Source organism: Bidens hawaiensis, unplaced genomic scaffold (assembly GCF_021521415.1).
Source record: "Bidens hawaiensis isolate Kalapana, Puna unplaced genomic scaffold, B.hawaiensis_p1.1 tig00047667_1, whole genome shotgun sequence".
NCBI lineage: Eukaryota > Viridiplantae > Streptophyta > Magnoliopsida > Asterales > Asteraceae > Bidens > Bidens hawaiensis.
Window position 1 is genome coordinate 45,820 of NW_027498533.1, and position 72,089 is coordinate 117,908.

A 72,089-nucleotide genomic window follows, 5' to 3' on the forward strand; every position below is an offset into this window, starting at 1 on the left:
AAGGAATGATGCCTGCGGGCTTCCAGCTTAAATAAGTGGCTTGTCACCAGAATAAAGAAACGTGCTTTGTAAATTAGGGTTTAACCCTATAAAACTTATGTTTGTATAAAAAGGGATTAAATTCCCGGTTTATCATAATAATAATCATGGTGTTTTTATAAATCTGATCATTTTTCCTAACTACGGTTCTGATAAAACATTCCGCTGCAAAATAATTTAATAAACACCGATACCACCAATCAATGTTCACGGCTTCCCTCCCGGGGTATAGGGGTCGGGGGCTGTGACATGTGGCATATGGGTTCTTACTATATCTCCTATCTCTTTGGGTAACCCAGATATGAAGTGAACAACTCTGTTGTATTCTTAGTCATCTAGACGCGGAGTTGATTGATAATATTCAAGAAACTTGTTATTGTATGCCATAAGATTAGTATCATCTATCATGTGGTTTAGAAACTTTATTTGATTATGATTAATTTCCGGTATGGGGAAAACTGTTGTAACACAAGTTCTTTGAATGCTTTACATTTCATTTGATACAAGGTTTCGCTGCCCTTTCTCATGATTAGAGTGTTCCACTATTCTAGAGCTTCATCTTTGAGTTTCTGAGATGCGTACTGAATCTTTCAGTACATTGACTAATGATGACGATGGATTCGATCTCCTCAAGCCATCGTAAAGTTGGTATAACACCTTGGTTGCTATGAAATTCTTTTGGTTCATAGGTTTTGAAATCCTTAAAACTACAACCTTGAGTTACTAAATGGTTCTTGAGCGTATTATTGAATAGACTATCAGTATTGAGATTATAAATGCTTTTATCATGATGTGAACCTTGCTCGTTGGAAGTCCTAAGTAATTTCTTCTAGTAAACTTTCTTCAAGTATGCTGGGGCCACTGTTTATTGAACCTTGCTCGATCCACCAGTATACTTGGTTTTAGCTTAGCTAAGTCAAGAGTTTGCTCTGAAACAAACCTTGCTCGACTTGAAGAACAACCTTGCTTGATGAAGTGTAGTTTGCTCGAACTAACACTTAGAAGACTTCAAAAAGATAACTTGCTCAGAAAGCAAAATACCTTGCTTGAATAAGTTTATGCTTGCTCGAAAGTCTAAGTTTGCTCAGTTTCCATACTTAACTATTTTCTGAGAAGGTTGAGAAGATTCCAATCCTCTTTTAGTCATTTTCTTATCCCGAAAATCCAACAGATGTTATAACTCATTTAAGGGGTTTCACAAATAAATGAAATGTTATAACCCATTTAAAAGCTATAAGGGTTTGTGGAGACCCATGACCCGCTTATTTTTTTTACTATAAAATTATTTCATAATTATAAATAATATCTTTTTTTAAAAAACAAAATCAGATAAAATTTTTTAGTATATCCCTATTCTATAGGATTTTCATATCAAATCTTTGATGATATTAATTTGAATTTAATGAGATGTTATAACTCGTTTAAGGGATATCTAGGTTTGGTGTGACCCATACCCGTGAATTCGGGTAAAATGTATGAGAAACCACCATTTACAAATAAAGTAATATGGTGGCTTGAGAGAAAATAGGAAAGTTTCGTTTATATATTTTTAAGATATACTAGTTTTAGTCCCCTGTATTACGTGGTTCTTTTACATTATTCATTTCTAATATTTAAATATTTTTTTGGATTTTAAATTTATTTATTGTAAGGAAGTTAATAATGTAACTATGTCTGTCCAGAATATATCACTCAATCACTCACTATCATTGTCGTAACCCACAAGTTTAAGTGTTGACAAGAAGGTTAACGGCTTGCTATTTAGGGTAAGAACAATAGGGTATTAATGGCGGAAACACTAACACACTAAATGTTGCTTAAACGACACAAAAGGTAACAAACATACACTGTAACTCAAAATATTTCCATTTAATAATAAGTCAGACACAAACGAAAATCGACTAGGGTTTCAGAATGGAATGTTTGGATTTTATGGCAGTCAGTTGTCAAAATCACAATCAGGTGTAAGGTCAGGTGTCGTGTCGTGTCTAAGGCATGCCCTAAATTATTCCATTTATAGGCCTGCTCTGACACCTGACATTCCTTCTAGAATCCCTAATGATAGTGACATTAAATATTCAAACGAAATACAAAAGACTCTAAACAAGCTTTGCAACTTTTGTCTTCTTCGAGCATACCTGGTAACCATAAACTATGCTGGTAAACAGTTCTCTAAGCAAACTTTACTTAGGATATTTTCCTCAGAAAATAGCCATCTACCAGACTTCAATCTCCTTGACTATATCAAACTTTGCTTGATATAGACCTACGAGCAAACATGTTCTTCAGAGATCCATTCAACTCTTTGTTAACTTTAACTTATTGAACAAACCAAAGTCTGTTGGTAACACTACAGCTTGTGCTTGTAGCACTGTAGCTTGTGTCACACCCCAACCTACGGCGGAAATGCTATACGTGAACTGATTGTCATAGCTCTGATGGTTACTATCATGCATTATTAAAAGTTTTGATATCTATTATATAAATTTCCAAATAACAAACATCCATAGAAAATCCAAATAAACAAAGTACATATATCAATTAATGACAATATGTCCCATTAAGTTTTCTTCTAGCATAAATCCTTAAGTGATCTTTTACTTCAGTTACTTCACATCAAATGATAACCTGCATATGCGTTGAAAATAAAATGGTTTTTTCAACACAAGGTTGAGTGAGCAACACATCAGGGTAGATGTTCATATAGAAAATAAGTATTTGCAACAAGTCATATGAGAATAGCAAATTAACCAAACGAGCAAGTATAACTGAGATGTCGAGAAGCACAAAGCTATAACGACTGGCGTATGATCATACTAGACTGAGATTATGTTCGACCTCTCCGAATGCGGAAGCATATAAAGCAAGTAAGCACATAAACAAGTAAGGTATAAGTTGTTAACACATAAGACAAAGTTACAGTTTATGAGTATAAGTATATATATAAGAAATATAATTTACGCATATGTCCCCAAAACGTGAGAAAACGAGTACAAAATAGGGGAATGTGGTACTCACCTCAATAGACGAACAAGAGTGAATAGATAACAATAAGAATGGTGAAAGCGGATCACGCGAACGTTAAAGCCTAAAAGAAACGAGAGTAACTGATATGCTTAAGTAAAGATTAATATTGATTACAACAACTCGATAATATAATATAAAATAAAATAATATACTATTATGCATAAAGACTTATTATAAAAATAATTAATTAAATTTATAAAAGTCTATCTTAATAAAATTTACTTGTAGTTTTATTTACTTGTTATATATATATATATATATATATATATATATATATATATATATATATATACTAGTAGGTGCCCGCACGATGCGGCGGCGGTGACAATTAACAATGTACTACTTGTTTTTTGTTCGCCGGTATCGATTCGATTATTTCATATATGTAGTCATAGAAAAAAGATCCACGCATAGCCGCAACGATGCAAGCTTCGGTATCATATTAAAAACTTGGATTACTATCTTAAAAACTTGTGAGGTTGTTTGTATAACTTAGTGACAGATGATTAAAATTGAACCAAATAAGAATTTGGTTTGGGTTTCTCAATTCCAAAGAGCTTTAATTTTATGTTTAATTCCTAATTGTTATCCTTAATTAACAGTTATTTTGTTTCGTGCAGCCATGCATGGTTATGCATTGCATATGTGGAACATAAATTAATAATTTGTTTAAAAACACCATTCAGAATTCTGATTAAATGCTACAGCATGTAATTTCATATCTTGTGCAACTCAGTTACGTGGTCTTTCTTTGACTTAGTAGTCAATCATCATAAGAGCATTCAACTCGACATGTAGCCAAAGACAACAGAAAAGATAGGAAATAGATATGCCATGCACATAAATGAAGTTATATAATTTCACACATACCTAAAAAATAATTAATTCCAATCAGCATCTAATCAAAATATAAAAGTCACTTATTTGACAATGAAATCACTTAGGCCATACAATTTGACTTTATTGGTCAATGCGATACGACCCAAAACCTATACATCGCTCACAAACAAGACAAAGAGAATGATATGAACAAGGTAAAACAACTAAGTGACTAAATAAGTCGCTAGGCTCTCTCTTTACTACATAGGCTCTGGCTCAAATACGGAGCTCAACTTTTACCATGGTTCGCGCATTAATTAGAGAGCAAACGGGTCAACCGCTCTCTTTCAAATTTCCAGTTGTAGCCCATCCATAACTGGGTGCTAGTTTCTGCTTTAGCCCGTCCATTAGATCAGTTCACTTCCAGCTTTTATCCACCTGTAGCATGCCTAAACATAAGAGAAACCCAATCTTACATACTGACAAAAAATAAACTAATATTAAAACCTTAAACATATAACCACAAATATGTTTGTATATAGAATTGAACCAAAGGTATAATTTAGAATATTACATATTTAATCACCATTAATTGCTTTTAAGGTTCGATTCGATTTTGGTTGTTTCGTTTCAATTCAGTTCAATATATTCGGTTTTCGGATTCAATTCGGTTCCAGTTTTTAATTTCATTTCGATTTAGTTTTGATTTTTCCGGTTTTTTGTTTCGCTTCAGTTAATTACATTTGGTTAATTACAGTTTTTGATTTATGTTTATTTAGTTTTCGGTTCGGTTGTTTCATTTCAGTTCGATTTCAACGTATTTAGTTTTTAAATTCGGTTCGTTTCAAGTTTTAGTTTCTTTTCTGTTCAGTTTCGATTTTTTTTTTGTTTTTTGTTTCGCTTAGGTTAAAGGTTTTCTGTTTTTTATTTTTGGTTTTCAGTTCGATATTTTCAGTTGTCAGTTTTCTGGATTTGGAATTATTTTATGGTTCAGTCTCTTTTAGTTTCGGTTTCAGTTACCATCTTCTAGTTTCATTTTAGTTCGTTTTAGTTTATTGGGTTTTTGGTTTTGGTTTTGTCGTGTCAGTTCAGTTTCAATATATTCGGTTTTATATTCGTTTTCAAGTTTTAATTACGTTTTGACATAGTTTTGATTTTTTCGGTTTTTTTTCGCTTCGGTGAAATGTTTTTAATTTGTTATTTCTGTTTTTTTTGTTTTCGGTTCAGTTGTTTCTGTTCTTTTTTTTTGGTTTCAGTTCAGTTTTTCGGGTTTTTTTTATTTCTGGTTTTTTGGATTTCTGTTTGGTTTCGATTGTTTCGTTTCAGTTTGGTTTCAATATATTCGGTTTTTGGATCCGGTTCGGTTTCAAGTTTTAACTCAGTTTCGATTTTTTCGAGTTTTTGTTTCGCTTCAGTTAAAGGTTTTCAGTTTTTGATTTATGTTTTCTTTGGGTTTTCTCGGTTCGATATTTTCAGTTAGTTTTTTACAATTTGGTTTTAACCTTTCATTTAAGAAATGCATGACTTTTTAAAATAAGTCAAAAGATAATGTATATAAGATCATGTTATGTAATGCTTACCATGATTGTGATCGGTGTTCTTCACCATTGTCTGCAACTTAACCTTGTACCATATCTAGAGTGCCATGATAAATAATTAATTAAATTAAAGATTCAAGTTTCATTCAACATTAAAATAAAGAAGTGACCAAACTCACTGTATTCGGATGAAGCAAATGAATACGGATTTATAGAATGAATTTTGTGAAAGAAACACAGTACGGTTATATGAATACCTCCCATTAACAAGTATTAATCTTATAAGGAACTTGGAACGCTACAAATGAAACAAAACTGTAAGCTTATGATAACGGGTCTAAAATCTGAGTTGATTAATTTATATAAAAGTTGTTCTGAACGGATGCATGTAGATGTAATTGGTTTAAATCTTTTATTACATTAATTAGTTGGTGAACGCCTTTAGTAGTCAATTCAACCTACCGTAAAAAACTTGTCCAAATAATGAGTATTTTCTTTTAAAAACCATCACTGTAAAAAACTAACAGGTTCCACAGTGTCGGCTCAACCTACTACAACCGAAACCATTAGTAGTCAGTTTCAGTTTGAATTTCAAACCAATATGTAAGGCCCCGTTACCGGTAGCCCTACTCTGGTGTTGGATTTACTCATAAACGCAGTTCTAAATATCAGAGTTAATTAAACATTCGCGGAACATAAAAACTTTCATAAAACATTTCATAACAATCCAAAACTTGTCTTAAACAAACAACTTGTCTTTCAAAAACTAAGTAATTAAAACATAACACGTCTTGAGTCTTCCGATGCCAGCCTCTTGTTCAATGCCATGTGTCCCCTCAAGCGAGTTGCCATATTCTACTCACCTGCGTGCATACTAAAAGTCAGCTACGCTGAGTGAGTTCTAGTTAATCACGTATCGTATAATACATACACTTACCTTCAATCATGCATCCGAAGATACATAATAATTAATTTACTATTTTACCTTCATTACATAATCTCATACATACATTCATACTTTATTACGTTCATACTATATAATTACTGTCCATTCTATCTCAGATATTATTAGTGTAACACCCCGACCAAAGGCGGATTATACATCGGGGTGCCACATATTGCTTCATTACTCGCGACACTATTGGTGTCAATATTTATTTATACACATTTTATCGCGCACGCGCAGCGGGGAAAATAAAGAACATAAATCAAACATAAATCACTATATTATAAATTATAACATTCAAACAACATTAACTTGTCTTGATACATTTTAATTCTAGGTCCAAAAGTGAAAACGTCCTACGTGTCCACAAGCTCCAAAACAGCTACTGCAAACTTGAACATGTGTTAAAATAAACGTCAAACACTTGCGTGTTGGTGAGAAATCAAGTTTAATAGATAATCATAGATAATCACAGTAAATCTGCGCGCAACACGTGTATGTCTAGAGTTTAACAAGGGTGTAATCAGATTGTGATCAAGCCTAAGATAGTTCATAGATCATAGTTCAATCCATGCTCCCAATTGAGCATAAAAACGAGAAAACATCTGTGCAAGTGTAAACAAAGAAAACCGTAAACGATAGGTCTCCCGTGTTCAACTAATGGTACCAACGGAACTGCGGAATAGGCCGAACAAAGCGGTTAATGATACACACATGCAAATAAACAGCCAAGTAAACGTCCTCAACACATGGGATACTGCGCGACTAAAGTTCATAAACAAGTTTAAGACTCAAGTTTTGTATGAACACATGAACATCCCAAAGCATTTAAAATAAAAAGGGATTAGATACGAGATAACTCACATGATAAACGATGCGGTGATAGATAAAGCAAGAACCAACTTTAAACAAGCACAAGTTAACCTATAAATAAGATTATTGTTTTAATGATTTGTTTTAAGTCTTGATTATAAGTTAGCATAATTAATAAGTAAATTATAATATATATTACCGGAAAAGCAGGAAGAACAAGGAGGAAGACGGAGGCAGAGAGGAAGACGGCAGAGAGAGCAAGGAGCAAGAGAACAGGAGAGATTAAGTGTTTTGTGTGTGATGTGTTATGAAATATTATTATTATTTATAGAAAAACCCTAGGAGACATAATCCCTAGAAAAGGGAAAAAGATCTCAAAAAGCAAAAGATTCCAAAAGCAAAAGATATCAAAAGATATGGCAGCTGCAGGGGGCAAGATAAAGCTGACAGGGAACAGTAACAGGCATGGCGGGTCAGATAAAGGTACTGGTCAAGCATGGCAAAAGCAGATCTCAAAAGATAATGTCAGTCACTTTTTCTACCAACCAATGGGGGTTGGTACGCATGCTGCGCCGAAAGTAACTATTCAGACATTAGATAGGTTAGGTCAACAGCACAGAAGATAAGACAACACAAAAGCATACAGGCTGGAATAAACAGAAGATACAAGGGTTAAGCGCGGGAAGGCTGAGTGCGCGAGCGCGAAGGCTGGCACAACAATCCTTAGCGCACTGCGGGAAGAATCACAAATCCTTAGCGTGCTGCGTGAAGAACAAGAATTCTAAGCGCATCGCGGGAAGAACATACATTCTTAGCGCATTGCGGGAAGAACATGCATTCTTAGCGCGCTGCGAGAAGAGTTCTCTTCACGCATCGCAGGAACAAGATGTCTTCACGCAGGCTTCCATGTAAGGAGTCTGGCGCGTGGAGCTGCAGACATCCTTAGGCGGGAAGAACCAAAGGACAAGCAAAGAGAAGAGGGAAACAAGGCGTAAGGGCGGGACGGCGACAAGAGGGAAAAGAAGGCGGAAAGAGAGAAGGAAGAGGGAGGGGACGGCGGAAAGAAAGAGAGAGAAAGAGGCGGGAAGGAAATATATATTATTATTAAAAATAAAATATAAGTATAAATATTAAATAATAAAAGAGAGATCGGGTCAGAGAAACGGGTACCTGGGTCGGGTCGGATCGGGGCAGATGTCACAGTCTCCCCTACTTTAAGAAATTTCGTCCCGAAATTTATCTCGAAGTAGGTTGCGCAGAGAACAGGTGCGGGTACTTGATCTTCATTTGATCTTCCCTTTCCCATGTAAACTCGGCTCCGCGCTTGGACTCCCAGCGAACTTTCACGATAGGGATACGACTGCGCTTGGTTTGCTTAACCTCGCGATCCATAATCTCAACAGGCTTCTCAATGAAATGCATGGATTCATCAACTTGAACTTCATCAAGTGGAATGTGAAGGTTCTCGTCAGCTAAACACTTCTTGAGATTGGAAACATGGAACGTTGGATGCACATTACTGAGCGCGAGCGGCAGGTCAAGTCTGTAGGCAACTTTTCCCACACGCGCGAGAATCTTGAATGGACCAACATAACGAGGAGCAAGCTTACCCTTCTTCCCAAAGCGGACAACACCTTTCCAAGGCGACACTTTGAGGAGAACAAGATCACCAACTTGAAATTCGAGAGGCTTTCGCCTACGATCTGCGTAACTCTTCTGTCGGCTTCTGGCAGTCAGCAAATGATCACGGATCTTGGCGATTTTATCGGTTGTCTCTTGAACAAGTTCGGGTCCTGTGATTTGAGTTTCACCCACTTCGCTCCAACAAATCGGGGAGCGGCATTTACGACCGTAAAGTGCTTCAAATGGGGCCATACCGATACTGGAATGATAGCTGTTGTTATAAGAAAACTCGATCAAAGGCAGGTGTGAATCCCAATTACCTCCAAAATCAAGAACACAAGATCGGAGCATATCCTCAAGAGTTTGAATAGTTCGCTCAGACTGACCGTCAGTCTGAGGATGATATGCCGTACTCATGTCCAAGCGAGTTCCTAGCGCAGATTGGAGAGATTTCCAAAAGCGAGATATAAAACGGCCATCGCGATCGGATATGATGCTCAAAGGAGTACCATGGCGGCAGACAATTTCCTTGACATAAAGCTGCGCGAGATGCTCAACATGGTAGGTTTCACGAATGGGCAGAAAATGAGCAGACTTGGTCAAACGATCCACTATTACCCAAATGCTATCATGTTTGCTTGCTGTCAAAGGTAACTTGGTAATAAAGTCCATTGCTATACCTTCCCACTTCCACGTAGGAATTTCTGGTTGTTCGAGCAAACCAGATGGGCGTTGGTGTTCAGCTTTAACTTTAGAACAAGTCAGGCACTTAGCTACGAACACAGCAATATACTTTTTCATGCCAGGCCACCAATAAGTAATGCGCAAATCCTTGTACATCTTATCAGCGCCAGGATGAATAGAATATCGAGATTTGTGCGCTTCACTCAGGATATCAGCGCGAAGATTCTCATCAAAGGGAATCCAGATGCGATTGAGATAGCAGAGAATTCCACTCAGATTAGGGACAAAGAGTGCTTCCGCGCCACACGCTAACTCGGCGCGAAGGTTACCATTACTGATGGATGCGCGCTGCGCGTCACGAATACGCGATTCAAGGTTGCTTTGAATCGGCGCGAAGTGAAGCTGGGTGCGCGGCAAGATACAGTTAAGTTGGCAGGGTTTTCGGCTGAGCGCATCGGCTACCACATTAGCCTTACCAGGATGATACCGGATCTCACAATCGTAATCGCTGATGAGTTCGTTCCATCGGCGTTGCCTCATGTTAAGTTCCTTTTGATCAAAGATATGCTGAAGGCTTTTATGGTCAGTGTAGAGGATACACTTAGTACCATAAAGGTAGTGTCTCCAGATCTTCAAGGCAAAAACAACTGCACCAAGCTCGAGGTCGTGAGTTGTATAATTCTTTTCATGAACCTTGAGTTGCCTTGATGCGTAAGCGATAACCTTGCCTCGTTGCATAAGAACACAACCGAGACCTTGGTTGGATGCATCGCAATACACGACAAAATCATCATTACCCTCAGGTAGCGCAAGAACAGGAGCTTCACACAACAAACGCTTGAGCGTCAGAAAGGCTTCTTCTTGCTTCGAGCCCCAAATATATGGTTTACCTTTGTGCGTAAGAGCTGTTAAAGGCAAAGCGATCTTTGAGAAGTTCGAAATGAAACGCCGGTAATAACCAGCTAAGCCCAGAAAGGAACGGATCTCAGAAGGAGAGGATGGCGTAATCCAGTTCTTGATTGCTTCAATCTTGGATGGGTCGACATGAATACCCATCTTGTTTACAACATGACCAAGAAACTGTACTTCATCAGACCAAAATTCACACTTGGAAAGCTTAGCATAGAGTTGCTCGGCTCTAAGCTTTTGCAATACCAATCGGAGATGTTGCTCATGCTCGGCCTTGGTCTTAGAATACACCAGAACATCATCGATAAACACGATCACGAATTTATCCAAGAAAGGCCTACACACCCGATTCATAAGATCCATGAAAACGGCGGGTGCGTTGGTTAAACCGAAGGACATGACCAAGAATTCAAAATGGCCATAACGAGTTCGAAAAGCAGTCTTCGGAACATCTTCATCGCGGATGCGCAACTGGTGATAGCCAGAGCGGAGATCAATCTTCGAGAAACAAGAGGCACCTTGGAGTTGATCAAAGAGGTCGTCAATACGCGGTAAGGGATACCGGTTTTTAATGGTGAGTTTGTTCAACTCGCGGTAATCAATGCACATGCGAAACGATCCATCTTTCTTTTTAACGAACAACACCGGAGCACCCCAGGGCGAAGAGCTAGGGCGAATGAATCCTTTAGCAGTCAACTCTTGAAGTTGGCTGGCCAATTCTTGCATCTCAGCGGGTGCAAGACGGTAAGGAGATTTAGCAACGGGGGAAGCACCAGGGACAAGATCAACACGAAACTCGACTTCACGAGCGGGAGGGATACCAGGAAGATCATCAGGAAAAACTTCAGGAAAATCACGCACAACAGGGATATCGCGAAGCTTCTTTCCTTCATCGGGTTTAACCACATGGGCTAGAAATGCAATACACTTCTTCCGCATGAGTCTTTGGGCTTCGGCGCAAGACATAAGTTTAAGACCACTGGAGGGTTTTTCGCCGTAAATATGAAGATCACCATTTTCTCGAGGTATGCGAATCATCTTCTTGGCGCAAATAACTTCGGCGCGATTCTTCGAGAGCCAGTCCATACCAATGATAACATCAAAGCTTCCAAGAGGCATAGGGATGAGGTCGATCAGAAAATCGTTTTCGTTAAGGTTAAGCGTGCAATCTTTAATTACCGAGTTTATTAAAACAGTTTCGCCATTAGCCAATTCAACTGAAAAATCTTCTTTTAAGTTATCGCGCGGTCGCGCAAGCTTCCGCTCAAAGGCGCGAGAGATAAAACTTCTATCGGCGCCAGTATCAAAAAGCATAGATGCATAAAATCCGTTAAGCAAAAATGTACCATTAACTACGTCGTTATTCGCTTGCGCTTGGTGCGCGGTTATGTTAAAAGCTCGGCCACGCGTCACTGGGTTCGAAATTTGGTTCACCGGATTCGCTTGAGTAATCTGAACTTGTAGCCTTGGGCACGCGTTCCGGAAATGACTTGGATCACCGCAGTTAAAGCACGATCTGGGTCGTGGGTTTTGGTAAGTTGGCTGTGGGTTCTGCGGGTAGGCTGGTGGTGTTGGCGCAATCGGATTGGAGGGAGGGGTTCTACAGTACTCAACGGAGTGACCTACGCGGCCACATCGGTTACATTGTCGACACGGGACTTGAGGTGGGTGATGAAGTCTACAGGTTGGGCAAAAGGGTTGGTTTCCTGTGTAAGGTTTCTTAGTTGGCGGGGCAGGAAGTGCTGGATTGGTTAAGGCATAGTTGTGGACTACAGGAGGTGCTGGGTAGGTTGACAGTGGGTTAGGCGCGTAAACTGGTTGATAAATTGGTTGCTGGACAATGGGCGGGTTGGTAAGCGCATAGGCTTGTCTGCGCCTACGTTTCTGGTTATGGTTTGAGGGTTCTGGTTTGGTTTCTGTTGGTTCAGGGACAGTCTTGGGTTTGGTCTTCTCAGTTCCCCGCAGGAACAGGGTTCCTGCTCTGACATGGTTGTCGCTGAGCACAGCGGCCAATTCGATGGCGTCAGAGAGGGTTACTGGGTTTCTGGCCCATACAGAATCTTGAATTTCCATGGGGAGACCCCCAAGGAATTTCTCGATGGCTCGGCGGGAAGGGGTAACAAGGTGAGGGACCAGTAAGCTTAGCTCGTGGAAGCGCGTCGCGTACTCGCGCGCTTCACCGCTGTATTGCTTCAAGTTCCAGAATTCTTCCTCCAGGCGCTTAACTTCGTTGGGAGGGCAGAATTCTCGCGTAAGAATTTCCTTGAATTCCTCCCATGTCATGCTAGAAGCAGCCTCTGCGCCACGCGCATGAGCTACTCCATTCCACCATGTAAGCGCTCTGGATTCCAGGACACTGGAAGCATATAGGGTTCGTCTTTCTGAGGGGCATTGGGTATGGAGGAAAGTGTTTTCAATCTTCTCAAGCCATTGGAGCATCACGGTGGCTCCTTCAAGACCTGTGAACTTCGGAGGGTTACCCGCATTAAAGGACTTAATGTTATAACTGGAGGTATTAGCATTGTTTTGGCTCAAAGCTTGGGCTATTGCGGCGGCCATTTCCTGGGAACGTTGCTGTCTACGCATGCGCGAGGCTTCTCTTCTCTGAAATCGGCGAGATAGCGGAGGCATTCTATAAAAGTTTTAAATTTTAGTTAATATCTTGGTTTTAGCGCAAAGTTTTAATCTTATAAAGCTTGGTTTCGCAGAGTTAGATACTATCAAAAGTTAAAGTAAAATAAATGACTTTAAATGCAGACTTAATAAGGGTAACAAATTCGAATCAAGAACCGACAATTCACGTATCACCGTGACTTTCCGAGTTCTCAATTTAAAATAGCTAGTAAACGAGTATTGGAGATTGACGATTCATGTATCACCATGACTTTCCAATCTTCAATATAAAATATACAAGAAAATGAGTATTGGAGGTTGACAATTCATGTATCACCATGACTTTTCAAGTCTCAAACCTCAGAACATAATCGTAAATGGAAATTGAAAATCAACTATTCATGTATCACCATGACTTTTCGGATTTTCAAATTCAACAAACGAATATGTAAGTAAAATCAATAAAAATCGAAATTCAACAAAAATCGAAATATCGCGAAATAAAACATAAAATCATATACTGCGCAAGCGCGAGCATATTCATAAATAACGAGTAATTAACAATAAGCGCGCAAACATGAGATTTCTCTCATGCGCGAGAAGGGACTCTTAGGTATTCTAGGTCGTTACGTCTAACCACCTATCCTAAAGTCAACGAGCTCTGATACCAATCTGTAACACCCCGACCAAAGGCGGATTATACATCGGGGCGCCACATATTGCTTCATTACTCGCGACACTATTGGTGTCAATATTTATTTATACACATTTTATCGCGCACGCGCAGCGGGGAAAATAAAGAACATAAATCAAACATAAATCACTATATTATAAATTATAACATTCAAACAACATTAACTTGTCTTGATACATTTTAATTCTAGGTCCAAAAGTGAAAACGTCCTACGTGTCCACAAGCTCCAAAACAGCTACTGCAAACCTGAACATGTGTTAAAATAAACGTCAAACACTTGCGTGTTGGTGAGAAATCAAGTTTAATAGATAATCATAGATAATCACAGTAAATCTGCGCGCAACACGTGTATGTCTAGAGTTTAACAAGGGTGTAATCAGATTGTGATCAAGCCTAAGATAGTTCATAGATCATAGTTCAATCCATGCTCCCAATTGAGCATAAAAACGAGAAAACATCTGTGCAAGTGTAAACAAAGAAAACCGTAAACGATAGGTCTCCCGTGTTCAACTAATGGTACCAACGGAACTGCGGAATAGGCCGAACAAAGCGGTTAATGATACACACATGCAAATAAACAGCCAAGTAAACGTCCTCAACACATGGGATACTGCGCGACTAAAGTTCATAAACAAGTTTAAGACTCAAGTTTTGTATGAACACATGAACATCCCAAAGCATTTAAAATAAAAAGGGATTAGATACGAGATAACTCACATGATAAACGATGCGGTGATAGATAAAGCAAGAACCAACTTTAAACAAGCACAAGTTAACCTATAAATAAGATTATTGTTTTAATGATTTGTTTTAAGTCTTGATTATAAGTTAGCATAATTAATAAGTAAATTATAATATATATTACCGGAAAAGCAGGAAGAACAAGGAGGAAGACGGAGGCAGAGAGGAAGACGGCAGAGAGAGCAAGGAGCAAGAGAACAGGAGAGATTAAGTGTTTTGTGTGTGATGTGTTATGAAATATTATTATTATTTATAGAAAAACCCTAGGAGACATAATCCCTAGAAAAGGGAAAAAGATCTCAAAAAGCAAAAGATTCCAAAAGCAAAAGATATCAAAAGATATGGCAGCTGCAGGGGGCAAGATAAAGCTGACAGGGAACAGTAACAGGCATGGCGGGTCAGATAAAGGTACTGGTCAAGCATGGCAAAAGCAGATCTCAAAAGATAATGTCAGTCACTTTTTCTACCAACCAATGGGGGTTGGTACGCATGCTGCGCCGAAAGTAACTATTCAGACATTAGATAGGTTAGGTCAACAGCACAGAAGATAAGACAACACAAAAGCATACAGGCTGGAATAAACAGAAGATACAAGGGTTAAGCGCGGGAAGGCTGAGTGCGCGAGCGCGAAGGCTGGCACAACAATCCTTAGCGCACTGCGGGAAGAATCACAAATCCTTAGCGTGCTGCGTGAAGAACAAGAATTCTAAGCGCATCGCGGGAAGAACATACATTCTTAGCGCATTGCGGGAAGAACATGCATTCTTAGCGCGCTGCGAGAAGAGTTCTCTTCACGCATCGCAGGAACAAGATGTCTTCACGCAGGCTTCCATGTAAGGAGTCTGGCGCGTGGAGCTGCAGACATCCTTAGGCGGGAAGAACCAAAGGACAAGCAAAGAGAAGAGGGAAACAAGGCGTAAGGGCGGGACGGCGACAAGAGGGAAAAGAAGGCGGAAAGAGAGAAGGAAGAGGGAGGGGACGGCGGAAAGAAAGAGAGAGAAAGAGGCGGGAAGGAAATATATATTATTATTAAAAATAAAATATAAGTATAAATATTAAATAATAAAAGAGAGATCGGGTCAGAGAAACGGGTACCTGGGTCGGGTCGGATCGGGGCAGATGTCACAATTAGGGTCTGGTCCCTTTTTCCTTTGTCTATCTCAGATATTTTAGGGTCTGATCCCTTTCTTGTCTATCTCAGATATTATTAGAGTCTGGTCCCTTCTATCTCAGATATTATTAGGGTCTGGTCCCTCTTTCTTCATCTTCGTACATACCGCCTTTACATACCCATAACATGCGCTTTAATTATTCATACATACTCACATATTGTACATATATCTATCATACACATTCATCTATCATAAACATACTTCCCTTGTTAGCATGTGCAGTATCCGAAGATCGTTCACATACCGACAAGCTTTCGTTCACATATAAGATATACATACATAACATATAAACCATATAAGGCATACACTTACCAGCTAAGGTAAGTATATTAACTATCACATCGAGTATGCACACAGCCCCGAAAACATAACAAGGAAATGGGGCTAGAAACTCACCTGAATCCTGTTACGCTCTCCATTAATCGTTATTCCCTTCTTGAGCTGTGCACGGCTTACTGTATAATATTTACATGTATCAATTAACTAATACTACTCATATCGTATTTCTATCTTTATATAACCCACAACGAACGGGGGTCCCGGGGCAGCGCCCCTGGAAGCGGGGTCTAGGGGCGGCAGCCCCTAGCAGGGTCCAAGGGGCAGAGCCCCTGGCTGGGGTCGAGCTGTCTTAGCACATTTTCCATTTGGAGTTTAAGTTATTATTTTATTCACCTACTCATTCGTTAGCCCGATTCGTTACCTTAAAATGCATGTTAAGCGAACTTAACTTAAGCGAACTTATATACAAGCGAAGTTATATACAAGCGAACTAATATGAGGCGAACTTAATTGTAGGCGAAATTCATGTCTGGGGAACTTAGTCCTGGCGAACTTGAAGTTTGGTGAAATTAAGTTGGCGAACTTGTGGCAGCGAAGTTAATCCACAAACGAACTTATGCCCAGCGAACTTATCGTTAGCGAACTTATTCTTTAACGAACTTATCCAGCTGCGAACTTGATCAACGGTGAAGTTGATCACTTGCTTGCAAGCGATCTTAAGCTTGCAGGCGAAGTTGTTCAGTTGCAGCTACGGTTCATCCCGAACCCTCTATAATCATCTCAGTTTTATCGTTTAATTCTTGGTTATGATTTTAACCAACCCGCGATCATTCCTTTGGTTATTTTTAATAAGATTCGGCCCGAAAACGCATAAAGGTTGGACCTTTAAGCTAAAACGTTCCAAACTAGATCTTAGGGTTTTCTTTTAATCGAACCGCACAGGTTTATGGTTTCATTAGGTTCGTTTTATCATCAAGTTTACAACTTTACGTTTCATTTACACCCGATCTAATCCCGTTTTAAGTTTCAAGGCTAAACGTTTATAAAAACGTAAACTTTAAAGGTCAAGAACATACATTTTGAGTTCGTTTGGATCTCGTTTAACTTGGTTATGACTCTAGATCTTGTATATAGCTTGTGTAATAACGATCTAATCCCAACTAACGTTCGTTTAGACTCGGATCTCGCTCTCTCTCTCTCGGCGGCCGTATGTGGTGTAGTGTATGTGTGTGTTTTTGAGTGTATAGAGATTAGGATGGAAAGAATGAGGATTTAGGGTTTTAGGATGGTTTAAGAGGGTATTTATACCTTTTGAAGCCCATGGACCTAAAGCCCATTACCATTTAACCCACCTTAATTAATCTAAGTCCATGATCCGTTATTTACTCTATATTAATTAATTAACAACGCGAAATCACTAAACGTAACTTTCCATATTTAACATTATAATATTTAGGATGTTACACAATGCTTTAATAAACGGCCTATTTTGACACAAACAAACCCAAGACATTTTTAAATCTGCATGTTTTGACAAGAACCAAACCACTACCTTCTTAAAACGGCTCATAATTTTGACCCAAACCAAACCGATTCCGTTTGAACCTAGAAACTCAAATTTTAAAAGCTTTCTTAAAAAAAACTTGAACCTCGCTCAACATCGGTTTGTTCACAAACCAAGCCAGCTTGTTCAACTCTTTTCAGCAAGGATTTTATTAAGGAAATTAAACTAAACAAAAAAGAGAAACACACAACACATGTTCGTTGTGTGTTTACAAAACAAAGAACACGAACAATCAAGTTTTTTACCAAACAAACAATCATTTTCAAAACAAACAAACACGAACAAGAAAAACCCTCATTCGTTAAGAAAACTCCTTTAGTTTAAATCCATATCTGCAAATTCAGCAGGAAAAAGGAAAAAAAATAAAGAAGCACAAGTTTAACTTCCAACTAATACTTCATATCATTAACTGAGAATGAACAAATAAAAGCAATAATCATAGCTAAACCCTCATCCACAAAGGGTTGTAATATTGATGTCAATGAAACACATCATGCAACTTCAAGGAAACATTTGAGATTGCTTATTATTACTCAAAAAATGTTTTAATAATAATAATAATAATAATAATAATAATAATAATAATTCATATAGAGTCTAAACTTAATATTCAAATTACATGTGTTTAATGCATTACAACCTATGCGATAATGACCAACGTTCAAACGGGTATTCCGATATAGTCTTATGTGGGTCGGTTTATACTCCATATCATGGGTCAGGTAAAACCATTTTAAGTTTTTATATATTTTTTTAATTTTCATTCAAATTGTAATTTATATAAAAAAACCCATAAAGAAGGAAACGAATAAAGGCGCTGGTATTTGACCGGACCAGTCGCAATCCAAATTTATGGATTTTTCCAGTAACAAAGACCGGTCTATGTGATGTAATTCGAACTATTACGGGTGGGTTATGTTGTGGACGTATAGAAAAGCCATCTCGTATTAGACCAGACCAACCCCAACCCAAATCTATGTATCTTTCTAGAGATGAAAACCAGCCTACATAATTTGTATTCGAGTCATTACATGTTTGGTTTTGTTGAGTCCACAAGAAATCCCGAATACTACTCACTCATAATCTTGACCAGCTACCCAACCAGACCCAACCATCTTGCAAATTATATGTTTAATAAATAAAAAGAATTCAACAAATAATGACACATAAATGTGATTATGTGGTGGGCCCCTTCATAGTTTTTGGATATCTATATTGCTCATAAACTCAAAAATAAATTATAACACATACCTCGATACGCTATAAACCAGTTGTTATAGGGGCATGTACTTCTTTGCAATTATTGAAATTGGACACGTTGAGAGGTCATCTTACTTAAAATATGCTTCCTGTTACAAATTATGTTCAGAATCACCAATCAATAAGCATGAACTGCAGGATCTTAATTAACATGACATAAAGAAGTATCAAAACAGATATTAATAGCACATTAAATGTGCAACTTAACTAAAGCTCATTAGTAAAATTAGCAAAGACAATTCCAATTAGGGATGAGATCGGGACCATACCGGTACCGACTGGCCCCGGTCCCGAAAATCACGACTTGTTGGTACCGGTCTTGAAGGTAAAAATTCGGGAAATACCGGTCCCGTATCGGTACCGGTCCCATACCGGTACCGAAACTCCAAACTTTGGTACCGATTCGGTACCGACGGTACCAAATAGGTACCGGTACCATTACCGATTTTGTTCATCCCTAATTCCAATTATTGGTAAATTTAAACAAGCATATCACACGCGAGAGAGGAAACCCCACTGATGCCAATTCTGCACGTTTCTTAACACCAATTATGCAGTCTTTTAGCATTATTCAGTTCCTGCACAATTTTGACAGCAATCAGGTAAGCTTAAACAACATTTTTAATTTTTTATTAGTTGTGATTGATCTAACTAAGCAAATTCCATATTGGTTTCTAAACATTCACTCCAACAAATTTGATAATGTCTTACACGATATCTTATTGGTGCCAATACCAACCTCCAAGGAAACCAAGAAGACCACCAATGAAAGGGATTATGATTGCAATAGAAGTAATTATAGCTAAAAACATTGCAATATATGAATAACTAAGAATCTGATAAACAATGTTGTAAATAACCATGGTCGGTGAAACATTATTCAAGCCCAACATATATGCAGGGGTCGTGCTGGTCACCTATGGAAGAAATTGATGGGAGTTACACCCAAATACTGTAAATTGAAATATTTTTTAAGTGAATTATTAAGATAATAATTAACACTTGGAAAATTCAAATAAGACACTTAAATTATTAGAACATGTTATTTCAAAACATAACCTTTCATTTCACATCAAAACACAAATGAGGCTTCTGCATCTTGGATTTTTGTTGGTTGAGTGCATCTTGAAAGCCGAGCGGTATTGTAAATGAAAACTAAAAACATTGAATATAATATATAGACTTGTAGCCGTCGAGTTGTTATCATACACCACCTTCGCTGCCTCTGTTTATCAGATCCACCTCCGATTAACCTACAAAAACCACTACAATCACACACCACCAGAGCCATCGCCTAAGATTCTTCGTCTTCGCTTCTATAGAATTAGGGTTTGTTGAGATCGTGGAACGGGTGCTGTGGTGGTTGTAATAGTTTGATAAGGGAGATGCTTTGATTAGGGTTTCGGAAGAATGAGACACAATATACATTGTTCTGAATTTTGAAATTTGAATCTCCCCCGTTCAAGTCCCGCTCGTTTATAACTCTTTTATGACTTTAAGCTTTGATGAGTTGTATATCATGCATAAAGAGTAGTACAACTCTTAAAATTAAGAGTTTTTGGTGAAATTACCATATCGTCCTTCCTATATGTATATTAATATAGTGTATATATATGTGTGTGTGTGTATACGTATATACCTTTAAACATATACGAGAACGAAATCGATAGTTAAACGGTATTTACAAAGTTGATTCTTATTAAAATAATCTTTATTAATTATTGTTATTATTATTATAAATATTAAACAAATAAAAAATGACAAAACAAATAAAATTCAACAAAAAATGAGTGCAGGGGGTTCGAACCCGCGACCCCTGCCCCCAAGGTCTTGTCTATTAACCAGCAGACCATATACGAGATGGGTTAGGAACCAGTTTCAAAAATACAAATACAAATACAACAGCCGATCCAATTGGTTTACTACATAAACCCTAGAACTCAGATTTGATTCAATCGAGTATAATTAATCAAAACGAGTTTAGGGCTATAGATCTGCTTGTTATCGCGATTCAAACCATGTATACATTTACCTTGGACAACGATCGGAGGTGGGTGAATTGAATCAAAACAGGGCCGGCGTTTAAGGTGTAAGAACGAATTATAAATGCGTAAACTGATTCAATTAAATAAGGGCAAAAGGTCGGCCATCAAGTAAGAAACAAATCTGTACATTTAATTGTGATATTATGAACGTTCTCGTGATTGACAAGTTAATACGAGTGTCAGTTAGTTAAAGATGGAAAATGGATCACAATTGATATATTTAGCGTGTTTAATGAGTCCGTTAAGGCCGAAAATGATAATATTAGACGATTTACAATATCAATTACAAAATAACAACGATAATTATGGTCCAAGATAGCCAAATTGTGAATTCAGGTACATGAAATAGAAATCGGATACGGGTGTGGGTAAGGATATCCAAATTGGTCATATGGGTTTGAAAGATATTTACAGTTTAAGTCCCTGGTGTTTGGGGATGGGTACAAGGAACAGGTTAAAGTTTATATTTCGAGTTAAAAGTGCCAAAACCATAAAGATATAATTATAAATAATAAAATTTAATAATAATAAATTACTAATTAATCAATTTAAACGAAAGGAAAATAACCCGAACGTCGAACCTAGTTGGGTATTTAATAAATTCGAAAGTCCGAGTTGTTACAGTCTCCCCTACTTTAGGTAATTTCGTTCCGAAATTAAGGAATACTATAATAACACCATTAAATAAAAATACAAAATACAGAACTTTAGATAGTTGAATTAACACTCCAAATGAAAGTCCGATAAGGGCACTTATATATAGGATGTACCAGCGGCGTATCCATCATGCCTTTATCATCTTTGCATTCGTACCGTTATCTCAACTACTTACAGTTCTAAATTATGACACACAATTATTCTGATCATGATTTCCATGCGAGGACTTTGGTGATTACGTATGCATCCATAATTACTTAGATCGTCGGATGGTCCACATGACTCGTCCCATTGTGTGGGTTACTAAACGTTTAAGTAAAACACGATTTTTAAAGGAACAAAGTTTTTAGGTAGTTTTAAATTAGGAAACATCAATGTATAAAATGATTCCAAAAGTTGCAGTGGGACTTTATTAAGACATCGCAAAAATATAAGTATTTGAAGAAGTCATCACTTATGAAGGTAAATAAATAAGATAGAGTAAACTTTAAAAAACAATCTATTGAACCAAGAAGGAACTTTATTCATTAGATAGATTATAAAAGATAAATAGTTCAAATGAGAAATAATCCAAGGCTGTAAAGCGGCGTTACAATAATAAAGAAAAAGACAAATTAATCAAGATGGATAAAGAGAACGGAAAAAGTCTTCACGGTCGTTGAGTAGCTTAATTGACTTGACTTGAAGCACCATGAGGAGTTGCAAGAGTAGGAGAAGTTGAGGTAGATTGGTTTGGAACAACTTGAATAGGTTGAGCTTGCATAACAGGGACTTGAGTAGAGTAGGCTTGGTACACTTGAGCTTGGGGGTGCGGATCTTGATAGTATTGGGTTAGGCAAGGTTGACTTGGATTGATGGAAGGGGCTTACAGGACATGAGGTGGTTGAGTTTGAACTTGGTGAGCATGGGTCAAGTGGTAAGGTGTAGTAAGCTTGGGCTTTATGGGCATAGATAAGTTGAGGGCATGTATTACGAAGGTGGTTTGGGTAACCACAATGATAGCAAGCTCGGGTATTAGGAGTACCGAGTTGGGTACGTGAGGTGGTTTGTGCATCAGGCTGGATACGACAAGTGTTAGCAAGGCGGCCATAAAGGTTGCATTGGGTGCATAGTCGGCACGGGGTTTGGGGAGAGTGATGAAAGTTACACTTGGCGCAAAGGGGATGAGGACCAAGGTAAGTCTTTTTGTTCGGGGCAGTTTGGTTTTGGTTAGGAGGAGGTTGGTTATTGGGTTGATTAACGGCATAGGCTTTACGCTTGTTGTGGTGGTTGTTGTTGCGGTTATTGTTGTAGGAAGGCATAATCTCAGCTTCAGCATCAGTAGAGGACTCGGTCTTAGTCTTGTCGGGAGTAGGCTGGGAATCCTTGCGAGACAAGGTTCCGTCCCTAACATGACTATCGGTGAGAGAGGCAGCTAGGTCCATCGCCTCACCAATGGTTAACGGGTCACGCCTCATCACGGCATCACGAAAGATGATCGAAAGACCGCAAATGTACTTCTGAATACCGCGAGTCTCGGGCGTTACCAAATGGGGCACAATACGGCTATGCTCGCGAAACCGGTTAGAGTAGGCGGAGTTATCCCCACCAATCTGCTTAAGTTCCCAGAATTCAGCCTCAAATCTCTGCAGTTCGTGTTCCGGGCAAAATTCCTTCTTCATTGCCTCCTTAAGTTCCTCCCAATGCATAGACACGACCAAATCAAACCCCTAGTCGTTCCTCAAGGCATTCCACCAGATGACAGCTCGACTCTCAAAATGGCTAGAAGTAAACTTGGTCCGTTTGGCATCCGGACATTCAAAGTGGATGAAGATGTTTTCCATTTCCTCGAATCATTGAAGCAAAGCGGTGGCATTTTCCTCACCATGGAAGGATGGAGGTTTGGTGCTCAAAAAGTTACAGAAGTCATGGTTATTTAGTGCGGCCGAGGTGGCTGAACCATTGGAGTTAAGGCTCGGATTTGAGTGATAATCATGGGCATTGCAGCTGCAAATTCCTTTGTGATTCTAGCAGCCAAGCGGCGATCGCGTGAACCAGATGAACGTTGGTGACGGCGGTGATTTCTTAGAGACGGCATTCTATAGGGATAAAAAATGAGGATTTATAAGATGAAGCGTAAATTAAGGAAATCATAAATTTAGTAAAATGTTTAATTATGTGGAAATAATAATGTTGTCTTAAGAAGTAAGGGGATTTGCACCACGAAGATTAAATGTAAAAGATTATAAGATGAGGGGGGTACATAGCGTAAATATATATTAAGTGATGTAGTCAATAAGATTAATGTTTGATGACTACATGAGAAGTTAAGTCAATTTAAAATTTAGATTATTAAGTTTACAATAAACTAACGAAATATAAATTGTGGATGTTGGCCTCCCATGAGCTTTCCATGGAAATTTGAATGGCCCAACAAACTAACGAAAAACAACTGAGTTGGACAGCCCATGAGTGTTACATGGCAATTTGATTGTCCCAACTAATTAACGAATTAACAATGCAATGAAGTATGTCGGCCCAATGAGCGTTACACGGCGTTTTAACCGACCAAACTAAATAACGAACTATCAAAATAAATATGGGTTGTCGGAGTATCTTGTGAATCACCACGTCTGATTACTCCAAAAAAATATGAAAACAAGTTAAGAAATGGATAGTTGGAGTGCCCATTGGTTCCATGGATTTTTCACCCAACTAACCATTTTAAATAACGGAACACAATAATCGAAAAAACCGAGTTTCGCCACGAACCACCGTGAATTCGGTTTAAAAATGTTATTGGCATGCAACCACTAATGTAGTCACGGTTCACAGCTTAGGGTGTCGGTCATATGGCATTTATGGGTCTCGCTCGGGTCCGTAGGGTTTAGTAATGTGGTCAGGCTATCACCCAGGTAAGGAATATCGTCTTACCTTTGGTTATTGGAACCTTTTTGCCAGTGCCCAACTCACAGTTTATCTCCCCTTTTTATTTGTGATAGGGACATGCCACATAACCTAACCCTAAGGTGAACGAGTGAAAACAACAGTTGGGAATTCTTAAGGAATTTCACGTAATTAACAGCAATCTAATTTTCGAAAAGTTTTCTTTGAATGTTGAGGCATAGCCTCGGAGTTTGTGTGTGTGGGCATAACAATACAATAGATAATAAATAAACAATTTAATTTGAACACATAAATGTAAACAGATAGACACGTATAGGGCTCCTAAACATGTGTCTAAGGCAATTTCTAACGACCTATCTTCAACCTGGCTCTGATACCAATCTGTCACACCCCAACCTATGGCGGAAATGCCGGGGCATGAATTGATTGTCACAGCTCTCAAGGTTACTATCATGCATTATTAAAAGTTTCGATATCTATTAAATAAAGTTCCAAATAACAAACATCCATACAAAATCCAAATAAACGAAGTACATATATCAATCAATAACAATATTTCCATTAAGTTTTCTTCTAGCATATATCCTTAAGTGATCTTGTACTTCAGTTACTTTACATCAAACGATAACCTGCATATGCATTGAAAATAGAGTGGTTTTGTCAACACAAGGTTGAGTGAGCAACACACCGGTTTAAATGTTCATATAGAAAATAAGTATTTGCAACAAGTCATATGAGAATAACAAATTAATCAAATGAGCAAGTATAACTGAGATGTCGAGAAGCACAAAGTTATAACGACTGGCGTATGATCATACTAGACTGAGATTATGTTCGACCTCTCCGAATGCGGAAGCATATAAAGAAAGTAAGCACATAAACAAGTAAGTTATAAGTTGTTAACACATAAGACAAAGTTGCAGTCTTTGAGTATAAGTATGTATAAGAAATATAATTTACGCATATGTCCCTAAAACGTGAGAAAACGAGTAAAAATAGGGGAATGTGGTACTCACCTCAATAGACGAACAAAAGTGAATAGATAACAATAAGAATGGCAAAAGCGGATCACGTGAGCGTTAAAGCCTAAAAGAAACGAGAGTAACGGATATGCTTAAGTAAAGATTAATATTGATTACAACAACTCGATAATATAATATAAAATAAAATAATATGCTATTATACATAAAGACTTATTATAAAAATAATTAACTAAATTTATAATAATCTATCTTAATAAAATTTACTTGTAGTTTTATTTACTTGATATATATATACATATATATTTATTAAAACATTTGTTTCTAAGTATACTTTATATATATATAAGTCTACACCTGTAAACATATACGACAACGAAATCGAGAGTTAAACGGTATTTACAAAGTTGGTTCTTATTAAAATAATCTTTATTAATTATTGTTATTATTATTATAAAGATTAAACAAATAAAAAATTACAAAAAAATATATAAAATTCAACAAAAAACGGGGTGCAGGGGATTTGAACCCGCGACACCTGCACACAAGGTCATATGTATTAACCAGCAGACCATATACGAGATGCGTTAGGAACCAGTTTCAAAAAATACAAATACAACAGCCGATCCAATTGGTTTACTACATAAACCCTAGAACTCAGATTTGATCCAATCGGGTATAATTAATCAAAACGAGTTTAGGGCTTTAGATCTGATTGTTATCGCGATTCAAACCATGTATACAATTACCTTGGACAACGATTGGAGGTGGGTGAATTGAATCAAAACAGGGCCGGCGTTTAAGGTGTAAGAACGAATTATAAACGCGTAAACTGATTCAATTAAATAAGGGCAAAAGGTCGGCCATCAAGTAAGGAACAAATCTGCACATTTAATTGTGATATTATGAACGATCTTGTGATTGATAGGTTAATACGAGTGTCAGTTAGTTAAAGACGGAAAACGGATCACAATTGATATAGTTAGCTTGTTTAATGAGTTCGTTAAGGCCGAAAATGATAATATTAGACGATTTACAAGATCAATTACAAAATAACAACAATAATTATGGTCCAAGATAGCCAAATTGTGAATTTGGATACAAAAAATAGAAAACGGATACGGGTCTGGGTAAGGATATCCAAATTGGTGATATGGGTTATGTTGGGTCAAGAAACTGACCTAAGGGGGAGATTGTTGAGTTAAAGATTTGACCAAAATGAAGTAAATGGAAGATTGGAATCTTCTCAACCTCCTCAGAATTCGCTAAGTATGGATCTGGGTACACCTTAGACTTCCGAGCAAGCTTTTACTTAGACGGGTACGATATTTTGTCTATCGGGCAAGGTTTACTTCAAGTAGTCTTCTTTAATAGATATCCGAGCAAGGTTTGCAAATTAGTGCATTGCCGGGCAAGGTTCACTAGTTTATGTAAATACGAGCAAGGTTCACTTTATCAAGCAAGTCTGTTCTTCATAGTCAAATAAGGTCTCTTCCAAGTAAGCTTTTGGCTAACCAAGTCCATGAGGCCAAGTGATTGGAAGACCAGGCAAGGTATTCTTTAATAATTATGGTCCGAGCAAGCTTGATGTATAAATGGAATATCTCTAAGTAACATCGGGCAAGGTTCAACTCAAGCAAGGAACAGTACTGCCGAGTACACTTTGCTAATAAGTTATTGTATAGCAAGGAGTTGAATGGACTATCGAAGAACAAGGTTGCTCGTAAGGGTTTGTCGGGCAAAGTCTGGCAAAGTCAAGAAGACTGAAGTCTACCCGGTGAGTATTTTACTTGGTAAAATACTCTTCAAGTAAAGTCTACCCGGAAACTGATCCCGAGCACACTTGTATGTTACCAAGTCTAAGGCAGGAAGAGCACATAGTATACTCGGAGAAGTTTACTTATCCAGAGCCTACCCGGAAGACTTGTTTTACACTTAGAATATTTTCTGATTATGTAATTTGAATATTTATGTATGTTTGGGGTTTCTAGAAGGAATGACAGCTGTCCTAGGTTGGCATGCCTATAAATAGAATGTTTTAGGTCACGCCGCCTACAGAAGAGGAGATGCCTAAGAACATACACACACACAACACACAGAAGAGGAGAGGCCTAAGAACAGACACACACACAACACACGGAAAAAGGAATTTATTAAGAGAGAATATTGTGTGTGACGGTTGTCTTAGTACGGATAAACCTTCAAGAAACCCTAAATCGATTATCTACTATGTATGATTGATATTATATAAATGGAAATCTTTTGAGTGAATCTTGTTTGTGTTATCTATCATTGAATACTTATTAAGCAACCGTATGTTTGTTATTGATTCCGCCTTTAACAAACGGATATCTTTCTAAATATAGCAACTCGTCATTAACTCCCTTGTCAACACATCAATCTGTGTGAGTTATGACATGATTAAGTAAGATCCAGCTGAAATCGAGGGACCTGACAAGTGGTATCAGAGCTGATTACTGCTATTTTAGAAAGATTGTTGCTGATTGGAGATTTGAAGAATAATGACGTAAGCAGACCACTGTTCGATTGATTTTTGACGTCAGCAGCTCTGTTCTTCATTTTTCTTCCAGATCTACAATCATTTGGTGTTTTCTCTTCCTTGTTTTATTTAAAGTTTTAATCTTTATATTTATATCTTGTTCTTATCGAATCAGACACCTCAGATATGAACAATCGAGTCTCAGATCTGAATATTTTTGAAACTCTGTTTTTATTAAGAAATTACTTTTATTTTCACAAAAATGTCTAGTTACGAGGAACAAGAGGTGTCTACTAACAAGATTCCTATATTGTATGGACAGGAAAATTTCACAAAATGAAAGGTTTTGTTTGAAGCAGTTGTTTGCTACAATGATGTTGATATATGGAACTCCATCAAGAATGGTCCACAAGGAGAAGTTGCAGAAGGTGCAAATGCAGCTGCAACTGCTGCTGTAAGAGAAAGAATGAGAAAGGTTGATGACAAGGCTTTAGCTATGTTGAAGCTAGGTCTGTCTTGGGAAATACTCACCAAGGTTGCACATCATCCCAATTCCAAGGCAATGTATGATGCAATACTTGAAATGTTTGACGGAAATGTTGAACTCAAGAACATCAAGAAGCAGTGATTGAAGCAGCAGTTAGAAAGATTCAAGTATAAAGAAGGAGAAAGGTTGAAATCAATTCTAGAGAGGTTTCTGGGAATTGTGAATGAGCTCAGAACCACAGACTATGTCATGACTGATTTTGATCTCAACACCAAGCTGCTGAACTCTATGCCAAAGGAATGGTATACTGCCTGCAAGTTCATTCTTACAAAGCACAACTTCAATGAGCTAAAAGTAGATGATGTAGTGTGTTTTCTTCAAGCTGCAGAAATAGAGATGATAGAAAATGAAAAGATTAAGGAGGAAAGACCCTGCTTCAATGTTTCAAATGCATTGATTAAACCTATGGGTAATTTGACTACCAAGAATCACCAGCAGATTCCTATCATTGAAGAACCTGTTGAACTCAATTCTGATACTCCAAAATCATTTGTTGGTGTTAGCACAAGTATTCAAGGAAATCAGCAAAGATTCAATGTGCAGCTGATTGATGACACTGATTCTGCCTCTATGGCAAGTGGGAATGTTCCTCAAACTGGTGGTGGACATGGTCAAAGCAGTGATACACAGGCTTTGTTTTCAATGTTCACTGAGTCATATAATGCATTTTTTGCAAAGAGTTTAATCCACACAAGTGTAGTGCAAGATGATCTTGAGCAGATAGATGCTGATGATTAGGAAGACATGGATTTGAAGTGGCAAGCTGCCATGTTAGCATTGAGAAGTAAGAGGTTGTGTAATAGAACTGGTAGATCTCTGGTTTCTGGTCCTAATGAAAGGATTGGATTTGACAAGTCAAATGCAATCTGCTACAATTGCCAACAGCCAGGACATTTTGCAAGAGAATGCAACCTGCCAAGGAACTATCAGATGAATCAATTCCAGAATCAACAACCAAGAGGTCAGCAGCAATACCAACAAAATCAGCAAAGAAATAACAACCAAAACTTCAACAACAACTTCAATCCCAACAACAACTTCAATCCCAACAACAACTACAATCCAAACTTCAACAACTTTCAACCTCAAATGAATAATCTTAATCAAAGTATGCAACAGAATCAAGGTTTTCAAATGAACAACAATCAAAACCTTCAAGCAGTTAAAAATGTTCCAAACAACACTGTTCCAGTGAACCAAAATCAACCAAGAAATCAAGGAAATGTGGCAGTGACTACACAACATGAAGGTAACTTTGATTGGAGCAATCATGAAGAAGACATTGCAGATGATATCAAGAGGGCAAATGTAGCATTCATGGCCATAATAGAGAAAGAAACTGGATCAACTTCTCAGGTACACTCTGCTCCTACTATTGATTTAAATGAACTTATCAATGATTTGAAAACGAAGGTAGGCAAGCTAGAAAGTGAGTGTTTTAAGAAACAAAGTATCATCAATGCATATGAAGCTAGTGAACTGATAAGTGAAAAAAAGATGAAAAGTTTGGAAGATGACTGCATGAACAGTTACAGAGCTTAGAAAAGATTTACAATTGAGATTGATGGGTTGAAGAAAATGATTATAGAAGAAAAGGTACTGAACACAAAACTGCAAACTGAAAATGAATTCTTGAAGAACTTGGTATCCACTGGAAACATCTGTGGAAATTTGAATCAAGTCAAGAAAGAAGACAAATACAAAGCAGTACCACCACCATTCAACAACAACTTTATGCCAAAAGTTGATAAAGAGAAAAGAAATGCATATCTACAACAATTCAAAGATGTCTTTCAAGATAAAGAAGAACTTGTGGATTTGTATAAGAATGTTGAGGTGAGTGAAGAAGGAGAGTTTGTTGTGAAGAAAGAACTGAAAGAAGAAAAGTCAATTGGAGTTCAAGTCTATGAAGATGACCTTGAGTCAATTTACTTAAATCAAGATGACTTGAGTGATTTAAGTGATCAAATTACTGAGGAGGAAATTAAAGCTGCTGAAAGAGGAAGAAGATTCAAGAAACCAGAATCCATTGACAAACTTCCAAAGTATCCACCTGTCACATCAAGAATGAAGAAACAAAATGAAATAACCAAGAAAGGACATGTGTCGTTTGATATCTGTGAAGGATCAAAACCAAGTTATAATGCAGTGAGACCTCCAAGCAAAGCTCTATTGGAAAGAATTAAACAGAATAAAAAATTGAAAGAAGTTGAAACAGTTGCATGTGAAAATTTTATTCCTGTTTACCCTATTTTCTCAAGTGTTGAAGACTTTGACATTGGAGAAGTAGAAACAATGGAGGAATATGAAAAGAGGAAATCAAGATAAAGGGAAAGCATAGAGGAAGAACCCTTAAGTATAAGAGAAATTGTTTTTGTTAAAGGGAAAGTGGAAAGAAGTGACATAAGGATAGCTGAATTTGTTCCCTTCTCAATTGATTTTGACTGTTTAAAAACTAAAAAGACAATTGGAATTGATTCACCAAGACCAAATGAAAGGTTCAAGAAACCCAAAGAACATGAAGTATTCAAAGGAAAGGTTTGGTGCAAGAAGTGTGATGAATATGGTCATCATACAGACTCCTGTAATGAAAGACTTAAATTCAAGCCTTTTCATGTCCCAGATGAAACAAAATATGGACAAGACTTTGTGGCCTATAAAATGAAGTATGAAAAATATATGGGTATGGGAAAGGATTGTGCAGAGGAAGTTCTGGAAAAAGAGAGACAAAGGCATTCACTAAAAGTCAAGAAACATGTGATCAAACATGTTAACAAGGTTAAATCTCCAGTGAAGCATGTGGAAACTGTTAAGAAGGACTCTCATCCATTGAGAACAATCCCAAAAAGGGATAATCAGTCTGTCAAATCTGATAGTTCTCAAAGATCATCAAGCAGTGAGAATACAAAAAGACATGTGGTATCTAAAAGGAAACCAACAGAACTCACTGGCGATGAGAATTTTCTGTTAAAGTATGGATATGAACCACAAGGTTTTCTTTGGAAACCTAAGCCTGAGATTAAGGTTGAGATAGTTGCTAATGTAAGAGACTACTCTGAAAAGAAGGACTATGTGATAAAAGAGTGTGACACTGACTCAGCTGAGTACCAGAACTCAACATCACTAGTTAAAACACCAAGAGAGTGTGGTTATGAAACAGACAATTCAGACAATCTAGAAATCACTCATGAAGATCCGGAACCAACTACACTCACTTCCCAATCTGTGTCTGAAACTAAATCTGATGAGCTGCAAGTTGATAAGGCTTGCACTTCATCACTTAACTAATCAAACTTTCTTTGTATGTGCAGGAACAGTCCACTCCTCTGATTGATATATGGTACATGGATAGTGGATGTTCTAGGCACATGACATGTGACAAGAGATCTCTTGTCAATTATGAAGAAAAGTATGAAGGTCCGGTAGCTTTTGGGAGTGATGAGAATGGTGGAAAGATTGTTGGAAAAGGAATCTTAACAAATGGAAAAGTCTCATTTGATAATGTATTTCATGTTGAAGGTCTTCAGTACAATCTGCTGAGTATATCACAAATGTGTGATAAGGGATACAAAGTCAGTTTTGATGATTCACACTGTTTCATTCAAAAACCTGAGTTTGTGATTCCATCTGAAATGATTATGATGATGGCACCAAGAAATGGTAACTTGTATGAATTGAATATGAAAGAAGCGATTTCAAGAGGAGGTGCATGTTCTGTTTCCAAAGCCACTGAAAATGAGTCAAAATTGTGGCATAGGAAACTGTGTCATGTGAACTTGAAGAACATGAACAGACTTGTTAAAGGTGAGCATGTCATAGGCTTACCCACAAGAGAATTCAAGTTGGAAGATCACTGTAGTTCATGCCAAAAAGGAAAACAACACAAATCTACTCATAAGCCAAAGCTCATCAACTCAATTGATCAAGTACTTGAATTACTTCACATGGATCTTTTTGGTCCTATAAGTGTACCAAGTTTAGGGAAGAAAATATATTGTCTTGTGATCATTGATGACTATTCAAGATACACTTGGGTTTATTTCCTAAGTACCAAGGATGAGACTGCAGAGTTGATTAAAGGTTGTGTAACAATGATTGAGAACAAGTTGAATAAGAAAGTCAAGATGATGAGAAGTGACAATGGCACTGAGTTCAAGAATGGAGTTATGCAAGAATTCTGTGTAGAAAAGGGTATACTACAACAATTCTCAGCTACTAGAGCTCCTGAACAAAATGGTGTAGCAGAAAGAAGAAATAGAACCTTGATTGAAGCTGCAAGAACCATGTTGGCTGATGCAAATTTGCCTGTCACTTTTTGTGCTGAAGCCATAAATACAGCCTGCTATGTACAGAACAGGGTACTTGTCAACAAAAGGCATAACAAAACTCCATATGAAATATTTCACAACAGAAAGCCTTACATTAAGTTTTTCAAGCCCTTTGGATGCAAATGTTTTCTACTGAACACAAGAGACTATTTGAACAAGTTTCAAACAAAGTCCCTGGATTGTTTCTTTGTTGGATATTCTACACACTCAAAAGCTTACAGAGTTTATGTGAAAGACCACTTGAGTGTTATAGAATCATATGATATTATCTTTAATGAGAATCAATTCAATATAGTTGATGGTGCATCATGGCTGTTTGATCATGAAAAGTTAATAAGGTCTTTCAAGATTTATCCTGAAGACTTTGATGAATCTTTCTACAAGACCAGTGAAATTGAAGAGAAAAAGAAGAAGTCATTGGACGAATTATGGAAAAAGGTTGTCAGAAAAGAAAAGAAGTATACTTTTGTGAAAAATTCCTCATGTGATATTGGTGAACCTGATCAAGAAAACAATCACAATGTTGAACATGATCATACTGAGAACAATCAAGACAATCAAGATGCACAAAATGATCAAGTTCAGAATGAGGGTGACACAAGCAACCAAGCAAGTGGAGAAGAAGCTGCATCTACAGAAAGATTTCAAGATCTATTTCAAAGATTGAACTTAGAAAACAATGGTGCATCTACTTCAGGACAACATAATGATGAAGCACCAGAATTTCATGATGCGGAAGCTGATTTGATCATTGAGGAACCAGAGCTCAATGAAACAAATCTTGACACAAATTTGTCTACAAATATGATTATACAAACTCCTTATGTGGAAAAGAATCATCCTTCTGAAAAAATCATTGGTGATTTGTATGAAAGAGTTACAAGAAGTCATTCTGAAATTGCAAACATCTGTCTTTACTCCTGCTTTCTATCCCAAATAGAGCCAAAGAACATTGCTCAAGCACTAAAAGACAATAGTTGGGTAGAAGCAATGCAAGAGGAACTGGCACAGTTCAGAGACCTACATGTGTGGGATCTTGTTGATAGGCCAATAGACAGATATGCAATAGGAACCAAATGGGTTTTTAGAAACAAAAGGGATGAAAGGGGTTTGGTGATTAAGAACAAAGCTAGACTTGTAGCACTGGGATGTCTTCAAGAAGAAGGAATAGACTTTGAGGAAGTCTTTGCTCCTGTTGCAAGACTTGAAGCTATCAGGATTTTTCTTGCATATGCTGCCTCAAAGAACATTAAAGTGTTCCAGCTTGATGTTAAGTCTGCATTTCTAAATAAAAAGATTGATGAAGAGGTGTATGTAGCTCAACCTCCAGATTTTGAGGATCCAATGTATCCAAACAGGGTGTATAAGCTAAACAAAGCCCTTTATGGATTGCATCAGGCCCCTAGAGCATGGTATGATGAGCTGTCAAATCATCTTCTTGAAAATGGTTTCAAAAGAGGAGCCATTGACAAGACACTCTTCTACAAAAGAAAGGGATCAGACTTGCTTCTGTTACAAGTGTATGTAGATGACATCATCTTTGGATCTACAAATGAACAAATGTGCATGGAGTTTGAAGGGGTAATGAAGTCCAAATACAGCATGAGTTCTATGGGAGAAATGAACTTCTTTCTTGGATTGCAAGTTCAACAGAAAGCTGAAGGGATCTTCATTCACCAAAACAAATATGTGCAGGACATCTTGAACAAGTTCAACTGTCATGAGTACAAGACTGCTTCAACTCCAATGGACACCAAAGAAAAGATGATTGCAGATGAAAAGGGGGAGCCTATAGATGAACATGAATATAGAGCCAAAATTGGATCTCTGATGTATCTGACTGCAACAAGATCAGATATCATGTTTGTTGTATGTGTGTGTGCAAGATTCCAATCAAGTCCAAAAGTCTCCCACATGAATGTTGTTAAAAGAATGTTCAGGTATTTGAAAGGAAGACCAGACTTAGGGATTTGGTATCCAAAGAACCAATCTTTTGATCTAATTGCCTACACTGACAGTGACTATGATGGCTGCAACATGAGTAGAAAGTCAACCTTAGGAGGATGTCATTTTTTAGGTGAAAGTCTAGTGTCATGGCAATGCAAAAAGCAGACTACAGTCTCAATCTCTACTGTTGAAGCTGAATATGTTGCTGCATCTGCCTGCTTTGCACAAGTTCTATGGATTCAAAATCAGTTGCTGGACTATGGTTTGAATTTTCTGAACACCCCTATTCTTATTGACAATACTGCTGCATATTTTACTGTTAAGAATCCAGTTCAACATTCTAAAACTAAGCGCATTGAAATCAGACATCACTTCATCAGAGATTGCAGTGAAAAAGGTTTGATTGAAATGCAAACCACTTGATAGAACCAGGTTTAACTTTCTTCTGAAAGCCCTGGGAATGATCAACTCTGATGAAATCTGATTAAGGATGTGTGCCTAGCTGTGTGTCTCTCTGTGTTAACTGATTATGTTGTTAAAGATTACACATATTGAATGTTTAGTGAATATGCTTGATTATGTTGCTTAATTATGTTACTTGAGTATGCTACTAAATATGTTAACTGTTATGTGCTTTGACTGATTATGTGTGAAAAATTTGACATGATTGAATGGATTTATATGTTTGCATGTTTATCAGTTAATGTGCATTTGTGATGTCAGGATAAGTGTTCTTGTTATGAATTACTTGTTGATGTAAGCTTATCTGATATCATTGCTTAATTGCTTGAATATGTGTTTTATCTGATCTTCTGATGTTATTAAGTTAAGTTGGAATTTGATTGTTAGTACTGTCTACTTGTCTTGATGATTTCATGTTTGATTAAGATTTGAATATGTTACAACTGTTTGTGTTAAAATGTGTTTTATGTCAAAATTAAATGATGAAATGAAGATTTTCCAACGAATTTTACATAGATACTCTATTTTGATCAAAACATGAGCATGTTTTTAATGGTGTAGAGATATGATAAGATTATTCAGTTCAAGCTTTAAAAGAAGCTTAAAAGAAGGATTTTTAAAGAGAAGTCTCAAGAAGTTGTTTTTGCTGAAAATTATGTCATTTGCCCAGTTGGAAGGACATGCACTTGTGTATGTTTGGTCCTTAAATGTCAACATATTCAAAGGATAGCCATTGACCTGAAAACTGAATGCATTTGGGGCAATTATGACTTGTTTCTTATTCCTTCACTTAAAACTATGTCAATAGCTCTGACTTTGAAAGGACATATATTCACATGTATGTTTGGTCTTGTTGACCACTGTTGGTCAAACAGGATAGCCATAACCTGACAATAAAGAGATATTGGGGTGATTGAATATTAAACTATTTTTATATGGGAAATGATAGTACATTGACTGCTTAGCCAATCATATGGATTTAATAGGCTAAAAGGACCATAGTATAGTCATTAACATGTATGGTTGCTTTCCCATGATGATGTAAAATCTAAGGTGATATAAACATAATGAATATGCTAATATTTATGTGGAGATACATAGTTGTCGTTGCATGTCTCAAGATAAATCTCCGAATGATAGGCAGAAAAGTGAATACCCAGTCATACACGAGCCTGTTATCATTTGGTCAACTAAAAATGAAGCATCTTTAAATATGACAAAGAACAAAGTTTAAGAAAATTTGAGAAAATATCAAAAACAAGGGGAAGTATGAATAAATCAACCAAAAGTTGATAAGTGTTTTAAATATTTTATCAAACAAGAGGGTTACAACTAAGAACTACAAAGATGTTGACAAAATCAGTCTCATCTTGAATGAAAGGCATGTTATTAACAGTAAGTCCAACGTTCAACCTCTATATATGTTTGAATCTCAAAATAAAAAAAAAATACAAAAAGATCCAATAAGTTCTGTCATACAAAAACAATTTTTGACCAAATACAGGAGGTTGGAGTCAAATTGGGGTGATCTGGGGAAAGCCAAATAATCTTTGAGAAGAGATATGAGGCATCATAGCATAGTGTTGACCATTAATGCATTATGCTTAAATTGAACCTTAATAATATCACCAAAGAAATGAAATTCATGCTAAGTTTATACCTGCTGTTAACCTATCTATGTTGTCATAATAATGCTGAGAATGAAGTATTGAGAAAGCTACTTAGTCAATATGATCCCATTCTTGAGATCTTTTCAGAAAATGGAAGAAACTGTTTTGAAGAGAAATATAACTGAAATTTGATCTCTAAATGCACCATTTGCTCTTAAACTATGATCTTTAATGAAAAATATATTTTGACAAGTGGTTTAAGTCAAAAAGTGTTGCATTTTGCCTTTAATTGGCTGAATATGTAAGTTCAGGTAAGGTTTGATGTTTTATAACCTTTCCGGGCACAAACAGATGAATATGTTACTTCGAGTAAGGTTTGATGATTTATGACCTTTCCGGGCAAGCTTAGTCATTTTTGACTAAGTTTATGATTTTCGGGCATGCTTCGAAGTGTTTACACTTTCCGGGTAGAGTACACTGTTGTACTCATTTCCCGAGAAAGCTTGAAGTCTTGAGATGATTATGTGGTATAGCTAGCTTTTAACAAGACATTCTTGTTTCGGGCAAGCTTTGCATTTTATATGCTAATTGTGAGTTCAAGCAAACTTTGTGAACTTAAGTTAGTACACTGAGTAAGCTTTGTGATTTATGTGAATATGTTGTTAGGAAAGGTTTGTTAATATTTCCAGGCACACTTAGATAGTATTATTTAAGTTTGTCATTTTCGGGTATGGTTTGACATGTTGAAATTCCCTCGAGTTAGGGCATACCTGATGATTGAATGTGTTTATCCTAGCAAGCTTAGTGCTAACATAGGATTTTCGGGCAAGCTCTTTGAAATTTTAGACTATAGCACACTTAAATGTTTATATGTTTTAATTTCATTCCGAGCATGCTCTGTGATATGTGTGTTTATGATTTCTTTGAAATTACAAGTGTTTTCGGGCAAACTTTGTTTTCCGGGCACACTTTATATTTCGGGTACACTTTTGTTCCCTCAATATACTTGGTAATTTCAAAACATAACTTTCCGAGTACACTGTCTGCTAGAAATCCTTTTCCGGGCACACTTTGTACTATATGAAGGTTATTCGGGTATACTTTGCATTAGAAAGGTGTTCGGGCACACTATTCTCTTGAATGGTTGCTCGGGCACACTATGTTTTCAAGTATGCTTGATTGAATATGTTATTTAGTATGATAAAATTGAATATGTTTCTTATTCTGATAGGGTTTATGCTAGATTAAGTTTTTAATTTGAATTTAAGAAATCTATATGGGTGTCTTCATTGATTCCTAGCAAGGATGTTTATTTGATGCTAAATACTTGATTATTTGCCTTGTCATTAATTTCTCAAGAAATCAGGTATTTTAGGTTAACTTCCTTCATTTTACTTAACTTTATTTCAAGAATTACTTTAACTTTAAAGACTTTACCACATATTCCAAAGCAAACATTCCTTTAAGTAGATAAGGAACTTATGAGCTAAAAGATAAAACACTTTTTAAGTCTCTCACTTTACCTGGCATGTAAAAGAAAAGGGTAGAATCAAAAGAGCTTTATCTACAACTTTTCTGCCAAAATTTGCAGTGATGTACTTTACATTTGTCTCAACTCTCATTAAAAGGAGACCTGCATATGTTGTTCAAAATTGAAACTTCACATTTCAAGAGTAACTCACTTTTCTGTTTTATGCAGATTTCAATAACATTCAAGACAACGGTTTGAATAAGAAATATTGTTTATGTCTTAATCTTTATTTGTCTTTTAAATACACTTATTTATAAATCCAACTGACAATTGTGTGTTCATCGATTAACAGGAAATCAACAATGGATCAAACTAAGAGCAATTCCAATTCTGACAAACATCATCTCTCTGAAGAGCTAAAGATGGCATTACAGTAAGTTCAAACCCTATTGTCTGAGGTTGAGAAGATCTCAACTGCCCCAAAACTGGGGGACAAATTACTGAATCAGGGGGAGAACTCACTGCAGCTTCTCTCAGTTTATGAAAAGAACAGTTCAGATGATGAATCTGATAACATTCCAGAAGATGAGATGAAAGAACTTGAGAAAAGGAAGAAACTAAAAGGAAAAGAAATTTCTCAAGAAGATTATGAAACTCAGACTATCAATTTTCAAGAAAACAAAATGGTCTCAGATATGGATGAATATGAATTAGAAGCCAAAAGAGTCTATATGCCAAGAATGACAGAAATTTATGACAGAGAACATCTAATTCAAAGGCTAACTGACAAAGAGTTTGAAGATCAAGAGAGTTTGATGAAGCAGTTTGAAGACAATAGAAGGGTAAGGGATGAATCAAACTATGAAGATAAGAAGGAAGTCCTACAAGAATTGATTGAAAAATGTTTAAATGATGAAGAAATTCCAAATGGTGTGCTAGTATCTCTGCTCAAGTTGATTAAACAAGAAGAACCAGAGACAGAAGTGAAAGAGAAACTAGACACTGTTATTGATAAAATTTCAAAAACACTGAGTGAAGAAAAGATTGTTCAAGACAATGAAGTGAAAGATTTGAAATTGAAAGATGATTTGGAACAAGAAATGGAAGTTCAAAAGCTCTTTTGCAAGTATGGTGGAAAACCAAAATTTTTAGTGAAAAATGGAATTCCCTTCGACTCAGTCAAAGTTATGACAAGAAAAGAGATTTTGAGCAACTTCAATAAAATGAAAGGGCTACAGTTGAACAAGAAGAAAGAAGCTGCTCAGTCTCTAGATGGAAAGAACAAGGGAATATCCAAAAAGATGGTTGATCTATCAAAGATGACAATGAAGAGAAAATCAAAGTAAAGGAAATCTGCAAAAAGACAACTTCCTTACTCTGAAAACAGAACAACACCAAGAAATGGAAGTTGTCTGTAACTACTCAAGAACAACCAATGCAGATGTACTTGAAGATGGATAAACCTCTTGTCAAGGCTGTGGTAAAAGCCAAAAATCCTTCAGTTAACCACAAAGTTATGCCAAGTGGAGTATTTTATGACTCCAAAACTGAACATCTGAATGTTATGATGGAAAATGGAAAGATTGTGAAGATCTTCTCCAAAATTGACTTCAGAAAGTTCAATCTATGGCAACTAACTGTGATTGCAGCACTGCATCTCTCGGATTACAAAGAAAGGCAAAGGCCTACAAGTGCTAAGAAATTAGAGTTGCTAAGATTCTTGAGAGAGCAAGAAAAGTTGGACTTTCCATGCCTAAACAAGCACCTTTGGCTAAATTGAAGAATTTTTAGCTTAGGCTTTGTTTTTGTAATGTCTTCGGACAACTTTTGATTATGTAATCTGTTTATGTTATTTGATTATGTAATTTGACTTTGAATTTTGATGTGTATTTTTAACTAAGTGTACGTAACCTTAGAAATGTTTTGGGTCAGCTGATGTGTTCCAATCTAGGGGGGAGATTGTTGGGTCAAGAAACTGACCTAAGGGGGAGATTTTTAAGTTAAAGATTTGACCAAAATAAAGTACATGGAAGATTGGAATTTTCTCAACCTCCTCAGAATTCGCTAAGTATGGATCTGAGTACACCTTAGACTTCCGAGCAAGCTTTTACTTAGCCGGGTACAATATTTTGTCTATCGGGCAAGGTTTACTTCAAGTAGTCTTCTTTAGTGGATATCCGAGCAAGGTTTGCAAATTAGTGCATTGTCGGGCAAGGTTCACTAGTTTATGTAAATCCGAGAAAGGATCACTTTATCAAGCAAGTCTGTTCTTCATAGTCAAGTAAGGTTATCTTCCGAGTAAGCTTTTGGCTAACCAAGTCCATGAGGCCAAGTGATTGGAAGACCGGGCAAGGTATTCTTTAATAATTATGGTCCGAGCAAGCTTGATGTATAAATGGAATATCTGTAAGTAACATCGGGCAAGGTTCAACTCAAGCAAGGAACAGTACTGCCGAGTACACTTTGCTAATAAGTTATTGTATAGCAAGGAGTTGAATGGACCATCGAAGAACAAGGTTGCTCGTAAGGGTTTGTCGGGCAAAGTCTGGCAAAGTCAAGAAGACTGAAGTCTACCCGGTGAGTATTTTACTTGGTAAAATACTCTTCAAGTAAAGTCTACCCAAAAACTGATCCCGAGCACACTTCTATGTTACCAAGTCTAAGGCAGGCATACGGAGAAGTTTACTTATCCAGAGCCTACCCGGAAGACTTGTTTTACACTTAGAATATTTTCTGATTATGTAATTTGAATATGTATGTATGTTTGGGGCTTCTAGAAGTAATGACAGCTGTCCTAGGTTGGCAGGCCTATAAATAAAATGTTTTAGTGCACGCCACCTACAGAAGAGGAGAGGCCTAAGAACAGACACACACACAACACACAGAAGAAGAGAGGCCTAAGAACAGACACACACACAACACACGGAAAAAGGAATTTACTAAGAGAGAATATTGTGTGTGACGGCTGTCTTAGTACGGATAAACCTTCAAGAAACCCTAAATCGATTATCCACTATGTATGATTGATATTATATAAATGGAAATCTTTTAAGTGAATCTTGTTTGTGTTATCTATCATTGAATACTTATTAAGCAACCGTATGTTTGTTATGGATTCTTCCTTTAACAAACGGATAACTTTCTAAATATAGCAACCCTTCATTAACTCCCTTGTCAACACATCAATCTGTGTGAGTTATGACATGATTAAGTAAGATCCAGCTGAAATCGAGGGACTTGACAGGTTAGAAATATATTTACAGTTTAAGTCCCTGGTGTTTGAGGATGGGTACAAGAAACAGGTTAAAGTTTATATTTCGAGTTAAAAGTGCCAAACAATAAAGATATAATTATAAATAATAAAATTTAATAACAAAAAATTAATAATTAATCAATTTAAACGAAATGAAAATAAACCTAACGTCGAACCTAGTCGGGTATTTAATGAATTCGAAACTCTGAGTTGTTGCAGCTTGCACTGAGTTGAACCTTGCTCGGCAGAAGTACTTAGATAAATTCTTGATCAACTTCCGTCAAGCTCGCTGGGACCACTGTTTATTAAGAATAAACTTTGCTAGATCTTCTAAAAGCCTTGGTATTAGCTTGGTTTAGCCAAGAGTTTGCTCAGAAAAAAAACCATGCTTGACTTTAAGAACAACCTTGCTAGACAAAGTGAAGTATGCTCGAACATACACTTAAGAAGACTTCAAGAAGATAACCTTGCCCAGAAGGCAAAATACCTTGCTAAACGTAAAAGCTTGCTGGGAGGACTTGTAACAATTCGGGTTTTCCCGCTTTTTCATTTGCAACCGTTACCCGAACCACTTACGGGTCCGGGCTTTTTCATTAATAATATTCCCGTGCTTATTGAGTTATAATTATTATATTTAATTATTTATTTTTAACTACATCTTTTTTAGTCTTGACACTTTTACCCCGAATTATAAAGTTTTACCTTTCTGTGTCCATTCTCAAACCTTAGGGTTCTAGCTGTAAATAATGGTTATAATCCATTTTGAAAGTGGGTATCCATTACCAAACCCGACCCACATTCACGTTTTCTTGTACCCGAATCAAGAAATCAATCAATTAGTTGTCATGAATCGATTGTAATCAATTTATGGTTTAGGAAATCGTTTATGTATGTTAGGCGCGGCCTCACCGTCAATCTAATTAAATTAATTACACCCTGCTGACTCGTTTTTCCTTTTTAAACCTAGCCGACACTAATTGACAACCATTGATTGCGTAAAGGTTGATTATATTTCAATTAATTGTATGAATACCTTCCTATAAGGGGACCGACAATACCCCCTTATTTAATTGAATCATCTTGCTCGTTAATTACATGTTCATTGTGTTTTCTTGGCCGGCCCTGTTCACCCTCGTTCTCCCTCTTCTGATTTCATTTTAAGGTAATTGATATATTGGTTTTAGTCACGTTTTCATGAGGATTAAAAGCCCCAAACATGTTTTGATAAATCGCAAACGTTTTGGGTCAATTCCCCCTGTACCCGTTTTCTTTTTTTAAAGGTTTTTTTTATTATTATTAACTATTTTGATTAATAATGATAATATCTAAATAATAATTAGTTCACTAAAAATCGACATTTGTTTATACCCATTCAATTTCCGTCTTCGTACGTGTTAACCCAAAAGGTATAATTATATATATATACATATATATATATATATATATATATATAATTATATGTTTATAAAGTGTATTATAAATTAAATACTAATGTTTTAAATCAAGTAAACTAACTTTTATATATATATAAATTACAAATAATATTTTATTAAGTACGTTTCCATAAATTAAAATAATAGTATATATAATAAATCCTCATGTAAATATATCATTTTTCTTAACTAGTTGTTATAATAAATTTCATACTTAGCATGTCCGGTTACTCTCGTTTCTCATAGGATCTAACGTTCGCGCGTAATTCTTCTCTCATTCTCACTACCTTAATCATCCTCGTTCATCCTTGAGGTGAGTACCACATTCCCCTCCATTTTACTCGTTTTATCACTTTTGGGGACATATGCGTAACTTAGTATACTTTCATACTTTATCTATTCACAAAACTGCAAATGGTGTCTTATGTGTTAACTAATATCATGCCATACTTGTTATATGTTTTTATGCTCATTGTGAACCGCATTCGGAGAGGTCCAACATAATCTCAGAAAATAGTATGATCATACGCTAGTCGTTATAGCCTTGTGCTTTTTCAACATCTCATTTTATATGATCATTGGTTGATTGGTTAAATCTCATATGACTCGTTCCAACTACGTATTTTATTATATATTGTATGTATAACTGAACTGGTGTGTTGCTCACTCAACCTCGTGTTAACAAACTATACTATTTTCAACGCATATGCAGGTCACCGTTTGATGTGAAGTGTGAGGACTTAGAAGATTTATTTAAGGACTTATGCTAGAAGAATTTATATTGAGACTATGAATTTTCATGATTTTGATTTATTTGATGTTTTTTTACTTTGGATTTTATAATAAATAATGGTGTTATTTGAATTAAATAAATAGATATTTAAATTTAAAATATTTGCATGATAGTAACCTTGCGAGCTGTGACAATCATTCCACGCCCTGGCATTTCCGTCGTAGGTTGGGGTGTGACAGATTGGTATCACAGGCGAATGTTTAAGATAGGTCGTTAGAGATTGCCTTAGACACATGTTTCGGAGCCCTATACATGCTTATCTGTCTACCTTACGTGTTCTATTTGATTGTTACTGCTTTCCCTTAGTTAATAATATTCTTATTATATTATTGTCATGCACACACACTAATCTGAGGCTATGCCTCAAAACCTTAAAATTTTATTTAAACTTAAAACCAATAATTAGATTGCTTTTAATTGCGGGAAATTCCTTAAGAATTCCCACCTGTTGTTTTCGCTCAGTCACCTTAGGGCTAGGTTTTATGGCATGTCCCTATCATAATTGAAAAGGGGAGAGAAATTGTGAGTTGGGTACTGGCAAAATGGTTCCAAGAACCAAAGGTAGACGTTATTCCTTACCTGGGTGATAACCTGACCACAGTACTTAACCCTATGGACTCGAGCGAGACCCATGAATGCCATATGACCGACACCCTAAGCTTTCAACCGTAACCACACAAGTGGTTGCATTCCTATATTTTTTTAAACTGATACACGATGGTTCGTGGCTAAAATTTGGTAACTTTCCGATTATGGTTTTTACGTTATTTCAAGTGGTTAGTCGAAAATCCCGACTATCCATTTCTTAACTTGTTTTGTGTTTTTGTCAGAGTCATCAACGTGGCGGTTCACAAGATACTCCACTACCCATATTTTATTGCGATGGTTCGTTATTTAGTTTGGTCGGTTAAAGATGATTATCGGGCCGACAAACTATATTGCATTGATAATTCGTTAATTAGTTGGGACAATCAAATTGCCATGTAACGCTCATGGGCTGTCCAACACAATTATTTATTTGTTAATTATTGTTGGGCCATTCAAATTGCCATGGAAAGCTCTTAGGAGGCCAACGTCCCTGGATGCATTTCGTTAGATTTTTATGTGAAACTAACCTAACAGAAACTTAATGTTTTCAACTAACTTCGTCTCCTCATAAATATTTACACATATGATCCCCCGACTCATGAACCTTTTCTCTTATTTTCACGTAGAATGTCGTCACTCAGAAATCACCGTCGTCACCAACGTTCATCTGGCTCACGCGACCGTCGTCTGGCTGCTAGAATCACGAAAGAGTTTGCTGCTGCAATACCTGTAATTATCAATCAGATCCAGAGTCTCAACTCTAAGGGTTCAGCCACCTCGGCCGCACCCAATAACTATGATTTCCGTAACTTCTTGAGCACCAAACCTCCATATTTGCGTTGTGAGGAAAATGCCACCACCTTGCTCCAATGATTTAAAGAAATGGAATACATATTTATCCACTGTGAATGTCCGGATGTCAAACGGACCAAGTTTGCTTATAGCTGCTTTGTGGATCGAGCTGTTATCTGGTGGAATGCCCTGTGGAACAACCAAGGGTCTGATTTGGTCGTGGCTATGCCTTGGGAGGAACTTAAGGAGGCAATGAAGAAGGAATTTTGCCCGAAACACGAACTGCAGAGATTAGAAGCGGAGTTTTGGGATCTTAAGCAGATTGGTGGGGATAACTCCACTTATTGTAACCGATTTCGTGAGCTTAGTCGTATTGTGCCACATCTGGTAACCCCCAAGACCCACGGCATTTAGAAGTACATTCACGGTCTCTCGATCGACACGTTCGGGATGGAGCCTTGTCTCGCATGGATTCCAAGCCTTCTCCCGACAAGACTAAGACCGACTCCTCTACCGATGCCAAGGCTGAGACCAAACCTTCCAACAACAACAACTGCTTCAACAAGAACCACCAAAAACGTAAGCCCAACCATCAAAACTACTATGTTAACCAACCCAACTACCAAGCCCCAAATGACCCTAATGCCCCAAACAAGAAAGCTTACTTTGGTCGTCATCCCTTTTGTGCCAAGTGTAATCGCCATCACCCGGTTCAATCCCATTGCCGGTTGTGCACTCAATGCAACCGTTACGGCCACCTTGCCAATACTTTCCGTGCACCGCCTGGTTCTCAAGTTGCCCAAACCCAGTCTGTACCCCGTACTGCTAGACCTGCTGCTAGCCCTGCTCAGCCCGATGTTCCTAATACCCGAGCTTGCTACCATTGCGGAGACCCTAACCATTTCCGTAACACCTGCCCATTACTCACCCATGCTAACCAAGCCCATGTCATGCTTGCACCTCCTTATGATACCTATCCACCACAAACCCAAGTATACCATGCACCGAACTACACTGCTCAAGCCTACCAAGTGCAAACCTACCAACCTCAAGCCTATACACCCCAAACCCATGCACCTCTTGTGCCTCAGCTCATGGCTCCTCCATCGGCATCAGCACAAGCCCCTGCTATTCAAGCTCCTCCTTTGAACCAAGTTGCTCAAACCCCTCAAGGGTCCAATGGTCGTGCATTCATGATGATTGTGAATCAGACTCAGAGTTCTAGAGATGTGGTGAATGGTACGTTTCTCATTGATAATCATCCTGCTTCGGTTTTGTTTGATACGGGTGCTGATAAGAGTTTTATATCTTTGGATTTTGAGTCTATTATTGATAAGCCTCGGGATAAGTTGTCTAGACCTTTTACCGTAGAAGTAGCCAACGGAAATTCTATTATGATTGACTCAGTAGTCAGGGACTGCATCATAGTTCTTAACAAAGTCAAGTTTTTAATTAACCTCATTCCGATGCAAATGGTAGTTTCGATGTAATCGTAGGGATGGATTGGTTAACTTTTAACTGTGCGGAAGTTGTTTGTTTCGAAAAGTTCATTCGTATACCTTTTAAAAACGGTCGTGTTTTTAAGTTTTTCGATGATACTCAAACGTCTAAGATTAATCTCATGTCGTGCTTTCAAGCTTAACGTTATTTGCGCAAGAAATGTGTCGCCTTCCTAGCCTTCGTGGTGGAGAAAGAGAGGAAAGAGAAGAATTTATCCGACATCCTGGTCGTTCCTGATTTTCCCATGTTTTTCCCAATGATGTCACTGGTCTTCCTACGGTTCGTCAATTCGAAATCCGAATTGATCTTATACCCAGAGCTAACCCCATAGCTAAAGCCCCTTACCGTTTTGCACATTCCAAAATGCAAGAACTCTCGAGCCAACTCCAAGAACTTTCGGACAAGGGTTTCATTCGCCCGAGTTCTTCTCCTTGGGGCGCACTGTGCTATTTGTTAAGAAGAAAGATGGTTCTTTTCGTATGTGCATTGACTATCGTGAAATCAACAAGCTTACCATAAAGAATCATTACCCGATCCCTCGAATCGATGATATTTTCGATCAACTTCAAGGAGCCGCATGCTTCTCGAAGATAGATATCCGTTCAGGTTATCATCAACTCCGAGTTAGTGAAGAAGACATCCCCAAGACCGCCTTTCGTACTCGTTATGGTCATTACGAATTCTGTTTCATGCCTTTTGGGTTGACAAACGCACCCGCGGTATTTATGGACCTCATGAACCGTGTTTGTAAACCTTATTTGGACAAGCTCGTTATTGTTTTCATCGATGACATCTTGATCTATTCGAAATCCGAGAGCGACCATAAGAATCATCTCCATACCATTCTTGATCTGCTTCTAATGGAGCAATTGCATGCCGAGTGTTCTAAGTGCGAGTTTTGGTTGAAAGAAGTTCAGTTATTTGGCCACATTGTTAACGACAAGGGTATTCATGTTGATCCTGCAAAGATCGAAGCTGTTAAAAATTGGAAGCCGCCTACATCTCCCACCGAATTTCGTTCTTTTCTCGGTTTGGCGGGCTATTACCATCGTTTCATTCAAAAATTTTCCAAGATTTAATTACCCCTCACCGTTTTAACACACAAAGGTAAACCCTTTGTGTGGGGGTCAAAGCAAGAATAAGCCTTTGAAACTCTTAAGGACATGCTTTGCAATGCTCCTATCCTTGCCCTTCCAGAAGGAAATGAAGATTTTATCATTTTCTACGACGCTTCTAACCAAGGTCTTGGTTGCTTTCTCATGCAACGAGGCAAGGTTATCACCTACGCTACGAGACAACTCAAGGTTCACGAGAAAAATTATACGACGCATGATCTCGAACTTGGTGCTGTCGTATTTACCTTGAAAATTTGGAGACATTATCTCTATGGTATGAAGTGTGTGGTGTTTTCCAATCACAAAAGTCTCCAACACATTTTTGACCAAAACGAACTCAATATGAGATAACGTCGATGGGCTGAGTTGCTTAGCGACTACGAATGCGAAATTCGCTATCATCCTGGAAAGGCGAATGTCGTGGCCAGCGCTCTCGGTCGTAAGAAGCCATTCAAATCGATACTTCTTACTTGTGTTCTTGTTCAAAATGAGCTCGAAAAGTGTGTTCTCGATGCTCAACACGAATCCGTCACTGAAGACAATATGTATGACGAGATGTCGTGTCGTGCTGCAACCCAACTTGAAACTAAACACAATGGTCTGCTTTAATTTCTGAACCGCTTATGGATCCCCAATCGTGATGATCTTCACACATTTATTATGGACGAAGCTCACAAGTCACGATATTCCATACATCCCGGTGCAGACAAGATGTACGTTGACCTTCATTCTGTCTATTGGTGGCTTGGTATGAAGAAAGATATCGCTTTGTAGTTTCTAAATGTCTCACTTGTTCCAAAGTGAAAGCCAAGCATTATCGACCTTTTGGTTTACTCGAGCAACCTCCCGTCCCCAAATGGAAATGGGAAGGTATTGCTATGGATTTTATCACTAAGCTTCCTTCTACCCGCAAACATCATGATAGTATTTGGATAATTTTTGATCGTCTGACCAAGTCTGCTCATTTCATTCCCATCAAAGAGATTTATTCTGTTGATTAGTTGGAGCGTATCTACGTTGAGAAAATTTTTTGTCATCATGGAACTCCGTTATCTATTATATCTGATCGTGATGTTCGTGTTACTTCTCGTTTTTGGAAGTCACTTCAATCCGCGTGGGGTACTCGAGTGGATCTTAGTACTGCATATCACCGGCAATCTGATGGTCAATTCGAGCGAACGATTCAAACTTTAAACGATATGCTCCGTTCTTGTGTCCTCGATTTTGGAGGAAATTGGGATATTCATCTACCGCTTATCGAGTTCTATTATAATAATAGTTTTCACTCTAGTATTGGAATGGCACCTTTTCAAGTGCTCTATGGTCGTAAATGTCCATCTCCGATATGTTGGAACGAAGTTGGCGAATTTCAAATCACTGGTCCTAAACTAGTCCAAGAAACGACTAATCGTACTGCTCAAATCCGTGAAAATCTCCTTGCTGCTCATACGTCAGAAGAGTATGCTGATAAGAGTCGTAAACCCCTAGAGTTCAGTGTTGGTGATTTTGGTTTACTCAAAGCTTCTCCTTGGAAGGGAGTTATTCGTTTTGGAAAGAATGGGAAAACTAGCTCCTCGTTTTGTTGGTCCTTTTGAGATTATTAATAGAGTTGGTCCTATTGTGTATCGACTCAAACTTTCTGTTGAACTCTCTAATATTCACCTGGTGTTTCATGTTTCTAACCTCAAGAAGTGTCTTGCCGAGGGTAATATCCACATCCCTCTTGATGATGTTAGTATCGATGAGACTATGAATTTCGTTGAGCAACCCGTTAATATTATGGATCATATGGATAAAGTTACTAAGCGAAGCCGCATTCCTTTGGTTAAAGTTCTTTGGAATTCAGAGCAGGGCACCGAGTTTACGTGGAAGCGTGAGGACCAGATGAAACTTAAATACCCTCATCTTTTCGTTGTTGCGGATTATCTAATTTCAGGACAAAATTCCCAAAAGTAGGGGATACTGTAACAATTCGGGTTTTCCCGCTTTTTCATTTGTAATCGTTACCCGATCCACTTATGGGTCCGGGCTTTATCATTAATAATATTCCCGTACTTATTGAGTTATAATTATTATATTTAATTATTTATTTTTAACTACATCTTTTTTAGTCTTGACACTTTTACCCCAAATTATAAAGTTTTACCTTTCTATGTCCATTCTCAAACCTTAGGGTTCTAGCTGTAAATAATGGTTATAATCCAATTCAGAAAGTGGGTATCCATTACCAAACCCGACCCACATTCACGTTTTCTTGTACCCGAATCAAGAAATCAATCAATTAGTTGTCAAGAATCGATTGTAATCAATTTATGGTTTAGGAAATCATTTATGTATGTTAGGCGCGGCCTCACCGTCAATCTAATTAAATTAATTACACCCTGCTGACTCGTTTTTCCTTTTTAAACCTAGCCGACACTAATTGACAACCATTGATTGCGTAAAGGTTGATTATATTTCAATTAATTGTATGAATACCTTCCTATAAGGGGACCGACAATACCCCCTTATTTAATTGAATCATCTTGCTCGTTAATTACACGTTCATTGTGTTTTCTTGGCCGGCCCTGTTCACCCTCGTTCTCCCTCTTCTTATTTCATTTTAAGGTAATTGATATATTGGTTTTAGTCTCGTTTTCATGAGGATTAAAAGCCCCAAACATGTTTTGATAAATCGCAAATGTTTTGGGTTAATTGAATTTTCTAGGGTTCTTGGCTAAAGGGGCAGAATCGGATTTTGTTTATAGTTAAATGATCTGGGTTATAATCAAACTGAACTCGCATATCAATTGGTTGGTTTGTGTGTGTATCAAACTTGGGTTGCGGGTTCAATTCCCCCTGCACCCGTTTTTCTTTTTTTTTTTTAAGGTTTTTTTATTATTATTAACTAATTTGATTAATAATGATAATATCTAAATAATAATTAGTTCACTAAAAACTGACATTTGTTTATACTCGTTCAATTTCCGTCTTCGTACGTGTTAACTCAAAGGTATAATTATATATATATACATATATATATATGTATATAATTATATATTTATAAAGTGTATTATAACTTAAATACTAATGTTTAAATCAAGTAACCTAACTTTTATATATATATATATATATATATATATATATATATATATATATATATATATATATATATATAAATTACAAATAATATTGTATAGTATATATAATAAATCCTCATGTAAATATATCATTTTTGTTAACTAGTTGTTGTAATAAATCTCATACTTAGCATGTCCGGTTACTCTCGCTTCTCATAGGCTCTAACGTTCGCGCGTAATTCTCCTCTCATTCTCACTTCCTTAATCATCCTCGTTCATCCTTGAGGTGAGTACCACATTCCCCTCCATTTTACTCGTTTTATCACTTTTAGGGACAAATGCGTAACTTAGTATACTTTCATACTTTATCAATAAACAAAACTGCAATTGTTGTCTTATGTGTTAACTAATCTCAAGCCATACTTGTTATATGTTTATGTGCTCATTGTAAACCGCATTCGGAGAGGTCAAACATAATCTCAGAAAATAGTATGATCATACGCTAGTCGTTATAGCCTTGTGCTTTTTCGATATCTCATTTTATTTTCTCATTGGTTGATTGGTTAAATCTCATATGTCTCGTTGCAGCTACGTATTTTATTATATATTGTATGTATAACTGAACTGGTGTGTTGCTCACTCAACCTCGTGTTGACAAGCTATACTATTTTCAACACATATGCAGGTCACCGTTTGATGTGAAGTGTGAGGACTTAGAAGATTTGTTTAAGGACTTATGCTTGAAGAGTTTATATTGAGACTATGAATTTTCATGATTTTGATTTATTTGATGTTTGTTTACTTTGGATTTTGTAATGAATAATTGTGTTATTTGAATTAAATAAATAGATATATAAATTTAAAATATTTGCATGATAATAACCTTGCGAGCTGTGACAATCTGTCCACGCCTCAGCATTTCCGTCGTAGGTTGGGTGTGTTAGACCTAAGTGTGCTCGGTATCCATACTTAGCCATTTTCAGAGAGTGTTGAGAAGATTCCAATCTCTCTTACGTATTTTCTTGTTATTTCTTCGACCCAACAATCTCCCCTAGATTGGAACACCTCAGTTGTACCAAAACACCTCTAAGTTTACATACACTTGGCCAAAATACACATCAAATTTCAAAATGAAAGTTACATATCATAATGAAAAATATTATAAGTTGGAATTTTGTCCCATGGACATTACAAAGTAAGCCTAAGCTAATAAATAATCTCATCTTCTTGAGCTTGAGGCTTTCATTCTTCTTTCCAACCTAACAGTTGCGACATTTTCTTTAAATATGAATAACTGACTGTGGTGAGGATGCTGAGAGGGCAGAGTCCATCTTATTATATCCTCCATATCCTTCACATGCATGAATTCCAAATCAGTGTCTTCCTTGATGATGCCCAAGGCCAGTCCATCAGAGTTTCTAAGAATGAAGGATTCATCATGATCTTCAAAAGCAATGCTATCAGTCCTTCTATTTCTCTGGACTTCATAGTTAGTTGGGCCTTGTCATCCGCCGCCTCATATTCAAACACTCCGTCATATTTGCAAGAGTACTTTTGGATTTGGTCTTTGACTTATAAGTTTCTTCAATATACCTGATCTCCCTCATCCTCTTTACCCTTCTATTCCTCTCATACTCAGAATGGTCCAATTTCCTTTTCTTGTTTAGCATGGGGAACCCTTTCCTGGCTTCATTCCTGAGATGCTTGGATAGTTCATTCTGTTGTCTTCCAGCAAACCTGTGTCTGTTATGATAATCATACATATTCATGGTTGCCATCTCAGCCAGCTGCTCCTTTTTGAACTCCATAAAATCATCTTTAAAAACAATTTTCCTCAAATCTCCACTTTTCATAACCACTTTTAAAGATTCAGTTTGAGCATCAAAGAAGAGCTTCTTAGGTAGGTCCACATCAGATGGTGGCCTTTGTTATCTCTCGTGTGGCTCTTGTGGTTGGGATTGTGACACTTACCGCTGTGGGTATTCAAGTATGTTTCTTCTTTGTGAGAGAGACCCTCACCTGCCCATATTTTGTTTCAAACAATTCATTAATTTTCTTTTTTGGCAGCACAATCAGCTCCAAATAGTTTTCACCCTCCTTTGCCATAGTAGTAATCATTCCCGTTATCTCATCATCAGTTGGACCTTCAGGGACAAATCTTTTTGTTCCAATTAGCTCCCCCTTGGGTCCACACTGGAATTGTAAGAGTTTTCTCTGTTCGGCTTCAAGTTTTTCCCACTCAACCTTTTCTGTGTAGAATAAGTCTTTCAACTAACTTTTACCAAGATTGTCAAAAACACCTTCAACCATACCTTTACTAAGCATCAAGCCTTTGAGGATCTTGATCTTGTTTTCATCATCCTGTGGCTCTACATGTTCCACATGTTCTTCTTTCACAAGCACCATAAAAGGAACCTTTGATGATTTAGTATTTTCAGCCTCATACATTGACAACTTTTCTTCCCTGCTCAGGCCTTTTGTTTCATCAACTCTACCCCTTGCCTCCATTAACCTATCAAATAAAATAATATGTTCATTTTCTCACAGCTTCTTCTTCTCCATCATCTCCTTCTCAGCTAAAGTAATAACTCTTGGTCTTTTTGTGGTTCAAGTTCATATTTTCTTGAGAACCTTTTGAAGTATGTCTCAACTTGTTCCTTTGTTAGACTGTCCACAAATTCAATAGATATCCCATGATCAATCAAGTAAATACATTTTCCACCATATTTGTTAAATAATCTTTCAATCCTTTCACTCTGATTAGTTTCTTTCTTCAATATTTCCAACTCATCCTTCTTCAAATCTTCAACAGTGGTAATGTAGGCATTTTCCAGATCATCAAAGCCATGTAATCTCAAAAGAGCTCTGAATTTCTGAGAGTCTTTATTCTTCCTCTCCATCCTCTTCTTTATGTCTTGCAATTCTCCATCCAATAACTCATGCAGCTCCTATTCAGACATTGGAGCCAGGGTATCAAATTTATATCCATGATTAATCAGACTCAGGATTAATGGATATTTCATTTTGGCATTATCTGATATATCTTGTATATTCTCCCTGTGCTCATCAGTCATTGTCAAATTAGGGCTATCAACAGTATTATCAACATCATTAGACAAATCATCAAGAGCCTCTATTCTTGGTTCATTCACTTCAAGCTCAGCATGTGCATCATCAGGTACAATAGTTTGTGTAGGAATAGACTTAACAGGACTTTCCTTTGGACTTTCAACAATATATTCAGTCCTTTCAGTATCAGCCTTAATAGGACTTTCCATCACCTTTGGACTCTCCACAACATATTCAGTCCTTTTAGGATTTCCTGCACTCTTGCTCCTTCTCACATACTTCTTTCCATATTTGCCCCATTTTTCAGGGTCCCATTCTCTGGATTTTTCTTAGTGTCATCATCAACTTCTTTTTGCCCATTTCCAGCTAATATTTGCACAAAATGACAGAATATTCATCAACCACAATTTTTTTTGCGACATTTTCAATCACAGGCTCAGATTTCTTGAAATTATAGATGACCAATGCAAGAGTTTTGTCAACTTCTTCCACTCTTTTCAAGTTTAATAGTGTTTCAATCACCTCTTAGTCAATCTCCCCCTCTCCATTTAAGCTTTTCTTCGAATTGGCCTCCCCCAACAAAATCTTTTGTTGTTCAATTTCTTCATTTGTTAGGAAACTTGTTATTATTTCCCTCTGAATCATTTCCTCTAAAATACTATCATGCCTTTTGGCAGCTTATTCAGCACTATCATCAATTTCCAAGAGATCATCAATGGATTTTGTTGTTTGAGATTTCATGGGTTGAAGTTGATCTTCATTTTGAGCAATTTATTTCCCCTTTGCTTTCCTCCTTTCCTCTTCATCAGTTTCCCTCACCGGAGTTGGTTCACTGGGAAAATTGTCAATATTATCCAGAAAATCCTTCATTTCCTCATCAGCATCATCACCCTTTTTCAACTTGGAAGTTGTATCATCAACATTCTCTTCAGTCAACACAATCTCCTCTGTTTCAGTCACCTTCTCCACCATATTCTCAATCACTTTATCATTTGCATCATAGTTTGTTCACCCCCATCAGATTCATCAGCCTCATATCCATCCTCATCATGCCTTACCTCCTCTTCCTCATCCTCACTACTTCCATACATCACACATAGATTTTTCAATATATCTTCATTCACCACATCATCCTCCATTTCCTAATTGATCACAGGTGGAGCCTCCCCCTGTTTTGGTATAGCTGAGGTCTTCTCAACCTCAGCCTCTATAGCTTGAATCCTGTGTTGTGCCTATGCCAATAGAGACTCCAACTCAATATTTCGCTTTTTCAGGTCTTCATTTTCCCGTCTCAAGTCAACATTTTATACAACATCATCCATATACCTTCCAAATAAATGGGCACCAGGGGAAGGGGACTTAGAAGGAGTATTTGAGAAAGGGTTAGGTATATTGGCTTGGGGTTGGATGGGTTCATGGGTTGGGTTTATGGGTTGGTCAACAGTTTTTGTTTGTGTTGGGGATTGATAGGGTGTGATAGGTAGGTTAAGTAGGTGTGCTGGAACATATTGAGGAATGTAAGATTCATGGGTAGGCTGGTCTTGGGTTTGGATTATAGGTTGGTTTTGTGTTTGGGTTAAGGGTTGGTTTAGGATTTGGGTTTGGGGTGGGCTTTGAGTTTGGCTAAGTGTTGATTGGGTTTGTATAGGTGTGGATGAAATATATGGTTCATTGTGTTGGTGTTAGGGTGGGCTTTGGGTTTGGGGTGGGTTGGGATTTTTGGTTATAGGTGGGTTTTGGTCTTGGATATTTGTTGTTGGGGATGGGATGTAAGATTCATGGTCATGGTGTTGTGGTGGGAATGGTGTTTGGTGTTGCGGTGGGCTTATGGGTGAGTTTGGTGGTGTAGGTGTAGGTTGGTTCTCCCATAAGCCTCTGCATGTACTTCTTCCACTATCGCCTCCACAATCACATAATCACCACCATCATTATCATCATCTTGATCATCACTAGAATCATCATCAGAACCACCATCACTCTCCTCCTCAGAACTCACATCTGGAACCGACATTATATCCAAGTTGTTATCCAACAGGCTAGGCAAAATATCAAACTCCACATCAGGGTTAAAGTGGCTGGTTGATGCCAACTTTGCTATTCGCTTGTACACATTCGGATCTTGTCGTATATGAGTTGTGCCAATGGTAGGTAAATAAGGTAAAACCCGATTGAAAATGATCTGCAAGAATCTTGGATAAACCAAGAATTTATCTTTATCGTCTTTTCTAAAATTTGCAGCCAAACCTTCAAATATCATCTTTGAAAAGTTGAATGGCTGTCTGAAGATGACAGCCGTTGTGGCATTGGCGAGATCATGACTCATCAAAGTCCATGACCCTTTCATGGGTCCAAACGCTTGCACAATATGGTGTATCAAGAAACGGTAAATATTAGGGAACATGCCCTTTTTGAATTTTCCCTCATGGACGTCACCATGATATCGTTCCTAGTGCACCCTATGTAAAAGAAGAACTTTATAAACATTAATAATTACAAATTTTCCAACCATAACGATATCTATATCATGATACTTACCCACCAATTCCTCCCCACCTTTTGTTTCACCACCTGCCTCAATCACACCCACTTAACCCGTCGCCATCCAATCACCATTTTCTTCTTTCTTGATTAAATTTATACTCACACTCAAACTCCATTACTTCTTGCATTATTATGCTACATCATCCACCTTGTATATAATATCAATCAAGTGGAAGGAACAAGTTGCTACAACAATACACACATACTCTATCTCTCGGTCTCTCTCTATCTACATCACTCTTTCTTTAGTTTAACGATAACACACATATCCTACAAGCCATCTAAATTCAAAGGTGTTACAAGAAACAAACAATGGATTAGAGCTTGGAAGAAGTTGTGACAAATGTAAGGGGACGAGGAACCATGCTCAAGATCTTGTATTTTCTTTCTAACATCTAATCCTAGAACTAAGTTAGCTGAAAACCCATCTCTAAATTTACCATTATGTATATATAAAATGTGTTTATGCTAGCCTTAACACCCAAATCATAAACTTCACTTAGCATTGTAGAGAAAACTTACAATCTAATAGATAAACTTTAGTGCATGACAACTTTGTAAAGACTTAAAGAATAAAAGGTCTTTGGGTAAAATATGCCCAAAAGTGATTATACATAAGAAAAAGGCTACGTTATATTTTAGATATGTTAAGCATACTTAAATATGACTTACATGTCACAAAATTGGTTAAAGTGGTTAAATACAAGGTGTCATGCTTTTAAAAAAAATACTAAATGTATTTATACAAGAATGGTGTTTATATATCTAAAAATGTTTTATATAAATGAGATTATGAAAGATAAAAGTTATGAAAATTATTTAAATTTGGACATATAAAAAGAAACAAATGAAGCAAAAGCTTAAATTTCTAGGAGCATGATTTAGTGTAAAACACATAAAGGTTGGTGATTTTAAGAAAATTGAACGTATGAAAAGTTATATAAAGTTTGAATAAAATATAGTTTTATAAATGTTTTAAAAGGAAAATTATGCTAAAACACAAAAATCGGTTTTTAGTAGGAAAATAAACGTACTTTTTGAAGTTAAAACATATTGTCTTAAATACCCATGTTTATAGAGCTTATATATAATCTTTACATAAAACCATAAATTTTATGTTTTAAAACGACAAATCTTAAAGATTATTTATAATAGTAAAACTTTGTGTCAAAACGGGTAGTTTTACATAAATATATATTTTAGATGATATATATATATATAGGTGTGTGTGTGACGCAAAACTAATAATTTGTACGAGTTAAACGACAACAACCATATATAATGTCAGTTTGAAACATGTTATGTTTCACAAAGTTAATATTGGTCATAACTTAAAGAAATATTATTTTGAAATAAATATATAATTTTAATATATATTTATTTATTAACCGAACAAACGAATACGTTATATCTAAATGTCAACCGACACTAATAAGAATTATATTCTTAATATGTGTATAAGTATACAAAGATTTATTTTCAAAAAGTATATAAGTGTCACCAATGGGTCATCTGAAAATTTAATGAAACGTTCGGCTGGTGAAAGAAACCGACACATACTTGACAAACGAAACGTTCACCAACTGACACAAACTTGATAAACAAAAAGTTCGGTTGGTGAAAGCAACCAACACAAGCTTGGTAAATAAAACGTTCGGTTGGAGAAAGAAACCGGAACACACATAATAAATGGAACGTTCGGTTGATAAAAACAACCGATACAAATATAATAAACGAAACGATTAAGTAGGTGTAAGCGACTAGCATAAACCGACTTGCGAGTCGATAACAAACTAACTGACCTTACACATTTAGGACGTGTAAAGGCTGCGGAACCGGGTTTAATATGAAATTGCTAGCGAATCGACCACCGAACTCACAAGGTGAGTTTCACTGCCCCATATTTATTGTTTTATTGTTTTATTAATCCAGGGGGGGGACATACACGTCTACTTTTATATACGATAGTTAAAAACAAAATACACAATCCTTATTCGAACATGAGTTGAACTATGTAGTGCTATAAGCCCCTTTCTTGCATACTATAACCATTAGCTAACGGAGTTAGGCACAGGAATATACGAATAATACTATTGAAGTTGACATTTCCCCTAATGTTAGGTTAATCGCGCTAACCTCCGATATTGCATCGAAACAGGGTGCGTATATTCCATCTGTGAGATTGGAACATGGCAAATAGATATAAGTCGTGGTTTGGTTATAAGCTCAGGGTTCGTCATATTAATTCGTAGATTTCGCTTGTCTACGGAGGATAATCATATTTGTTTCAACAGATTATCGTATACATATTTGTGAACTGATTCAACGTTTTATGAATACCGTGATTTCCTATCGAATCTCAAAATCTGTGAACTCACCAACCATTTTGATGACTTTTATAAACGTATTTTTTTCAGGGAATTAACAACGCTCATAAGGAATCATGAAGACAGGACCTCAACGTATAATTAGGATACCATTTTGGAGGATTTTTCTTGTATAACGCTATCGATGTTTAGGGTCATATACGAGAAATCTCCTAATTATTTTCAACAAATTTTGTTTGAAAATAAGTTATGATTTTTAACTTTTAATATTATTGGTATCCTAATACATGTATGTTGGCGATAATCATATGTTTATGGTATAAATGACGATACTCGCCCGTACTTCCGCCTTGGCGGGGTGTGACACACGTGTCCCTATGTCAAACCACGTCATCGCAATACGGGATGACGTTGGGTCAAGATCGATCGCGTATCGCCCACAACCCATTTCTTAGGTTTGTAAACAGTCCCTTCGCGACACGCGATGGGCTTGTCTTCTAATCCGTTGCACATCCCGACGAGACAAGAAAACAGAATTTTCATTTTGGTCCTTTTACTTTAAAACTTGGCATTTTTTACCCTGATAATTTCATGATGTTACATCCTCCACACCATGGAATAAATCTCGTCCGCGATATTCGCTCTTAGAACAAGTGGGGGTACTTTTTCTTCATTTCGGATTCAAGTTTCCAAGTGTATTCGGGGCCCCTTCTTGAGTCCCACTTTACTTTGACTATTTTCAAGGTTCATCTCTTGAGTTTCTTTATTTTAGAATCTTCGATTTGTATTGGTCGTCCTACGAATTTCATATTTTCATTTATTTCGACGTCTTTTAAAGGCATAGACAAAGATTCATCGGCTAGACATTTTCGCAGATTAGAGACGTGTTATACATAGTGTATCCCGTTCATTTCTTCAGGTAGTCGCAAACGGTATGCGACGGTACCAATTCGCTCGAGTATTTCAAAAGGTCCAACGAAACGTGGACTTAATTTTCCTTTCTTGCCGAAGAGAAAAACTCCCTTCCAAGGCAAAACTTTCAATAAGACTCTATCGCCTACATTAAATTCTAACGGCTTACGATGGACATCGACGTAACTCTTTTTGCGGTCACGTGCCGTCTTAAGTCGTTCACGCATTTGTAACACCTTGTCAGTGGGTTCTTGGACTATTTCGGGTCCAGATAATTGATTATCTCCGGTTTCAGACCAGCATACCGGCGTTCTACATTTTCAGCCGTATAACACTTCGAAAGGTGCGGCTTGAATACTTGTGTGATAACTATTGTTATACGAAAATTCCATTAGGGGTAGATGGTCGTCCCAACTTCCACCTAAGTCAATCACACAAGCGCAGAGCATATCTTCAAGCATTTGTATTGTCCTTCCGCTTTACCTATCGGTTTGAGGATGATAGGCTGTGCTAAGGTTTAAGTTTGTTCCTAACGCTTGTTGGAAGCTTTTCCAGATATGAGACGTAAAACGATTTTCTCAATCAAAGATTATTGATAAAGGCATTCCATGCAAAGCAACGATGTAGTTCACATATATTCGCACCAATTTATCCATTGAGTATGATTCGTTGATGGGTATGAAGTTAGCGGATTTTGTTAACCTATCGACTATGACCCAAATAGCATTATGTTGACGAGTAGTTTTCGGGAGTTTTGTGATGAAGTCCATAGTTATCAATTCTCATTTCCAAACAGGGAGTTCGGGTGGCTGAAGCAATCCCGAGGGCTTTTGATGTTTGGCCTTGACTTTCAAACACGTTAAGAATTTTGCAACATGCAGAGCGATAACTTTCTTCATTCCATTCCACCAGTAGCTCGGCCTTAGGTTTTGATACATTTTATCACTACCGGGGTGAATCATGTACTTAGACTTGTAAGCTTTTCTCATGATCTTTTCACGCAAGTCTCCAACGATTGGTATCCATATCCTGTTTCCAAGTCTAAGTATACCATCATTACCTTTGACTAGCGAGTCAATGGTGCCGTTACGTTATTCATCGGAGATCTTGTTTTCATTGATTGCTTGGACTTGAGCGGATTTGATTTGCTCGACTAGGTATACTTGGAGTTCTAGTCGTAGAGCTCGTACTCTTTTTGGCTTTTCATGTTCCGTACGACTCAAGGCATCAGCCACAACGTTAGCTTTACCTTCGTGATAGACGATTTCACAATCGTAGTCATTTAGAGTTTCCATCCAGCGCCTTTGACGCATGTTGAGTTCGTTTTGCTCGAAGACGTGTTTTAGACTTTTGTGATCAGTATACACGACAAACTTGACTCCATAGAGATAGTGCATCCATATCTTTAAGGCAACGATTATGGCGCCTAACCGGAATGAGTTGTGTAGTTCTTTTCATGTACCTTGAGTTGACAAGAAGCGTAAGCGATTAATTTCTTTCGTTGCATTAGTACACATCCCAAACCGGAATGAGACGCTTCACTAAAAACAAAAAAGTCCTCGGTACCTTCTGCAAGGACAGTATATGTGCTTGGGTGAGTTTTTGTTTCAGTATATCGAACGCCTTTTGTTGTTTGGTTCCCCATTCATACTTGATATTTTTACGAGTCCAAGAAGTTAGGGGAACATCGATTCGAGAAAACTTTTCTATGAACCTATAATAGGATCCAGCCAAACCTAAGAAACTTCGGATCTCGATTGGCGACTTAGGAATCTCCCACTTAGAGACAGCTTCAATCTATGCGGGATCGACTTGAATTCCATTCACGTTTATGATATGTCCAAGAAATTGCACTTCGTGAAGCCAAAATTCGCATTTCGAGAACTTGGTACAATCTCTCGGTTCTAAGTAATTCAAGTAAGGTTTGGAGATGCGAGACATGATCCTCCTTGGACTTAGAATAAATAAGTATGTCGTCGATGAATACGAAAACAAATTTATCCAAGTAAGGTTACAAATACGATTTATCATGTCCATGAACGCGGCTTGGGCATTAGTGAGACCAAACGGCATGACCGTGAACTCATAATGACCATACATTGTTCGGAATGTGGTTTTTGGGATGTCTTCGGATTGTACATTGAGTTGGTGATAGCCAGAACGCAGATCGATTTTTGAGAAATAACTTGCACCTTGGAGTTGGTCGAATAGATCATCGATTCGGGGTAAAGGATATCAATTCTTGATGGTTACTTTGTTTAAAGCTCGGTAATCGATACACATTCGGATGGATCCGTCTTTCTTTTTGGCGAAGAGAATTGGTGCTCCCCATGGTGACGAACTTGGATGAATGAAGCCCTTCTCGAGTAGTTCGTCTAGTTGTTTCTTCAACTCTTTCATCTCGATTGGTGCTAGTCGATACGGAACTTTGGCAATTGTTGTGGTTCCAGGCATGAGATCAATCCTAAATTCGACTTCTCTATCGGGAGGAATACCAGGAATTTCGTTGAGGAAAACATCGGAAAATTCGAACACAATAGGTACGTCCTTTATCTCCTTAGGTTTGGATTCTTCGGTGACGTAGCCATGAATGCTAAGCATCCTTGATTTAAACATTTGTTAGCACTTATCATGGAGATTACGCTAACTTGGCCAGCGTCTTTGCCCCTTCAATTCGAATGGTTCGTTTGTCAGGGGCTCAAAGTTCAACAATTTTGCTATTGCAAATGATACGGGCATGATTGTTGGATAACCAGTCTAAGAGAAGTACTATATCAAAACCAGCAAGAGTCATTGGTAATAATTGAATAGGCAGACGTATCCAGCTAATAAGATTTTTTCGTTTTCTAGAGCTTCGGAGATTTTAACAATTTCACCACTGGAGGTCTCGACGCTTAGAGTTTTAGTTAGTTTCGTTAAAGGTTCGTTTAATAAACTACAAAAGCTATAATCTATGAAACTTAAGTTGGCTCCTGAATCAAGCAAAATTCCAGCATATGTATCGTTGACTAAGAACGTACCGGTGATGGTTTCTGGCATGTCGTCTGCTTTCTTCGTGTCTAGAACAAAGACTCTTGCGTTTCCTTTCTCCGTTTAATTTCTTTGGCTACTTCCACCCGCACCGCCAACAGCGGTTTTGTTCTTTGGGCATTCAAAGCTGAGATGACCCATTTCTTTGCAATTGCAACGGGTCATTGTCTTCTTCCAACAATCGGCCGTTGCGTGGCATGGTCTATGACACGAGTCGCAGACAGTTGTTCTTGAAGACAGAGCAATGTGGCATTTCCCTTTATGGTATTTCTTACAATTTTTGCATTGACTATAGTTAAAATTGAATCCGGTTTTGCGTTGTTTTACACTCTTGCCCTTGAATCCGATTTTTCAAAAAAAAATCCTTCTTTCTTACAATTTTTGCATTGAGTGTTTCCTCCTTTGTTGTGGTCGCTTGATGGCACCACCTTTTTATCCTCTTCTTTGTTGCGGATCATACCATTCATCAATTAACCGGCCAATTCCATTGCAGAGTCGGCGGTTTGTGGAAGGTAAGACCTTACCATGTCGCGGATTTTGCCACGAAAGTCCCCAAATGTAAGGAGTGACTTTGCTGGACTCAGGGGTTACCAGCTGGGGCACTAGTCGGGATGTATTCATGAAATTTTGTGTTATACTCTCGGAGATTGGTTCCTACGACTTTGTGATTAAAAAAATTTGGTTTGAATTTGGTCGGTTTCATGCATCGGGCAAAACTTCGCCAGCACCATCTCTTTGAACTCCTCCCACATCATGTTGTACAACACTTGTCGTCCTTTGCTCATTATCAACGTATTCCACCATTCCAGAGCCTCGCCTTTAAACATTTGTGCAGTATATTGAATCTCCTCTTGTTCGGAGAACTTGCTAATTATAACGATCGACTCCATCTCTTCTAACCACCTTAAGGTAGCAATGGCACATTCGTCGCCATAAAATTCTTTCGGTCTAAAGTTCTTGAAATCCTTAAACGAACAACTTTCAATTTTTAGTTTCTTGAATTTTTGTTTAATACCACCATCAGAATTTGACTCGTGAACGCTTTCTTCGATATGAGACTGCCTAGATTGAGTTCTAATGTGAGATTCGGCTCTCACGGCTTCTTTTATCATATTTTTAATTTGATTCATATACTTTTCTGGTATTTTTTCTTTATCTTGTTCTTTATCTTTTCGTGTATGAATTTTTGCTTCCTTTTGAGAAGCTTCAGCATTATTTTGATTCGACATGCTGAAATTTAAATTACAATCTTTTCTTAATCACACATTTTATTTATTCATTTATTAAACACACACACACGCATATAAATATATATATATACATCATTACTTGATGTATATATTTTTCCTATCCTTATTACAATCACACATTACAGCATTACACAACCACTCTTGATTCAGTACCGGTTCTCAATCCTTCATGTATTTCTTCACCAACTTAGTCATCTTGTTGCTTTTACGAAGAAGCTTATCTCCTATCTTCTTCATATTGGCTCCATTAACAGCTACCTTCTTTCTTAGATTATCAGTTTCGTGCAAGGACCTATCTAGATGCTCTTCCTGAGATTGCGGGATCTCATTTAGGTATCCATACCGCGGTGGCGGGTCACGATATCCCATCATAACAATGTCATAGTGGTTCTTGGGATACAGTGACGATGTAACGTCAGACGGATAGTTGAAGAACGCTTCAGCTGCTGCATTTTGCTCACGGATATCGTTTGCTTGTTCTTCGACTGGCGGAATCTTTCCTTGATACGGTGGGAAACTTGGTGGTGACTTGTTCTTGAGTTCTTGAAGATATTGCATGTAAGGGTCTACGGATCCATAGCTTGGTCTCTTGTGGAAGAATGGTTGCAGACATCCTTGATTTGGTGGATAATCACAACTTGTTGCTTCCTCCATTGGAGTTGTTACCATATTAATGATTTCTTCATCAGGTTCTTCCTCGGGGTCTTCCTCCTCTTCGGATCTTCTTCCCCCATTAACTTTGCAGTCGCATACACAATAGGATGTAGACGATAACTCTCGTATGGCAGCGTAACCTTCATCTTCGGCTTTTGGGATGGTCCATGGCAAGAATTGGGATGAGAGTCAACTGAGTTGAAAGCAGAAGTTTTAGTTTGCCATCTTCTTTGGTCGGAATGGCATTTCATCCAATTATACGAATCAGACTCGGGTTCCTCCTTGATTTGCTTGTTGGAGAGAAATGCATATGACGGATAAGGATTGGGTGGTTGATACGCAGGGATGTCAAACGGGTGATACGTCGTGACGTCGGACGGATGATTTGTCAGGATGTCGAACAGATGATACATCGTTATACTTGATGGATGATAACTTGAGTGTCTTGGGGGATCGTTCCTTTGCATTGGTGGATCATCGGGTAAGTAGATCGGACATTGATCAGTGCCGGGAAATTATATCGGTGTGGGTCAGTCGAATGCATGATCTTGGTTGAAGAAGTCTTCGTAGTAGTCCTCACTCGTATTGTCCTTTGGTAGGGGTTCGGGATTTCCAGCCTTCCTTGCGTCTCTCATCAAACCTTCCATTATCTTCTTGAAGACATATAAGGGTGGTTTAGATTTAGGAGGGATAGAAAAGGTTACCGACCTATCTTATCCCTATTAAAATAAAACAAATGTAACATTTTGATTCCTGTTTCGGTTAATAAAATAATAATATTAGTCTTATGAGTTGGGCTTGTGTTGGGCTAGCTAAATATGGATACTGGGCTTGGATTAATAAAGAAAGAAGAAAGACCATTAAGCCCATGACCCATGATATATAAACCATAATCCACCCATTTATTCACCCATTCATTCATTTTACACCCCCCAAAACACACACTTAAGCTCTCTCTCATTTTCTCTCTTTCTCTAGCTGAACCCAAGGAGGAAACCGAGCATCGATCTGAGGTAATGATGTTATGATCTTATATGGATCCAAACCCGATAGGTCTAGTGGCGAAACGACAAGCCGACACCCTCAACTGTTAATATCACAAGATCCGGATGGAATCGGGTATAAACCAATCAAAATACTAGCTTAGGGGTCACCCTAGCTCGCATATGGATCGATCAGGGTGAAAAACGGTGTAAAACACGTTTTTCCGGCCACCGCCCGGTTTTCCGGCACGGCGGCGCCGGAAAGGCGGCGCGGAATTTAAGGAGAATGTAAGAGAATGATCTGACATTCTCTGACCTAACCCTAGGCGCTTGTAACGAATTCGTTATGCCAATTCGTTAAGAAATAATAACGAATGAGCTTCATTCATTAAGAAAGAATAACGAATTCGTTACGGAAAACTAACGAAAGAACCCTCATTCGTTATGATCATTCGTTAAGTAAGAGACGAATGTGTTGGGTTTTAAAAAGATTATCAAAGTCATATAAACCCATTTATAAGAAAACGCAGCGGATAATAAAGTTTTAAATCTTGTTAGTTTGATTAATATAAAACCGATTTTATTTATAAAACCCAATGCCTAGATCCATATACGACATGCTATCAAAACAACCATAGGGTGTTTTAGCATACTACATTTCAAGATGAAACTTGAAGAAGAGAATTATCTTGAATGGCTAGTCTTGAAAGGAAAAGGTCCTCAAGCTTGTATACCCACAAGCCAATAACTAAGCACCCTTGATTTGCGAGGATTTCACATTTGAAAACTCCTTGTTGTTCTTCCTTGTTCTTGGCCGAAATTGATGAAGAAGAAAGAAGAAGTTTACTTGCAATTTTTAGTGTGTGTGTGTGTGTGTGTGAGAGAGAGAGAGAGAGAAGATGCAACCTTTGCACACTTCTCTTGACCAATCAATCCCATTGCATGTTCTTGAAAGAGTGTATTTAATAAATAGATGAGAGAGAAAGATATTCCCTCCTAAATATTTAAACACTTTCAAATTAATTACTTGTGTTATATATTTGTTACATAACAATAAAATGTAACATAACATATTGTAAGTAACATGCATTATGTTATTTAACCAACTTAAATAACATTATAAAATATCTTCTCTCATGATATAAATTATCCATATAATTTATTTACCACACAAGTGCAAATATTTAGAAACCCATTTTCTAAATGTCGTAAGTGTTGATATTTATTTGTTAGATCATATCTTAAAATAAATACAGTGGGTGTTTGTCTAGCTTGTTATTGGGTATGACCCTACTTAGATCATAACGTACTAGCCACATCAACTCTAATATGTGTCTTGGGCAGACCGATTCCAACAATCTTCCACTTGCACAATATACGTAGAAGATTGATGCAAATAGCAAATACCGTCTAACAACGATTTACTACCCCTAATACGTATGAATAAGTGTCATTCAATAACATCATCCCCTTCAAGTCCCTCACTTGAAAATGATTCAGGTGAATCTATCATTTATCATTTTGCCACAGATGTCATGTTAAATCCAGAGACACGGAGTAATCATTCTCTGTTGATTTAACTTATCAGGCCTTAGACATCTAACTCTCAATGAATAAGAGGGACAAATCCCTTTTTGACTACATACGTCTCTCACAATCACCTTGTACTACACTTGAGCTTAGCCTTATGTAACGTCATATTTCAGAGCAGCGAAGAACTAAGTCAAAGTGTAATACTTGGTGAATATCAAGAGCCAATATGTATCTCAGGTCGGAAGATACTATGATATTCACCTTTACTCAAATTTACTTATGACCACCAATCACAAGGATTCCATGTAGTAAAATTTGAGGGCAGGTCAGTCCAATTTATATATCCCGTAAATATCTATGAACTTTGGCAGCAAACCCTTGCTCTATATTCATACCACATGAATATCCACCAATCCAAGTTCATAATAGTCTTACCCTCATATTTGTTCCCGCAAATATGAACGACTACGAACATGTAGAATAATTAACTTATTAATGGATTTGAACATGCTAAAATGGAACATAACTAAAATATGATAATCATAAACCATAATCATATGAATGAGTCAAAATAACAATTGTTCTGATATCCAAATACAAAATAGATCAAATCCAATCACTAGAATATCGAAGTCCTAAGGCGCAAGTATGACCCTCATGCTTTGGCCTTTCAAGGAGCTTCGTGAGTGGATCCGCAATGTTTTGATCAGTGTGAAATTTGCGAATACATATCTTTCCTTTTTCAGCTTTATCCCTTATGTAGCTGAATCTCCTCTCAATGTGCCTCGTCTTTTGATGTGCACGGGGTTCCTTGATTTGAGCAATCGCACCCTCGTTGTCACAAAAGATCTCTAGATGGTCCTGAATGGTATGGACTACCCCATGGTCGGCAATGAACTTCCTTATCCACGTAGCTTCTTGAGCTGCCAATGAGGCGGCGATGTATTTCGATTCAGTGGTGGACAATACTACCACATCTTGTTTTACGCTCTTCCAAGACACTGCCCCACCATTCATAACGAAAACATATCCTGATTGTGATCGAAAATCATCTCGATCAGTTTGGAAACTCGCATCCGTGTAACCCTTTACAACGAGTTCTTTCTAACCAGAGCCATATATTAGAAACATATCCTTAGTCCTTCTAAGGTATTTCAATATGCTCTTAACCGCCACCCAATGGCTACTTCCCGGATTCTGTTGGAATCTACTTGTCATGCTTAAAGCGCGTGACACATCCGGTCTAGTGCATATCATTGCATACATGATCGATCCTTAGCCGAAGCATATGGGATTCCTTTCATTTTCTCTTTCTCATCCTTTGAGCTTGGACATTGAGTCGCACTCAATACCGTTCCTCTTTGAATAGGTACCAAACCTTTCTTAGATTTTTCCATCTTGAACCTTTTCAAGATTTTATCGATGTATGCACTTTGGTTTAAACCTATCAACCCCGTTGATCTATCCTTATAGATCTTTATTCCCAAAATATAGGCGGCTTCACCAAGATCTTTGATGGAAAAACAACTCCCAAGCCAGGCTTTTACACCTTCCAAGGTTGGAATGTCATTTCCCAAATAGTAGTATGTCATCAACATACAATACTAAGAAAGTTATGATGCTCCCACTAGCTTTCTTATACACACAAGCCTTATCAGCGTACTTGATGAATCCAAATTTCTTAACTTATTCATTAAATGGTGATTCCAACTTCTAGATGCTTGTTTCAATCCATAGATTTTTTTTTAACTTGCATACTTTATTAGGATGTTGTGGATCAACAAAGCCTTCGGGCTGAGATATATAGACAACTTTCTCAAGATGTCCATTTAGAAAAGCGGTTTTGACATCCATTTGCCAAATCCCATGGTCATAATGTGCGGCTATGGCAAATAGTATCCTAATAGACTTTAGCATTGCCACAGGCGAAAAGGTCTCATCATAATCAATCCCTTGAGTTTAATTAAAACCTTTTGCTACAAGTCTTCCTTTATAAGTATCCAAGATTCCATGTATATCAGTTTTCTTCTTGAAAACCCACTTAATTCCAACCGGTTTGGAGTTAAGAGGTGGTACAACCAAATCCCAAACTTGGTTGTCATGCATGGATTGCATCTCAACGTTCATGGCTTCAAGCCATTCATCACAATCGGTTTGTGACATTGCATCACGGTATGTGGTGGGTTCATCCGAATCTACCACGTAGCATCCATCCATGAAAAAACAATATCTTTCTGGTGGATTACTAATTCTACCAGATTTTCGAATGTTTTGTGTGTCTTGATCAACCATTTGATCATTCTTAAAAACCTCTTGTTGATTGCTAGTATCACTTAAACGTGTATCGGCTTGTGGTTCTCGATCCTCCTCGAATTCCACCGTTCTACTATTTCCTTCCATAAAGAACTTAGTTTCCAAGAACTCGGCCTTTCGAGCAATAAACACCTTTTGCTCGGTTGGGTTGTAGAAATAATATCCCATAGAGTCTTTGAGATATCCTACAAAGATACACTTTGTGGATCGGCTTTCAAGTTTATTTTGGGTGTTGTGCTTAACATAAGCCTCATAACCCCATACCTTTAAATATGATAATGATGGAACTTTTCCATGTCATATTTCAAAAGGTGTCTTGTCCACTTTCTTGGTTGGTGCCATATTTAAAATACGGGCTACCGAGAGCAATGCGAAATCCCAAAACGATAGAGGCAATGTGCTTCTATCCATCATAGATCGAACCATATCCAATAGAGTTCTATTCCTCCTTTCGAACACGCCATTATGTTGTGGTGTTCCAGGTGGAGTAAGTTGTGAGATGATCCCACAACTCCTAAGATGATCTAGAAAAGCATCATTAAGGTATTCACCTCCTCTATCCGAATGAAGTACTGTGATTGTTTTATTGAGTTGATTTTCTACTTCATTTTGGAAGACTTTGAACATTTCAAAGGCTTCATCTTTGTGTTTTAACAAGTACACATACACATAACGACTATAATCATCGATAAAGTTAATGAAGTATCTCTCACCATCCCTTTTCATTGCCTTAAAAGGACCACATACATCCGAATGTATGATACCTAATAAGTCTTTCGCCCTTTCATTAGTTCCACTAAAGGGTTCCTTGGTCATCTTTCCTTGTAAACAAGATTGACACTTATCAAATGAATCATCATTTGATTCCAAAAGACCATTCTTTTGAAGAGTTTGTATGCGATCTTTGTTTATGTGATCAAGGCGACAATGCCAAAGATAAGTCTTAGTCAAACCCATTTTGAGTTTCTTGGTTCTAGATTGGTACAACAACTTGTCAGTAGATGTGTTATCATGAACTAATTCATAAATGCCATTAGACGGCATCGCTTTAAAATATAAGATGTCATTCATGAAAACATAAATACCATTGTTTACAAACTTTAAATCATAACCAAATTGTCTTAATAAAGAAACAAAGATAATATTCCTAGTCAAACCAGGAGCATATAAAATGTTTTTCAAAACAACTTCCAAACCATTTGGAAGCTTCAAAACATAATCTCCTCGGGCTTGGACGTCAATCTTTACTCCATTTCCCATGAAAAGACTTATATATCCTTTCTTAAAGTCACTTCTTTTGAACTCCTGCAATAAATTGCATATATAAGTTTCACATCCGGTATCCAATACCCATGTGTTAGAAGAAATAATGTTAAGATCAATGTGGATCATGAAAGTTGTACCCGAGGTTTGCCCCGCACGCCTCTTTGCTTTCAACTCCTTGAGATAGGTTGGACAATTCCTCATCCAATGTCCTGTCTCACCACGACCAAAGCACGGATCCTCCGAGCTAACCTTTAGCTTCTTCGGTATTGTTGGTTCCACTTTTGCCTTTCCTTTGAACTTACCCTTGACGTGTCCCTACCATTTGCAACCTTTGCATTAGGTTCCGGGTGATGCCTCTTCTTATTGCCACTTCCATTGATCGTGAGAACCGGTAAAACCCTTTTACCCATTCCCGCTTCGGCCGTTTTGAGCATTGCGTGAAGCTCACCAATGCTCTTGTCCCATCCATTCATGTTATAAGTCGTAGTAAAAGTCTCAAATCTTTTGGTTAGGCCATTGAGGATCATATCTATGGCTAACTCTTTTGAGACGGGACAATTTAGCCGTTCAAGTCGATCAATGTGTCTTTTCATTTTAAGCACGTAAGATGAAACAGATTGGGCTTCGTCCATATGACATGCATGAAGCGCTCGAACCGTTTCGAAGCGTTCCACCCTAGCTTGAGTAAGGAACATTTCCTTAAGTTGGGTGATCATGTCATATGCCCCATGATTTTCAAAATCCTTTTGATTTTCGGGAATCATAGTTCCCAACATGAGGCAAGAAACTTGCACCGAATCCTCGGTGTATTTCAACCAATCATTATAGGCATCTAAATCTTCAGTGTTTGGTTCATCGGGAATCGGATCGTCCAATATGTAGGATTTCTTTTCTTGTTTGAGAACATTTCTCAAATTTCGATACCAATCCATAAAATTTTTATAGTTAAGACGATCCTTATCAAGTATAGCTCTTAGTGATAGGTTATGCACAGGCGGGATAATTGTGTTAGGTGGATTGTTGATTGCGGACATCTCTAATTTAACAAAGCTCAATTTTAGTATCTTCGATATCAATAAACTAATTTTAACCTTTAATACCCTTTATGTCTTTAAGACAACTAATGATTAAAATCTAGAACACAACGTTACATTCACATAGTAGTTAGGTGACCTTTATCCTACTATTGAATTAACAAGGTAGTCAACGTTTGACGATTGCAACCATTTGCAACTTCTAGTTTTATGGGATCGGTTAAACATCATATGTTTAGTTGGCATGTTTAATCCCATCAACACCTTTGTACGCCATGCTTCCAAATCAAGTCGCCCTACTTACACACACATGTGAATTTGCACATACAAGTGGTTAGGTGACCTTTATCCCACAAATATGGCAAACCCACCTCAAACTCACAATTTTTCTCCAATGTGGTTAGGGACGAGAATGACACAAGGTGTGTGTCGGTGAACTTCCACTTGACCCCGCATCCATATGCTTCAAGTGTCCACCTTATGTTGTGAC

At 37.4% G+C, this 72,089-nt stretch overlaps 1 protein-coding gene across 1 annotated transcript; it reads left to right on the forward strand.

Moving 5' to 3' along the window:
- Positions 1-49,185: 49,185 nt before the first annotated feature.
- Positions 49,186-49,584, forward strand: LOC143597157 (uncharacterized). Its single transcript, XM_077075743.1, has one exon. The coding sequence runs from the start codon at positions 49,186-49,188 to the stop codon at positions 49,582-49,584; it is 399 nt and encodes a 132-aa protein (XP_076931858.1).
- The last annotated feature ends 22,505 nt before the right edge of the window (positions 49,585-72,089 follow it).

Excerpts from the sequence above, each read along its gene's own strand:
- LOC143597157 (XM_077075743.1), top strand. The coding sequence starts at position 49,186 with ATGGGAAAACTAGCTCCTCGTTTTGTTGGTCCTTTTGAGATTATTAAT.